This window comes from Magnolia sinica, chromosome 16 (assembly GCF_029962835.1).
Source record: "Magnolia sinica isolate HGM2019 chromosome 16, MsV1, whole genome shotgun sequence".
NCBI classification, from domain to species: domain Eukaryota; kingdom Viridiplantae; phylum Streptophyta; class Magnoliopsida; order Magnoliales; family Magnoliaceae; genus Magnolia; species Magnolia sinica.
Genome location: NC_080588.1, coordinates 3,335,912 through 3,408,000, shown reverse-complemented (window position 1 = coordinate 3,408,000; position 72,089 = coordinate 3,335,912). Strand labels below are relative to the sequence as shown.

General features: G+C 38.5%; 2 protein-coding genes across 13 annotated transcripts; both read left to right on the top strand.

The window, feature by feature from the left end:
- The first annotated feature begins 4,676 nt into the window (after positions 1–4,676).
- Positions 4,677–7,605, top strand: LOC131229197 (wall-associated receptor kinase-like 1). The gene is made up of 2 exons (XM_058225084.1): positions 4,677–5,033; positions 5,531–7,605. Exons 1-2 carry the CDS (start codon positions 5,021–5,023, stop codon positions 6,505–6,507), a joined length of 990 nt encoding a protein of 329 aa, XP_058081067.1. The 5' UTR covers positions 4,677–5,020; the 3' UTR covers positions 6,508–7,605.
- Positions 7,606–32,832: 25,227 nt separating this feature from the next.
- LOC131229735 (wall-associated receptor kinase-like 1) lies at positions 32,833–70,534 on the top strand. 12 transcript variants are annotated; one of them, XM_058225739.1, is made up of 4 exons: positions 32,833–33,203; positions 40,144–40,211; positions 40,608–41,365; positions 70,111–70,534. In XM_058225739.1, the coding sequence occupies exons 2-4, from the start codon at positions 40,196–40,198 to the stop codon at positions 70,324–70,326; spliced, it is 990 nt and encodes a 329-aa protein (XP_058081722.1). In that variant the 5' UTR covers positions 32,833–33,203; positions 40,144–40,195; the 3' UTR covers positions 70,327–70,534. The 12 variants fall into 12 exon arrangements, with proteins under 12 accessions (XP_058081722.1, XP_058081720.1, XP_058081726.1 ...); XM_058225737.1 differs by having other exon boundaries at positions 40,136–40,211; XM_058225743.1 differs by lacking the exon at positions 40,608–41,365 and adding an exon at positions 68,864–68,934 and having other exon boundaries at positions 33,139–33,207; positions 40,147–40,211; positions 69,356–70,534.
- Positions 70,535–72,089: the final 1,555 nt, after the last annotated feature.

Genomic DNA, 72,089 nt, shown 5'->3' with positions numbered 1-72,089 from the left:
GTCACATAGCCTTCGATGAAGGGAAGAAGCAAATGGAAGATTGATCTAAAACTTCTGTGGCTTCAAGAAGTTTTCAGTGGTGGGTATTCAATCCCCACTGTTTTTTTATGGTGTGGTCCACTTGATCTTTGTATCTACATCATTTTTAGCCCCATGCCCTGAAATAAGCTGAAAAAACGGATGGATGACATGGATCAAATACATACATCACGATGGCTGCCACAGAGCTTGATCCACTTTGGGCCGCGGAGATATCCGGGTGGCGGGTGATTTCTTGAAAACAGCTTCCCTGAAAACAGTTTCATTTATATGAAACGAGTCGATTCCGTTCGGTATCCAATGTCCATGGAATGACAATTTTGCTAGGGTCCTTCTAGTTGCACTAGCTAAGACCTGACCCAAAAAGTAGAATTCTACCAGCCCTTGCGATTAACCGCACATGTGCACATGCATTTATCATATAAGATTCATCCCATCTTAAAACTTGAAAAACCAAATTAGAAAAAGAGAGGAAAATGAAAGAAAAATCATCGTGCCATTGTGGGCCAGACATCCCTGGAAGAATCTCTCCCTTGGCAGCATCATCTGCATCAGGTCACATGCAGTCATGGTCAATCATAAGGAATATGTTCAGCCCTTTCACACTCTCAACCTCGCAAAAACTCAACCAACATAGCCACAATAGATAAAAGCTGCACCAGATGGCTGCATCCAAAAATTGGCACAGGGTGTGAAGGCAATACAAGAAATATTCCTCTAATTTATAGGCCAAAAAATGGAAGGTTGTGATCATTTTCCTATTACTTTTGTGGGTAACATTCACAGGCGTGACACAAGGTCCACTAATATTCAACACCAATGCATTGGTCTCACAAGCTCTGCAACATCCACTAATGTGGACGACCATGGTAGACCTTCCAGAAATTCTCATTGCCACTGGGCTGGTTTTCAACCAGCAATTGATTATGACCTAACCAGCTGCGTCATTGAACAGAATCATCTAAAACACATGTACAACACCCAATGCCTGTGGGGTCCACTAGTTGTATATGTGAAATCCACACCGCTCATCAGGTTCAATGGTCGTATCTAGGCCCTAGGACCAAAAATCAACTCAAGTGGGGATGAGATGCCAACCATCGATTTGTGTGGGGTCAGTCTGGTGTGTATCTTTCGTCATGCGTTAACTAGGTGGGATGAATGAAGATAGGAAAATCAGCCTGATTTAAAACTCAGGCGGTCCACGCCCATGAAATCAAGGGAGAGGATTAGGTGAGACCCAGACTCACCCAAGACGGTCCGTCCCTTACTATGGGGCCCACCTAAATCTATGTATTCTATATCCAATCCGTCCATCCGTTTTACAAGATTATTTTATCTCATTATACAAAAAATCAAGTAGATCCAATTATCAGGTGGACCATACCATAGGAAAAAGTGGCGATTGAAAGCCCTATCATTAAAACTTCTTAGGGTGTATTTTAATATTTCTGTAGTGTTTATTTTCCATCCAATCTGTTGGTAAGGTCACATTAGCCTGGATGAAAGTAAAAAAACAAATATCAACTTGATCCAAAACTTTTGTGGCTTATTAATGGTCAATCACCACTGTTTCCTATGTTATGGTCAACCTGATAATTGGATCTGCTTCATTTTTGGATAATTCCCTAAAATGATCTGTAAAAACGGATGGACAGTGTGGATATAGAATAAATACATCAAGGTGGCCACACGGTAAGCGCCACACTGTCTTGGGTGAGTCCGGGGTCTCACGTAATCAGCTACCGAAGTCAAGAGGTTTCAGAAGAAATTTTACATTGTCCTGTTGGGGTGGCCCATCAGAGTTTGGTCAGGCTCATATTTTTTAATGTACGGTTCTAATAAAGGTTGTGACCTGATGGATGGAGATGAATTTAAAAGTACAATATGGTGGGCCCACAGATCTGAGTGTTCTACGCACATGCTCCGGCAAAATTGACGAAATAGAGTTAATTTGAATCCTACGGGGTTTATTCAAATTAAGAACCGGAAGTGGATTGGCTGTTGCGCCCATCACAGGGACATCTTTTGTAACTATGTGGCCCATGCTTTGTGGGCCCACCATGATGTATGTGTTCAATCCACGCCATCTATTCATTTTGTCAGCTCATTTTACGGCATGAGGATAAAAATGATGCAGATATAAAAATTAAGTTAACTACACCTCAAAAGAAGGGATTGAATGCCTATTGTTGAAAGCTTTTGGGAGCTGTCGTTATGTTTTATTTGCCGCCTAACTTGTTCATAAGGAGGTCTGATGAAGGGAAAAAAACAAATATAAGCTTGATCCAAAACTTCTGTATTCTTTCAGAAGTTTTCATTTCAATGGTTGGCGTTCAAGTACTGTTGTTTTATGTACACTTGAGCTTTGGATCTACATCAATTTCTGGGCTCGTGCCCTAAAATGAGATGGAAAAACGGATGGATGGCATGGATAAAACACATACATAACATACGTCACAATGAGTCCCACATAGCTTGAGCCACGTCCACGGATTTCTTGTGCAGTAAACGTAGGTGGATCCTTACTCGTGCTCCGGTGGTAGACTCCGAGGAGTTTCAGCACCCGGTCAAGGGTTCGAGTATCCATGAGGGGTGAAATCGCACCAAGGCGTGAGTGTGTGAGGTTGTGTGTGCGTGTGTATAAAAAAAAAAAAAAAAAAAAAAAAAAAAAACGTAGATGGGGCCATTTTTTAACGCGTTACCAAACCTTAATAAGATTCAAATCTCATGTGGACCACACCACTAGAAACTGTGATGAATGGCAAATAAAAGATTTTTTAGGGGCTACAAAAGTTTTGGATCAACCAGATATTTTTATTTTCCCTTCATCCAGGTATTCCTTACATTATAAACGGATTGGATGGAAAATAAGCATTACGAAAACCTTATGATAGGCTCTTTGGAATATTTAATGGTGAGGTAGTCAGTCACCACTGTTTTCTGTGATGTGGTCCACCTGATATTTGGATCTACTTAATTTTTCAGACCAACTTCTAAAATGGGTTGTAGAAACGGATGGACGGCGTTGATATACAATACATCATCAATGTGGACCCCACAGTAAGGGTAAAGGTGTTACCCGGGTAACACCTCATCAACTCCCCTGTGGCGGGTGCAACAGTCAATTTCATATAATAATAAAAAATTCTTATTGTATCCTCTCTTACTCTGTCTCCCTCATCTCAGGCACCAACACTTCTCTGTCTCTAAAGACTGCATTTCATTTAAGAGGAGTTCTCTGGTCCTGCAATTTCTGTAAGTGAAATAAATTAAGAGCTCGTTTGACAGCATTGAATCAAATGGATTTGAGGGAATTTGTTATTTTTTGGTTATTTATTTGGTAGTAAAGAATTGGAGGGATTTGAATTTGAGGGGACTTTCAAATAAGAAAAAAAAAAATCCCATCTCAAGGTTATAATTTCAAATCCACTCAATTTCATACAAACCAAAACCCACTTGATTATAAAAGATTTCAAATCTATGTTGCCCAATGGGCCCTTATGTTCTTATTTTTTTAGATTGTTTAATTTCTCATTTCAAATGCGTTTGGATGATGCACTATGAAATAGAATTGTAGTTGCTAGTCTAGTAATAGTCTGCGTTTGGTTGCACAAAATATCATGAAGTTTTATGATATTTAGTACAAGCAAATACAAGCAGTTAGTCGAAGGGACAAAATTTTGAGGAATTTTATGGAAAAATTCCTTAGAAATTCGGATTTTACTAAATGAAGCATCCATCAACTGTAATTACCGAACAGTGCCTTTAGGAGTAAAATTACCTAAATATGCTCCTTTTGTTTTTTTTAATTTTAAAAAGTGATCCATTGAGAATTGTGGGGCCCACAGATATATGTTTGACATCCAACCCATCCAAATAAATGCACCACACATTGATTTCATATAGATAATTTTATTTATTTATTTATTTATTTGAATCCAATGATAAGATGGGCCAGACTATAAAAACTAATGTACACCACTTAAAACCATCCAAATTCATCTGTAGCCCATCTGGGGATTAAATTGGCCAGATTTTTTGTTGGTCTAAACACCATGCTGGGTTCATATGTTAGATGAATTGGATGTTATTCACATACTATGTGGAGCCTACAACTCTCAACTCCATTGCTTTTTAAAGTAAAAAACAAAAAACACAAAAAACAAAATGAGGGCATTTTCATACTTTCTCCTGATGAAAAGCATCACCCTGAAATTTCCTTTGGTGCAGGCATTCATTGGTAAAATGCAAATTTCTCAAGAATTGTTAAAAATCCCAAAATTTTGAATGAAAAGTTTGGGTCGAATACAATCTGGATTAAAAATGGAGAAAAAAAAAAAAACAACTATACATATGTGTTTGTATATTAATTATAAATAAATTTAAAATAAAAACTTTAATTAAAATATTTAGAATTTCTCTGTGTATGAACAATAAGGTACATAGATAGTCAACTTGTGCTCTTAATTTGTCGCCTCTCTGAAATCCTTCAATTTTCAAGTAATCCTATAAATCATTCTATCTCTATTATAAAATTTCACATTCTATTCAATTTTATCAATAGGTGATGACTACCAATCTCTATATTTTGACTCTTCCCAAAGTTTTTTTTTTTTTTTTTTTTTTTTTGTAATAAAACATGTTTTATTGAAAAGAAAGTGTTGGTTTGCCCAAAACACTTTTTTTTTTTTTTGCTATCTTCCAAAATATAGGTACTTTTAAACGTTTGGTCAAGCTTACTTGTATTTTTCCAAAATATTGAGTTTAAAATGGAGTTTTGCTAACCATGATCCAAACACAACCCTATTTGTTTTCCTAAAAATGCAATCCAAGACACCATTAGATATCATATAAAGCCTTTGAATCTCTTGTCCTTTGTTACACTGCTTCATCTTATTCTCATTTTTGTGATCTTTGGAGATAGTTTTTGAAGAAGAAAGGAAGAACTGGCGTACACTTCCAAAGTCACTAAAGTAGCATGCCACTAAGATGTAAGTTCTCTCAACTAACATTTGATCTTTTTATTTATTTATTTTGTACTTTCTCCTTTTAAGTTTTATTAGTGTGTACACTTCCAAAGTTACTGTGGCAGCATGACACTTAGATGTCAGTTCTCTCAACTAACATTTGATCCCTTTTTCTTTTTTTTTTTTGTGTATTTTCTCTTTTTTAAGTTTTATTAGTGTTGAAGGTGGAAGGAATTAATGAGAGATAGACAGTTAAGATGAAGGCCAAATCATAGCTTTGATACCATGTTAGATTTTAGGGACTACATTTTAAAGAACCATTGTGTCATCATTTTATTAAAAATGAAGAATATATATATATATATATATATATATATAAGAGGTGGAAGATCTTAACAGATATACACTTATCTATTTATATACTTATTTATAGTATGTACAATTGTGTATAGATATTCTATATTCTAACAATTAAAAAGATGTAATTTTTTAAAAAGCAAATTTTGTGGTTGCTCTTGTAGGCTACGCCAGTTGTTTTCAATTCGGCTTGAGATCAAAGATGCATGATGAGTTCTTGCTTAGCAACGGAGCTGAGCTATTAGAAGAGCTAATTACTTATGCAGAAGGTAAAAGTAAACCAATCCGCATTTTTTCCACACAAGAGCTTGAGAAGGCAACTAACAATTATGCAAAGGACTTTTTTATGTATCAAGATTCATATTACAAAATTTACAAGGGAACCATCGATGGCCGAGCTATTATCATTTCTAAGCGTAAGCGGCTTGAATTATTTCACTCCAAGAGAACCTATGAAGTTGCAATTCTATCCCAAATTAACCACGCCAATGTGATGAAGCTACTCGGATGTTGCCTCGAGACTAGAATTCCATTACTGGTTTTTGAATTCTTCCCCCACAAAAGGCTTTATCAACGAATCCACGAAGTCGGAACTTTTCATGATATTTCATGGGAAAATTGCTTAAAGATTGCCACAGGAATGGCGTATGGTATTACCTATTTGCACATAGGCACACCCACACCCATCATTCATAGGGATATAAGATCCAGGAAAATTTTGTTGGATGAAGATTGTAATGTCAAAATTGTTGGTTTTGATCTATCGGTATCAATGCCCAAAGGTGAATCGAAGATAAAATGCAATGTAGCAGGGACTGACGGGTATCTTGATCCAGAGTACGCTTTGAAGGGGGAATTATCAGAAAAGAGCGATGTTTACAGTTATGGGGTAGTTGTGTTTGAGATTTTAACAGGAAAGACTGCTAAAGAATTGCATTATTACGATTCAATTTTTCTGTTTGTTGAATGCATGGAAGAGAAGCGTCTTGGATTTGTCAAGGCAAATTTTCTTAAAGAGGCGAAGAGAGATCAACTGATGGCATTCGTACAGCTTGTTGGGAGATGCCTTGCACGAAGCTGGGAGAAGAGGCCTACAATGAAGGAAGTTGTTCAAGAACTCCGACGAATTAAAGGGTTATGAAAGTTGTCAAGAACAAGCCCTGCTCTTTGATCACCATATGCCCCTTAGGATGTGGTAAGAAACATTTTGTTCAATATCATGTAATCGACATTGGCATTGTCATAGCTTCAACCCAGCCGTTTGTAGTCATTGTAAAGGAGAATTCAATCAAATTGAAAGGAGTTCAATCATGTGGGGTCTACTAGAATGGGCCCAATACGGCAATCCGAGCCAATACGGTGTAGGATCTTATGAAAAATGACGAAAAAATTGAGAATCTTGTATTTCTCTGATGAATGGACCAACCCCCTTTCGGGTCCAGACCATCTACATGGAGGGAGCCCACCAAATTAACTGCTTGGATCTATGCATGTGGTAGGACATGGAGGGGTTGTGTACTTAGCAACCTCTCTTTTACAAGTCAAAGCCAAATCAAACCACACTTCTAATTTCATGATTTGTGCATGCAAACTCACCACAATGTGAACAAAGTACTTTAACAGTAAGAAAAGAAAAGAAAAGAAAAGGAAAAAAAAAAAACATACGAGTCAGCCAAATGAGGCTGCCCTTTGGTTTATGGCCTTTTGTAGGGGTAGAGAAAAATAATTTGCAATTTTGGAAATTTTATTGGAATTTCTACTCTTAGTCCTAATTAGAATTTCTGAAATTCACGAAATGGAACTCTTTTGTATTGCATTGGAAAGAAAGAGTTCTTTTATATCCTCACAAGAATTGTTTTGTGATTTTTATGAATTCCATTAACAGTTAAAACCCCAAAAATTGCAACCTATTTTTCTCTCAGTCTTGGCCAAACACACCTTTAAATACTTTAAGAATCACAAATGGCATAGGATTGCATGGAAGCTTTTTTGGAATTTTAGCATATCTTGTAAATTCATTGATCTTTCAACTGTCATAATCTCCGCCCTAGAACTCAGGCATTGGCAGCACATTTTGGATTTGTCACTGATGACTACGATCATCTTCGCAGTTTTCCCAAAGGCCACAATTGGTCACAGTTCTTCTTCCCAAGTATCAAGCTGCGCAGAAGTCCAAGAAATCAACCTTTATGGACGTGTTTGGATGCACTATCAAATTGAAATGCAATCATTGCTCCAACGAAGCAGGTATAACTAAATTGTAGTTTCTTTAGCATTCATATCTAGAATTCAGGTTCCAAATTGTAATTACATTCATTTAACCAATGAATATTGATGCAGGGAAGAACGTGAGGTCGAGCACCATCTTCCTCGGAGGGATAACTATTCCGAATCCATGGAACTTCTCTGGACTCCTCACAGAGATTTCTCAAATCCACGAGAAAAGAAACAAGAAAATAGAAATAAATTCTGAAAATTTTGTAATAATTTGATTGATGATGAAAAACGAGATTACACCCCTTTAAATAGGGATACTAAGCCATGAAAGAAGTTTCGGAATCAAACTACAACTAAAACTCCTGTAATTCGCAATTTACTATAAATAGTAAACTTACTATTTATAGACAGTCGTGATGTATACCAGTGTGCAAGGTTTTTGGCAAAAAATAGTGAGTGTCCTATTTGGCTTCACCACAATGTTCTCCTAATTATTCTAAGCAGTTTTTATGTTGGGCACAACTTCTAAAGCCCAACGGATGAAGAATTATACTCAAATTAAAACTTACTATAAATAGTAAAAATGAAATAAAAACATGAATTTGACCGTCGATCTAATGGTATTTCATAAATTCAGCATGGGCTAGCTAAAGTATTTCGTCCTACCCAAAATCATATATGGTATGTTTGATGGGTCATTCCGGTTTGCGAGATACGTCTATTTTAAGTTCTGATGGTCTGTATCATTTCTGTCGTCGACCAGGCCTTTTCTGATCCATCTTGGCCATGAAACTATCCACGACCCGCTCTACATCAAATATCGACGAGGTGAATTTTTATCATGTACATGAAAGACAATCACATGCATGCGTAGAAACACATGTAAAAAAAATCTCAACAATTTAATGAACATATATAGTGTGCGCGCGCGCGCGCGTGTGTGAATGTCAGTCTGATGTTGGGCGGCAGTCCAACATTGACCAGCTTCAAGTCCTAAGTTTTTTATCGTCAAGTAATGAATGGCCTAACTTCGACGTTGGATGCAGTCAGCACAAACCACACTTTCTTCCATTGTTAGTTACCCCGCTATTCTCATTTCACATCTGATTATACGTCCAGATTCATAGGCGGATTTTTTTAAAAATTATTATTATTAGAAAAAAACCCTCACGGACAGTCGTGTCAGGGGTTCTGTGGGGCTCACCATGATGTATGTGTTTTATATACACCGTTCATCTATTTTGACGGATAATTTTAAGGGATGAGCCCAAAACAAGGAGGCAGATGAAGTCTTAAGTGGACTACAATGAAAGCGACGGAGATTGAAAGCTTCGCGTTGAAAACTTCACAGGGTACGGAACTTCATCTCAGGGTACCCTGTTCCATAGCTGCTCAAATCGTAGACCGAGTGAAAGATACCTCGTTTCAACACTGAGTTCTTGGTATCGATTCCTTAGTAGGGTGGCTACCAGTGAAGTGTGAACTGACGGTGGGTGTACTAACAAGCTAACAGAAAAAGAAAAAAAAATAAAAAACTTCATCATACAGTCCCAGAAGTTTTGGATCAAGATGATATTTATGTTGTCTCTACGTGACCTTATGATCAAGATGATATTTATGTTTTCCCCTTTTTCAAGTAAATGTGACCTTATGAACAGGTTGGATGGCAAATAAACATCAGGTGGGCCCAGAACGTTTTCAACGGTAGGATTTCAATCCCAGCTACTTCCTCTAGTGTGGTCCACTTAATACTTCAATCTGCCTCCTTTTCGGGCTCATGCCCTAAAATAATCTGTAAAAATGAATGAACGATGTGGATAAAACATATACATTAAGGTGAGCCCCACAGATCCTCTACCTAAGTCCTGGTGGGGTAGCTACCAGTCCACCTCCAGTAGAAGCTTTCTAATACTCCTTCTTTTAGTAGAATTTATATAATCAGCAGCCTGCTCTCTAATCTATCAATCTATGCTGTTCATTAGGTTTAATGCACATTTCATAGGCGACCATGAACACATCACAATAATGTAACAAATATTAAACATTTGATCAATCTCCATAAATATGGACGGTCAAGATTATCTTAAAAAATTTGTCTAAGCAAGAATTTGATTCGTTTATTTGTCAGGGACCATCATCGCTTGGCTATGATTCTAAAGAATCACCTTTGTTTTAACATTGTAACCATCACATCCATAGCTTTATTGAAAGGATGGCTATAGAAAATAAGGCCAAATCAAAGAGAGAAATTTACGACTGTACGACCCATTTATGGCCCAATTAGGAGACTAAGCCCACCTCATTTTCCCTTGCGAGAATACACCCCAGCTGTACGGACGCCTTTCCAAAGGTTGAAAATGCCCCCGGTGTAAACAACGGGTTTTACTGCCGCTGCCAGTTACGTCTCCACCGAAAAAATCCTAGCTTTTTTTCTTTTTTCTCTCTCTGATCGTTCATCCTACCCATAGATTACCAATTTCTGATCACTTCTCCCCCCTCTGACTGTCTACTGAAGTAGTAAGACCTTTCTTTTATCGCTTCCTTCTTTCTCCTTTATCTGGTCGAAAATACACACCTCATAGACGTCCTTTTCGACTTTTTTGAGCCCAAGATAGGACAAGATATGGTCCCCCCAGCTAAGAAGCCTCGAATGGCAGGTATATTGAAATCCCTGCTTTCATTTTTTCGACCCCACTGTATATTTTACTATATATGTGCACCTTCCACAATCCATTTTCAATTTTTAAAAATATTAAGCTTTGTTTGGGTGGACCCCACTGTATATTATAGTATATATGCGCACGGTCCCCAATTCAATTTCATTTTTTTAAATGCTTAATAGTATGGCAGGTCCTGATAAATTAGCAAAATCAGGACTCAAATCGCCCACATTGAGAGTTGTTTAAACAAAGAATAAAATTAGATATGAAACTAAATGAAGAGCATGAAAGTGACTGAGCACCGACTGAGTTAACAGACCGAGGACCCACTGAATTATTCAATTCGCTTCAAACCATGATCATTTCCATGCATTTCACGGTCATCCAAAACAATTCCGTGTTGATTCACGGTCGTTTCGAGGCATTTCGCGGTCAATTCGCTTCACTTCACGGTCATTTACATGCATTTCGCGGTCAAATCGCTTCAAACCATGATCATTCCCATGCATTTCACGGTCGTCCCAAACAATTTCGTGTTGATTCACGGTCGTTTCGAGGCATTTCGCGGTCAATTCGCTTCACTTCACGGTCATTTACATGCATTTCGCGGTCAAATCGCTTCAAACCATGATCATTCCCATGCATTTCACGGTCGTCCCAAACAATTTCGTGTTGATTCACAGTCATTTCGAGGCATTTCGCGGTCAATTCCCTTCACTTCACGATCATTTGCATGCATTTCGCGGTCAAATCGCTTCAAACCATGATCATTCTCATACATTTCATGGTCGTCCCAAACAATTCCGTGTTGATTCACGGTCGTTTAGCATTTCGGGCATTCCCTTCACTTCACGGCATTGCATGCATTTGCGGTCAATTCGCAAACCATAATCATTCTCATGCATTTCACGGTCCCAAACAATTGTGTTGATTCACGGTCGTTTGAGGCATTTCGCGGTCAATTCCCTTCCTTTACGGTCATTCGCATGCATTTTGCGGTTCATGATCCTTCCCATGCATTTCATGGTCGTCCCAAACAATTGTGTTGATTCACGGTCATTTAAGCGCTTCGCGGTCATTCCCTTCACTTCACGATCATATGCATGCATTTCGCGGTCTCTATTCATGATCATTCCCATGCATTTCACGGTCATCCCAAACAATTCGTGTTGATTCACGGTCATTTGAGGCATTTGCGGTCAATTCCCTTCACTTCAGGTCATTTGCATGCACTTCGCTGTCATGATTATTCCCATGCATTTCACGGTCATCCCAAACAATTGTGTTGATTCACGGTCGAGTCAATTTCGGCAATTCCCTTCACTTTCGGTCAATTCCATGCAATTTGCTTAAATTCATGATCATTCCCATGCATTTCACGGTCATCCCAAACAATTCCATGTTGATTCACGGTCATTTGAGGCATTTCGGGTCAATTCCCTTCACTTCATGGTCATTTGCATGCATTTCGCGGTCAAATCGAACCATGATCATTCCCATGCATTTCATGGTCATCCCAAACAATTTGCGTTGATTCACGGTTGTTTGAGGCATTTCGCAGTCAATCACGGTCGTTTCGATGCAGTTCGCGGTCAATTCGCTTCAAACCATGATCATTCCCATGCATTTCACGGTCATCCCAAACTATTCCGTGTTGATTCACGGTCATTTCGAGGCATTTCACGGTCAATTCCCTTCACTTCACGGTCAATTGCATGCACTTCGGGGTCAATTCGCTTCAAACCATGATCATGTCCATGCATTTCACTGTCATCCCAAACAATTCCGTGTTGATTCACGGTTGTTTCGAGGCATTTCGCGGTCAATTCCCTTCACTTCACGGTCAGTTGCATGCACTTCGCGGTCAATTCGCTTCAAACCATGATCAATCCCATGCATTTCACAGTCGTCCCAAACAATTCCGTGTTGATTCACGGTTGTTTCGAGGCATTTCGCGGTCAATCCCCTTCACTTAATGGTCGATTACAGTCCTTAGACAAATCCGCGCATGGTCAAATTCACGACGTTCATGGCCAAAATGCAACATATAACTCTGAAATTGACCCATATCTTAGTAAAATTGGTCGTGAAGTTGTTGAATGTGACCCATGAGATGACCATTTGACATGGAATTCTTCAAAATGCCCGATGACTGCTTGATGTTGACATTTTTTTGACTGCCAACCTTGATATAAATTTACCAAGAACTGTATGAAATACACCGACAAATGAGTGAAAGAGGCCCAAAACTTGTGAAAATTCACTAATAAGTCTTGTACTTTCATTTGGAATTCACCAAAACCTGACCACTAACTCGATATAGTCACACCATACTTTATGAATTTTCACCACAATAAGTCAACTTTTACATTATGTGTCGTTAAATACAGAATGTTATCATTGATTTAATTTCTAATTCATTATTGCAGATGACAAACCCTTACACAAGGGATTTAGCGAGTCGGCCCCTACCATCTCATGCAGATGTTCATTGACATGGTGGTTTGATAGTGTGAAGAGGGGGTTGGAGAAGAATAACACTAGATTAAATATATTTAGGCAGACCCCATTCTCATTTTTATTAAACATTCCATCATTCAAGTTTATAGAAGCCATTTTTCACGCACTTATTAACAGATATATAGGCAACCTTGTATTCAAGATACAGGGGAACCGTATAAAATTTACCAAGATGGACTTCACCCTAATAACAGGGCTGAAGACTAGTGATCTCTATATACCCAATATCCATCGTTCGAAGAAGTCATTAAGAGACAAATACTTCCCTAAATATCCTATCCTAAAGAAACATGTACAGGAAGTGATCAATAGGATAGTTGATAGCAATAAGCACAAAGATGTTGTGAAGTTAGCCCTAATATTATGTGTAGAGTGGTTTGTTAGGGGTACCGACACGAAAATTAAATGCTGTAAAGAGTTTATTGACCTTGTTGACTCATTAGAAGACTTTAATATCTAGCCCTGGGGTAGTTTGGCCTACCAAACGATGACAGAAGGGATCGAGAGTGCCTTCATGGCATCCCAAGGGCCTCATTACAATGTCACCGGTTGCATATTTCCCCTACAGGTAAGGATTCTTTCCTTGTCTATTTTAATTCATAGTTTATAACAAACTATATTTATTTTACATTATTTTGTTATTTCATTGTAACAGATATGGGCTGTTGAGAGAGTACCAGCTCTCGAACAATGTATAATTTCATACGTTCCCTTCCAATTCCCACGAATCATACAATATCGGGGATGGAAGCTCTGAGGTATAAGAAGATTCATGAAATTATAGAGAGTAAAGATGTAAGTCAATTTCTATGAAACTAAGTGGTCACTCATTTAACTATATATATTTGTGTGTGTGTCTCTGTGTGTTTGCGTGTGTGTTTCTGTAGCATGAAAATGAAGATGTTCTCTTGTAGGCTAAGATCATTGTTAACTTAGAGCCAACCATAGATGAGTTGGAGAAGGAGTCCGTTCATTTGGCCCATGATATATTTGATGTAAGATGTCAGAAACGTCTTCCTTTATGTTGATATTTTATATTTAATTTGACATGTTATATAACTGATACATACATTGCTTCATTCTGTAGAGCACTAAAGATGAAGATGATGAAGTTATGGAGGAGAAATCAGGACAAGGAGAGGGTGAAGAGGGTGGAGAGGGAGAAGAAGGGGGAGAGGAAGACAGTACTGGTGATGAAGAGGGAGAGGGAGCGGAGTTGCAACTCACTGGGGAGTCGATGGAAGATAGGGAGGAGCTGGAGGCGCAGAGGCTTCAGTTGGAGAGAGAGAGAGGGAAGAGTTGAAGCTTCTCAAACGCACACTAAAAGAGAGAGAAGAATCGATTAAGAGGGAGAGAGAAGTAGTACTTAATGAGCTTGAACTAATGCTGAAACTGAAAGAAGCTTTGAGGTTAGAGAAGGAGGAGTTGAATGAGATGGAGATTTTGAAGAAGGAGAGGGAAATGCTGCTGAGGGAGAAGGAAGAATTGAAGAAGGAGAGGGAAGAGTTGGAGGAGGGTAAAGTGGAGTTGAAGAAGCAGATGGAGGCATTTCGTATAGAGAAGATTCAGTTCTGGAAGGAGGACTGTGAGAATCAGAAGAAAGAGTCTGAGAAGGAAGACGAGGATGCTTTGGGCGTTGATATACGTGAGAAATCACTGCAATCCATTCCAGTATATATGAGGAGACCTAAGAGGGTGCTGAAGCCGTCTGTCTACAAGTGTTCTCCATTCATTTCTATCTCTGCCGTGCAAACCACTCCAAGCAACGCCGCCAACGATGAGAAACAGAGAGAATTTCTGACTTCTCCGATACCCTTTCAGGCCATGATCGATCCACTTAGGGTAATATCGTAGGACGAACTCCATGAATTGGAAAGCTGGGCCAACGCAAACAAAGAATCACCTGAATTTCGATGGTTCAAGACCATTTGGGAGAAGAATGCTTGGGTTGATAGCGTGGTAAGAAAATCACACACATACATACATGGTTTTTTTCAGAATTTGTATATAAAAGACTATAGGTTAATTTTCCTTCTTTATTGATTAGGCTATTGACAAGTACGTCGATTTCTTGGAGAGAAGACACCGATCATTTCCTCTATTATATACAAAGGACTGCGAGTTCTGTCCCACATATTTCCTGATGACTGTATGATTTGGATCATCGTTAATATGCTATTCCATTATATGATATATGTTCTAATTTACTATGTTGTTTGTAATAGCCATGTATCGGCATGCAAATGTCGACATTGCGAATATATCGGGATGTTGGCAGTGACGATTCACGTTTATTATTTGAAGGGCTAGAAAAACTCTCTCCGATCAGCAATGTCAAGCCGCATGAGGAGTAGAAGGCCATGTGGCAACATGAAGAGGTAATGGTGTCGTTACAAGTTATCAATGCTAGGTATACCCAAATCTAAAATTTCTGGATATTGATATCTTATCTTGCCAAACATGGACAGACATATGTACCAGTCAATCACGCCAACAGTCATTAGTACCTGATGGTCATCCACCCTCAAGACCGAGAAATCATTATACTTGATAGTTTATACTTGAGGGCACTCAATCGATACAAGCAACATATTGATCTGATGAATGAGGCCTTGCCTATATTATTTTACGCCACTGAAGATAGGGCTGCGCTAGAAGGAAATGCTTGGACGGTCAGAGAAGATACCTCTATACCAAAGCAGACGAACGGATATGACTGTGGCATTTTTGTCATGAAATATATCGACATTTTGTGCAGCGACCACATTTTGACAGGGAGAGACTTGCAGTCATTCACTTCTAGCTTTAAGGAGTCAATAACCTATGATTGCCTTAGTGAATTCAAAATATGATATATTTGTCTTAGGCTTGAGAGGAATCGAAAAATTTTGTGAAATATTGTAAACTGTTGTAAATGATGTACGGTAAAACATTCATGGTGAAAGGATGTAAATGATGTGTTGTATATTTTGCCATAAATTTGAAGGTGTCATAAATTTGAAGGAAATGATGTATTCGTAATATTAATTTCATTATGAATGGTGAAGACAACATTTTGCAGTAAATGATATCTTTTCTTCACGGTCATTTCTTCACACATCACGGTCATTTCCCGCCTATTCCATGTTGATTCACGGTCATTCCCTCCTATTCCGTCTTGATTCACGGTCCTTTCGGCTTATTTCACGGTCATGCCCTTCACGTCACATCAATTTTTATTTTTATTTTATTTATTTATTTCATTATTTTATGAAGAGATGTTTATTGTATACTCACACAATTAAACAAATCTATACATAAAGAACATATCAGGTTATCTGTGCCCTTCATTTAGTTCAAAATAGTAAAGATATAAGAGGGTTTTGTGCTAATTTATACTACAAAAATGTATAAAAATGCCTCAAAACGACCGTGAATCAACACGGAATTGTTTGGGATGACCGTGAAATGCATGGGAATGATCATGGTTTGAAGCGAATTGACCGCGAAGTGCATGCACCTGACCGTGAAGTGAAGGGAATTGACCGCGAAATGCCTCGAAACGACCGTGAATCAACACGGAATTGTTTGGGATGACCGTGAAATGCATGGGAATGATCATGGTTTGAAGCGAATTGACCGCGAAATGAAGTGAAGGGAATTGACCGCGAAATGCCTCGAAACGACCGTGAATCAACACGAAATTGTTTAGGACAACCGTGAAATGTAAGGGAATGATCATGGTTTGAAGCGATTTGACCGCGAAATGCATGCAAATGATCATGAAGTGAAGGGAATTGATCGCGAAATGCCTCGAAACGACCGTGAATCAACACGGAATTGTTTGGGATGACCGTGAAATGCATGGGAATGATCATAGTTTGAAGCGAATTGACCGCAAAGTGCATGCAAATGATCGTGAAGTGAAGGGAATTGACCGCGAAATGCCTCGAAACGACCGTGAATCAACACGGAATTATTTGGGATGACCGTGAAATGCATGAGAATGATCATGGTTTGAAGCAAATTGACCGCGAAGTGCATGCAACTAACCGTGAAGTGAAGGGAATTGACCATGAAATGCCTCGAAACGACCGTGAAATGCATGAGAATGATCATGGTTTAAAGCGAATTGACCGCGAAGTGCATGTAACTGACCATGAAGTGAAGGGAATTGACCGCGAAATGCCTCGAAACGACCGTGAATCAACACAGAATTGTTTGGGATGACCGCGAAGTGCATGGGAATGATCATGGTTTGAAGGGAATTGATCGCGAAATGCATGCAAATGACCGTGCAACTTAAGAAACTAGAAGAAGCACACTATAAATACAACTTAGATAACATGGAGTGTGTACCAACATGGGCGTGTACTAACAAGCTAACCTAAAAAAGCAAACCAAAAAAAAAAAAATACATTAGAAAAAAAAAACAAAAAAATTATACTTCGATATATCGAATATAACACGATATATCGAAACTCTTCTATATAATCAAAACCTAATCGATTAATTGTAGAGTAAGTTGTCGATTATATCGAATTCTAGTCGATATAATATTAGTAAGTCATCCTTACAACCGACCGATATATCGAATCGTGTTCGATTGATCGAAAATGGTCACACACTGTCCAGCGACAAAATGCTTTTTAAATTGTATTATCGATATAATCGAGTAGATGTCGATATATCGACTAGAATTCGATATATCAACTAGAATTCGATATATCGATAAGTTTCAGAAAATGTCCAGCTTCTAATAGTGGTATGGGCTTTATGAAAGGGCTTAATGGAGATGACTGTGATAACAATCAATTATATTCACAACCTTAACCCGACTAGCAATAGTATTTGGAGTGCACGAGCAATAAGATGCCCTTTTGGCTGTTAATGTAAAGTTTCGGTTGAAATTCAGATTACACACACAAACACGTTGATGGTTCGAAATTATTTGAGGAGACCTTTTGCGGCGATGTATCATAAAAGGTGTCCCTAGGCATGGCATTTCTTACACATGGAGTTGTGTGGAACCTTTTTCTTTTATATTTTTTGCATTGAACCTCGAATGTTTACTTTCACCATCATTAAATTACCTTTGATTCACTAACGACCGCACTTTTTTCCATACTTCTCTTAACCCACAATATTGCAAGATATCAGCCACTGCCTTTCACTGTAAACACACTGTATCAAGATCGTCGATATCAATACAAAATACGAAAAACTTTGTGAAATTCAAGAGAATCAGGAAAAATTCAGAAAATTAAATAATAATAACCATACATGAGGGGTTTCCACTTTCCACTTTATATGGACCAAGACCATGCTTTGTTAGACAAAACCAATATCCAAAATGAGTTCGTATCATTCATACAATGAATAATACGGTATAAAATGAGTTTGTATCATTCATTTCTGGGCATTTCGCGGTCCAATCGCTTCACTTTACGGTATTTCCATGCATATCACAGTCATTCCCGCCTATTCCGTCTTGATTCACGGTCCTTTTGGCTTATTTCACAGTCATGGCCTTCACGTCACATCATTTTTTATTTTTACTTAATTTATTTTATTATTTTTTATAGAATGCCAATGATTTTAATAAAATAAAGAAGAGAAATGGAACTCTTAGTATAAAGAAATCATTTATAGGAGTTCCCCACAGTTTCAACTCTACTGTGGTCAACACAGAATTGTTTTGGATGACCGTGAAATGCATGGGAATGATCATGGTTTGAAGCGAATTTACCGTGAAGTGCATGCAACTGACCGTGAAGTGAAAGGAATTGACCGCGAAATGCCTTGAAACGACCGTGAATCAACACGGAATTGTTTGGGACGACCGTGAAATGCATGGGAATGATCATGGTTTGAAGCGATTTGACCGCGAAATGCGTGCAAATGATCGTAAAGTGAAGGGAATTGACTGCGAAATGCTTCGAAACGACAGGGAATCAACACGGAATTGTTTGGGACGACCGTGAAATGCATGGGAATGATCATGGTTTGAAGCGATTTGACCGCGAAGTGCATGCACCTGACCGTGAAGTGAAGGGAATTGACCGCGAAATGCCTCGAAACGACCGTGAATCAACACGGAATTGTTTAGGACAACCGTGAAATGTAAGGGAATGATAATGGTTTGAAGCGATTTGACCTTGAAATGCGTGCAAATGATCGTAAAGTGAAGGGAATTGACTGCGAAATGCTTCGAAACGACAGGGAATCAACACGAAATTGTTTGGGATGACCGTGAAATGCTTGGGAATGATCATGGTTTGAAGCGATTTGACCGCGAAATGCATGCAAATGACCATGAAGTGAAGCGAATTGACCGCGAAATGCCTCGAAACGACTGTGAATCAACACAGAATTGTTTTGGATGACCATGAAATGCATGGGAATGATCATGGTTTGAAGTGAATTGACTGCGAAGTGCACGCAACTGACCTTGAAGTGAAGGGAATTGACCGCGAAATGCCTCGAAACGATCATGAATCAACACGGAATTGTTTTGGATGACCGTGAAATACATGGGAATGATCATGGTTTGAAGCGATTTGATCGCGAAGTGCACATAACTAACCATGAAGTGAAGGGAATTGACCGCGAAATGCCTCGAAACGACCGTGAATCAACACGGAATTGTTTTGGATGACCGTGAAATGCATGGGAATGATCATGGTTTGAAGTGAATTGACCGCGAAGTGCACGCAACTGACCGTGAAGTGAAGGGAATTGACCGCGAAATGCCTCGAAACGACCGTGAATCAATACAGAATTGTTTTGGATGACCGTGAAATGCATGGGAATGATCATGGTTTGAAGCGATTTGACCGCGAAATGCATGCAAATGACCGTGAAGTGAAGGGAATTGACCGTGAAATGCCTTGAAACAACCGTGAATCAACACGGAATTGTTTTGGATGACCGTGAAATGCATGGGAATGATCATGGTTTGAAGCGAATTGACCGCGAAGTGCACGCAACTGACCATGAAGTGAAGGGAATTGACCGCGAAATGCCTCGAAACGACTGTGAATCAACACGGAATTGTTTTGGATGACCGTAAAACGCATGAGAATGATCATGGTTTGAAGCGATTTGACCGCAAAGTGCATGCAAATGATCGTGAAGTGAAGGGAATTGACCGCGAAATGCCTCGAAACGACCGTGAATCAACACGGAATTGTTTTGGACGACCGTGAAATGCATGGGAATGATCATGGTTTGAAGTAAATTGATCGCGAAGTGCACGCAACTGACCGTGAAGTGAAGGGAATTGACCGCAAAATGCCTCAAAATGACCATGAATCAACACGGAATTGTTTTGGATGACCGTGAAATGCATGGGAATGATCATGGTTTGAAGTGATTTGACCGCGAAGTGCATGCAAATGATCGTGAAGTGAAGGGAATTGACCGCGAAATGCCTCAAAACGACCGTGAATCAACATGGAATTGTTTTGGACGACCGTGAAATGCATGAAAATGATCATGGTTTGAAGCGAATTGACTGCGAAGTGCACGCAACTGACCGTGAAGTGAAGGGAATTGACCGCGAAATGCCTCGAAACGACCGTGAATCAACACGAAATTGTTTTGGATGACCATGAAATGCATGGGAATGATCATGGTTTGAAGCGATTTGACCGCGAAGTGCATGCAAATGATCGTGAAGTGAAGAGAATTGACCACGAAATGCCTCAAAACGACCGTGAATCAATACGGAATTGTTTTGGATGACCGTGAAATGCATGGGAATGATCATGGTTTGAAGCGAATTGACCGCAAAGTGCATGCAACTGACCGTGAAGTGAAGGGAACTGACCGCGAAATGCCTCGAAATGACCGTGAATCAACACAGAATTGTTTTGGATGACCGTGAAATGCATGGAAATGATCATGGTTTGAAGCGAATTGACCGCGAAGTACATGCAACTGACCGTGAAATGATGATGATGATGATGAATGACGTTTCCTAGCAAGCATATTCATAATGAGGAAGTGCCAACCAATTTGCTGCAACATTTATTTTTGGCCCCAAGTCAAAAGCACTAAATGCAATTGCAACTTAAGAAACTAGAAGAAGCACACTATGAACACAACTTGGATAACATGGAGTGTGTACCGACATGGTCGTGTACACAACTTCGATAACATGGAGTGTGTACCGACATGGTCGTGTACACAACTTCGATAACATGGAGTGTGTACCGACATGGGCGTGTATTAACAAGCTAATCTAAAAAATCAAAACAAATATATATATATATATATATATATATATATATATATATATATATATATATATATATATATAAACATTAGAAAAAAAAGAGGAAAGATTACACTTCGATATATCGAATATAACACGATATATCGAACTTCGATATAATCGAAACATAATCGATTAATCGTATCGTAAGTTGTCGATTATATCGAAATCTAATCGATATAAACATGGTAAGTCATCCTTACAACCCACCGATATATCGACTACTATTCGATTGATCGCAAATGGTCACACACTGTCCAGCAACAAAATGCTTTTTAAATTGTATTATCGATATAATCGAGTAGATGTCGATATATCTGGTGTCGATATATCGAGAAGATTTCGATGTATCGGAAATGGTCAGACTCTGTCCAACGTCGAACTGCCTTTTTAGTGCAATTATCGATTATATCGCCGAGAGTTCGATATATCGAAGTAATGATATATCGAGTAAATATCGATATATCGAAAATGTTCCTCGATGGTCCAGCAACGAACTGCTCCTCTTAAACGAATTATCGATAATATCGATACTCTGTCGATATATCGAATAACTTATCGGTATATATCGAAGTCCTCTCGATTGGAAAAATATTTGAAAAGGCATAAGCCGTTTGCTCGACCGTTGGTTTCTCGGTCGATATATCGTTTGTGATTCGATATATCAAAATTGTGAGCTTATTTATATTAAGTTTCCGACGTTCCATTTCATTCCCTCCATTTTCATCTTCCTATGTTCTTCCTCTGCGACGGAACCTCTCGAAGAAGTCGGTCACGGTTACTTGAGCCATTTTGGTGGAGCACTTTAAGGTTTGTAAATCGTTTTTATTTGACAATCTTTCAAAACCCTATAATTTCTACCCCTTTTTCTTCTCCTGTTCATTGTTCATCCGTACTTGCTCTCCGCTTCTTCAATCTCCTTGATTTCCACTTCTTTTATTAGGATATCCTCTTCAAGTTTTCATCTACATGGGAAAAGAGAGGAGTAACTCAGTTCATCAGGGAGAATCATCCAATCCTCAGCCAAAACGTGGTAAAACAGTTGTCAGGAGAAAAGGTGCTCAGCCCGCAACCCAAATTGTCTCTCCACCACCTACAAACATTCCGCCACCCGAACTTCTAATCCCTAATGTGCCACCACCTCCTGAGGATGTATATCAAAAGTTTTTGGGAAGGAAGATGGACTATGAAAGGCAAGTTGATAGGTCATGTCTAGCTCCATATGAGATTGTACCAATGCTCGAGGCCATTGACTAGTCTTGTATGCTTGACTTTGGCGGAGTGACACGGAATGAACAAATATATAGGTTTTTATCTTACTGTCATTCCCCCATATCTGACCCCCCGGCAATAAATGTCACCATTGGCCAAACCACAACTCACATCACTCCTGCCATTATCGGTCAGTTAATTGGAATCCATGTAAATCCCAAGGCTTTGCAGACTACAGCTTCGACTTACTTGAAGTATGCTCAGAAATTACAAACATGTATGCAATGGCGAAGACATTCCTTGGACAGAGGGCAACTCTCTGCGTGCATCCCACATGTCTCCACAATTCCGCATTCTTCATGTAATTTTTTGTACAAACGTCTATCCCAGGAGCACCAACAGGTCTGATCTGACCCCATTCATGTTGGAGATTCTCTATGCCGTCAGCCAAAAAGTGGAATTGTGTCTGCCCACCCTCATGTTGCATCAGCTGGCCGTGGCAATCCAATCCTCTATAGATTTGTACATTCCATTCCCTCATCTTATCTGTCTATTGTCTCAACATGTGGGATTGCTTCCCACCTCTGACAATCCCCGACAGCCTCGCAAATTTAACGAAACAAACATAAAAAGAATGAGACCGCGAATTGACACACCAGCTTCCTCTTCCGCTCCACGTGATACCATGGCCAAAACTGAAACTGAAGGAGCTGAGACTGATGCGATGGACATTGGGGTAGCAGACACTGGAGATGAGAGGCCCCAACACAGTGACCCAACGTTCTCACCAGTCCCACATACTCGTCGTCATGCTGGCCACCGAGACCGTCGAACATTGATTATATACCGTCTTCGCCAGCAAGATGAACAACTTCACCAGCACGATCAACGATTATCGCAGATCGATAAGATTGCAGTTGCGACGAAAAAAGCCATCGAGCGAGTGGAGAAGAAGCTGTATGACCTGATGTCGATGATCACATGCAAACGAGATGACATCGTGCCACATGGTGCCGGTCCTTCAACCCAGCCTGATGCGTAGTTGCAAAATTATGTAAATTGAAATTTTTTGGATTTTGTATGCCCGTAAAGGGCTTCTTATTCTTTTTTTGGACGATGATCATACTACCCAAACTTGGGGTAGTAATTTTGCTTGTGACTATGGTGAATCAATGAATGAATGATGATAATTTTGGTTTTCAACTATATAAGATTTTTGAGATGGCTAGCTAGCTAGCTAGCTAGGCGGCCACACCGCACAGGGAGCAAGTGAAAATGTTGGTTGGACCAAGCAATGGATTGGGTCTCAGTAGTAGACACATTTAGTAGATGAATTGCGTTTATCTATCACTGCAATGCAGTGGGTGCCTTCTCGTAAGACAATCATTTTTTCGTGATGACGTGCAAGTGGTGATGGAATATGCTAAAGAATCGAATAGGGCAATGCCTTGGACACATTAGTACATAATTAGTAAGGTTATATTTGAATTAGAAGTTATGAATTTATCCTTTTGTCACATAATCAATGCAAACAATCCAGTTGCAGGTAGTATAGGTCTACCGTCATCCAGCATCAGCCTCTTGCTTTTCCTCTGCTTGGGCAGTCTCTATGCCCTGTTTATGTAGGTGTGCCTCATTCATGCTACTGGGTGTGAGTGATAGATTATAATATGTGATCTAGCAATTTGTTGGGCTTATGATATGCCGTGTTTCTTGCATTGCTCTACCCTTGCTGCCTCCAAAGTGGGGCCATAACACTCAAACTTAATGGCTCTAGGCACAAGTCACATTGTTCTATCCAGGTGATCTTTTTCATGTACACTTGATGGAGGGAATGGATTTCAAATAGACAACATTGCATATGCCTGGAGGGCCTGAGTAAGTATATTATGTGATGTGTAAAACAGGCATTGCAAATGATTTTGTCCCTCATCTACGTATTTAGCTCCTCTTTTTTCTCCCATCTACATATCTCAGCCAACACATTTCTATAATACGATTATTATAGAATGCGGTGTGTGGGATCCAGTGTGGTGTAGGACCATATCTAAGCCATCCATAAGGTGCACCTGTTCAACTTCACAAAATACCTGAAGATCATGAGTGTGGGAAAGCCCAACCATTAAAACATTTTAGGCAGAGCATGAGGCCCAAACATATCTATTATATGCCACTCAATCCATTCGGAAGATATATCCTAGTCACTTTGAATGGACACGACAAAACTATTGTCAATTTACTTAGTATTACAGTGCACTATTGCAATATTATTACTGTTTTCTAGGAGGAACAAAATGCATTCGAGGATTGCGCCAGCTTATGGTTAAGAAGTAGTAGTAACCACGGACAATATCACCTTAGCTTTGTATTATGAGGTGTGCTCCAGCTTATGGTGGTACCAGGCAAATGTGGAGCCTATGTGATGTGACATCCTAATCCATGCACCAGATGCATGAGGTGAACACTCTGGCGGGGCAACATCACGGGGAATGAATATGGGTAAGAACACCCTCCCTTGATTTGCACCAGGGCCCTCGCGAGTTTTAAAACAGCTTGATTTTTAGCCCGACCCTTTATCCAGGCTCAGTGAACTGTCTGAATGGCCTGGATTGCATATACACTCCATTTTAATCTGGGTTTAGGTTTTGTTTTTTTTTTTTTTTTATGTTTTTATTTTCTTTTCTTTTTGTTTTTGTTTTTATTTTTATTTTTTTTTCCAAACACAAAAAAAGGAACCCATCATGTTGGACTGGCAAGATTATATGCCATCTATTAATGGGTTGCAGATCAATATGGAGAGAACATACAATTCTATGGATGCGTCATGTAAGCCCTGATTTTAATGTTCTCAGTCCATCTTGGTAAAGTGGAATAGCCTTAAATCCAACATTTTCCTTTAAATGCTAATCAACTCAAGTTAAAGTTCTCTCAACATTTGTACAATGGAGACACATATCAGTAAGCAGGGAAACTGATTTTATTGAGACTATACTATATTTTTCTAGTCAGTAGATTGATTATGGATGTATGTTGTGTTTCTTATATCCTCAGTCCAGCTTGGCAAAGTGAAACAACCTTAAAAGGCAATGTTTTGCTTTGAATGCTAATGACGTACATCGAAATTCTCCCTCGCATTCTACACTTTACATAATGAAGTTCTTTATTGTGTTCATTGCTTTAAAATAGAAAATGAAGTTCATTTTAGCTGTAAAATAATCCTTCTGCCTACAACAGAAGATATAATGCTGGTGATGATATATGCAAATGGGACATAACTCAATGGCCATATTGAACTACCTGTTGTTCTCATATGTGGTGACTTGCCTGATGAGTGGATTTGTAACTCAATGGCCAAATGTACGGCTGTGGTGATAAATGCTCCCATATATTTTAATAGTGGTTTTAGGCACGTGATTCATCTCTCTAGCTCATCCAGTAGGCCCATTTCAATCCTTGGATTCATTTATGTAGGCATCATTGTTACTTTTGTCAGTTGTCAGATTTGAAATGAAAATGAGACGATTTACAGGCTCAATCATAGATCCATAATTTTTTCTGTGAGATTTCTAATAACCAAGGCCTACCAAGATTGATGGAATTTCCTATGCCTTGTTTTTTGAACTGTAGCTGAATTCTTTGTAAATGAGGAGATAGTTCAAAGATCGCTGGAGTGACGGAGGAGGGTTGAGTCGATACCCCATATTGAACCATCCGTTGATTAATTAGAATATTAGAACATAAGTTTACTATAAAAAAGATCTTTTCTGATATTCGGTGAAGAAGAAAATACGATTACAAATTGGGCATATTGTACCAAATCATCAAAGTGTTACTCTATTACACATTGAACCATATGCAGAATACCCCAAATCACAAGTACACTTACTTCCTAAGTTCTTTCGACACTTCTCAAACTTTGTGTTATCATCATCATCATCTGAGCCTTAACCATATTAATTGGGGTCAACTACATGAATCTTGTTCCTCCATGTTACCCTTTCACAGGCCATTCATTCGATTAAGACTGATTATACCCCCCAAACACTTTGTGCTATAAGTTTTTAATTAATATCAGCATAAAAATGAAAATTTCTTTCAATTATTTGCAAATTGATGGTATAGGTCAACCTCTTATGAGGAACCTTTTTTATTTCTTTTCGTGGAGGAGCTAATTTAGTATGGTGTATTTGCAAGAGATCTCTTCCAAGGAGCAAGTATAAAGAAGATGTTTGTATCAATAACCACACAACTGTTTGGGGTTTGTGGTGGAAGGATAGTCAATGGGGCTACAAATGTTGCAAGCAAATCTGGAATAGCTATTGTACAAGCTTTACCGGAATTGAGATGGTTGTTTGTAAATGAATCTCTTTTTTTTAAGACGGCCCTTCAAGAAAAGTGGTACAACGTAAATTTACTGTTTTGTGTGTGCTTGTCTGTTTTTAACTACAGTCTGAAAGGCATGAATTCGAACTTGGATCTGATCTCAAGAGTATTTATTCTCAATGACTGGTTTTTGTAGTAGGCATAGATTTTACATCAATTTTGTTTCTACAAATCTCTCGATTGTTTCTACAAATAGCTTTAGATTAACATCTAAATTAATGACAGATTTTGAAGTTTATTCATTTGATTTTATCTTTCCTCTCAGCTCTTGTCCTTGATTTTTTTGGAGACTAAATCCATATCTTATTTTAGACAATTCATTGAAAACTCAAGAGGTGCATTACCTGGAGCTGCAAGAAGTAGAAGTGCTTCTTTGAGCTCGTGTGATGTTGAAATAACTGGGACTAGATGCAATGTTGTAGATACGAAGAAGTTAGTATTGGAAGTATCCTCCCAGTACAAAACTAGATCTAAAAAGAGTTTTGATGTGGTAGAAGCATCATTCCACAAGGATGGTGGATATTCATGCAAATGAAGAGAGAGCTGATAAAAGTAGAATGGCTCCTTCAATTCCATCTGACTTCAATACCCTTCCATGACCGTGAAATGGCTCGAAACGACCGTGAATCAACACGGAATTGTTTGGGATGACCGTGAAATACATGGGAATGATCATGAATTGAAGCGAATTGACCGTGAAATGCATGGAAATGATCATGAATTGAAGCGAATTGACGGAGAAATGCAATGCAAATGACCGTGAAGTGAAGGGGCATGACCGTGAGATGCCTGGAAATGACCGTGAATCAACACGAAATTGTTTGGGAATGACTGTGAAATGCATGGAAATGATCATGAATTGAAGCGAATTGACCGTGAAATGCATGCAAATGACCGTGAAGTGAAGGGGCGTGACAATGATATGCCTGGAAATGACTGTGAACCGTGAAATGCACGTAAATGACCGTGAAGTGAAGGGGAGTGACCCTGAAGTGTCTGGAAATGACCGTGAATCAACACGGAATTGTTTACAAGATAACCAGTAACCATGCTTGTTGTTCCTTTAGATCATACATCAACCACGGAATAGGCAGGAATGACCGTAAAATGAAGGGGCATGATCGTGAAATGCGTCGAAATGACCATGAATCAACACAGAATAGGCGGGAATGACCGTGGTATGCATGGAACTGACCATGAAGTGAGGTGATTGGACCGTGAAATGCCTCAAAACGACAGTGAATCAACACGGAATAGGCAAGAATGACCGTGATATGCATTGAAATGACCATGAAGTGCCCTCACAACATGAAGTGAATGAGCATAATTCAATATACTCTAACAATTTCAAAGAAAGCAACAGATGTATTCAATATACAACATTTACAGTCGTATTACAAAAAAATGCACTTCAAATTACATTATTTTGAAGGTATTGAAAATTTGTAGCTCCGACGATTATGACCCGTTTGTTTGCAACGTCCGTATATTTTTGTAGTTCGTTCCTCTCCACGGGAAAGGATCCGTGCCTTCTTTGGTCTTCCAGCTAACCTCATCTGTAGCGGGGGCCGGATTCTCCAACAATATCCTTGAATGCAGAAGAAATTTCCCATTGACTTTTGTCCCGTACTGGGTACACCGAATTTTCATAGGTGATCTGATAATTCCTCGCCGTGTACAACGGAGAGCAATACGAGTAATGAAGAAGATTGTAGTTTATACATGCTGAAAGAACATGAAAACAAGGCAAACCCTTTACTTCAAACTCGCGACATGTACATGAAAGCTCATTGAGTTTGATTGTATCATTGTAGTCTCTCCACAATATAGTATTCATCTCGGGAAATTGCGTGGCAACAAACATCTCGTGCCTTCGGTATGAGATCCTTTATTTGTTTCTCAGCCCACGGTGTCAACAGTCCAACAAATGATGAGGTTGATTCTCTTCTTTTACAAAACATCTCTTGAATTTTCAATCTGACCGTCTCTATTAGCATAATCACTGGATATTCTCGTGCTTCTTTGAATAGAGTGTTAACACACTCAACTATGTTTGTAGTCACCAAATTGAACCTTTTTCCTGGAAAATGTGAAGATGCCCACTTTTCATAACCTATTTCCCTTAGCCATGCATGTACCGGGGGGTTGGCAAGTTCGATATGATGCATGAATTTATCAAAATCAGCCATCCTACAAGTCTTTACAGCCTGCCAGTAGTAGATTTTCAATGACTTGTCTTTGAACGTATCCACCAAGTTTCGGTATATATGGTAGGCACAGTACCTATGGATTGCAGCCTGGAAGACCTGTGGAACTTCTTTCATCAGACCTTTATGACGGTCTGATATGATAACAAGACCAGGTAAATTCCCTAACGAATCGTTGAGGTATGTAAGGAACCAGTTCCAACTATTGCTATTCTTTGATTCTCCGATACCAAAAGCGACTGGAAAGATGTGATTGTCACCATCCAATGTCGTAGCAACAAACAAAATACCCTCGTACTTACCTTTTAAATGCGTCCCATCAACATCCAAGACCCTTCGCAAAGATGTTTGAAAACTTTTGACACACTGTCCGGGCGCAATAAAACATCTCTCAAACCTCATCGTCTGTTGATTCACAAGAAGAGAAGTCAAAGTCCCCAGGTTCGCCATCCTTAACTCATGCAAGTACATCGGGAGTTCTTTGTAAGAGTCTTCATAAGACCCCATTACGCGATCGATTGCAATCTCTTTAGCGCGACATGCCTTATTATAGCTTATAACAATATTATACTTCTCTTGCATTGCGACTATTATGTCCTTCGGCCTTAACCCCATGCGTTGCTTAATGCGATTAACAACCAGTTCGCTGGCCAGCTTACTGCTTGCTTGCCGATGATCACTCTTCATCCATGATATTCCACAAGTATGTTTTTCCTTGTAGGTTTTAATCTTGAATATCCCCGCACCTTTCACCCTAGATGCGTGCACCCTCCATTTACACTTATCTTCCATACATGTCATGACGAATTTTTTCTTTGTGGAATACAACACCTTGTATTGAAAGTTGTTGCAGATTGCAAATTGGCTCAAAATATACTGACACCGGCTCTTGTCCTCGAACGTTTCATTAACGGCTATATCAATCGAGTCATCAACAGAACATGAATACAGTGACAAGTCCGCATTGGTGAAACCAGCATCATCGAAAGGCACGATGGGAAGCCTGGTGGTGAAGTCCAATGATCGACCCTGCTCAGGCAATGAAATGTCGCTTCCACTCACATTTCCGATATTGGATGTTGAGGGCAAATCTACTCTCGTAAGTGAAGGTGTTACCGTATATTCAAGTTTGAGGTTCACATCAGCCGACAGCCTCACTGGAGTTGTTATGAAGTTTGATGTATGACCTTGACTTATCATCAAGTTTGGTGTATGAGCCGGCACGGGTACCGGAGTGCTGCTTGGAGGAACCTGTGAAGGTGAATACTTATATTTGTAAGTAAAGATATGTTCCTCACCCAAACTTCCTACTGCTGGGGTGTCATGTTCGAACCCACTATAACCGACCTGGTCTTCGAGTACTGGTTCATTAACGCGCTGCATTGTCTCGATGAATAAAGGGATGTAGTGATCCGGGTGCTTCAGTTGTGCTGTCAAGAACATTCTCACATCGTCATCATCTTCAATTACAACTAGAAGGACTGATTGGTTTGTGCAAGGATACAATACCCTCAACCTTATATCGTAATCCTCAGGTCTACTCTTCACAATTTTGTACATTTTCGATAGAAGCTGTTCATATGGAATGTCAACACATACAGCTGTAGTTTTCGACTCTCCACCCTTGTACGTATAACGATCATTTTCACAAACTAACTCCCCACCATATGAGTATAGGATGATTACTGAAGCCATTTCCTGAAAACAAACACAATAATATAACTCGTTTAATGTTCACATGTATATGGTAGATTTGACCGAGTAGTAGGAAATCCACCATTGTACCAGCTCAAATATGACAGGCTTATCGGTCAGATTCGCAAAGTTTTAAATTACAGGAATGTATGCCACTCAGTTCGCGATGATTTTTACTTACTTCACAGTCAATTTTACTCACATCCAGAGAAGGTTCGCATTTTTCGCGATGAATTATCATTTAATTCTGGGTTCTGAAAGGATTGAAAATGACTGCAAAGTAAGTGAACAGGTCCCGTTTGATTTTTGGGCTCACTTGTATTTACCATGTAATTACAAGTAATAATTATTTACCTATGTAATTACCACATCTTTCCCAATGTAGATCGCGAAATGAAATGAATTGACCGTGAGGTTAGGGGGATTCGCATGGAATTAACCGTACAAATGCGTGGAATTGACCGTGGAGTGAAGGGGATTGATCGTGAAATGAATGGAATTGACCGTCAAATGAATGTCTTATTGGAAATTTGAATCGTAGTGATAACAATTCGCAATTTCAGGGCCTGTTTGGTTTTCTGGCTCAAGTGTAATTATCTTGTAAATGAGTAATCATTATTTACCAAGGTAAGATCTTTCCCAATGCTGACTCATAAATCGAAGAATTTACCGCCCATACATTATGCCAAATGAATTCAAGGCATGACCCCAAAAATTAGGCAAATCAAAACATCAAGTGGACTACACCACACGAAATCATGAGAATTGAATGCCTACCATTAAAAACTTGTTGAGGGCCTTAGAAATTTTAGATCAAGCTTATATTTATACTTTTCACTTATCCATGTCCATGTGACCCTATGAATGGGTTAGATGGTGAATAAACCTCAATGTGGGCCCAGTAAAAGAATCAACTTTCAACAGTGGACAAATTAAATCCATTGTTTCCTTTCATGTGGGCCAATTGAACATTAGATCTTCCGAATTTTTTCGCATCTAGCCTCAAAATATTCTAAATAAATAGATGGACGACACAGATATATTATATACATTATGGTGGGCCCATGGATTTAAGGTAACATTTTCAGACTGGTTTTCTAGGTGAAATTACTCACTCGTTTCAAACAAGTGAAAAAATGTAATAATTACTTATTTACAGCGATTTACCTGGATTATGGAAAACCAAACAAGCTCAAAGAAAGCAATGGATGTATTCAATATATAACATTCACAAACGTATTACACTAAATGCACTACATATTCACCGTCGTATTACAGAAACGCACTACAATTTGATAGTAAATTGCATGAAAATCACCAAGTAGTGTATGAAGTTGACCGATCAATTCAGTATATTGACCGGAAAGTGAGTGAAATTGACCACGATACTTCATCTAATTGGATAGTCACGTAAAATTGACTCAGCAATGCATGATATTGACCACGTGAAATTGACCATGGTCTTCTATGTAAACAATTACAAATTTACCTAAAATTTAAACTTCAAGGTAGTTGACCGCGAACTACAATCACTCCCTAACACTTAGTGAAATTCGTGTTCGAGAAAAAGAATAAGAGTGCGTTGATGTGAAACACGTTCTTTGGAGAAAGGTCTTCAAGATTTCACATGCATTCGTAAAAAGAATGCGCTTGGGCTCGAGGAGAATGTAACAGGGAATATGTAATGTGATAGTATGATGAAGATTATATGGCGATTTAGTGAAGAAAATGAAAATTATACGACAATTTAGTAAAGAAAATGAAGATTATATGGCAATTTAGTGAAAAAAATACGTGAAAAGGAGAGATAGGGTTGATATACACGAGTCCGGACGTGTTTTTGGGCGTAAATGAGACAGTGGAATAAAATTGAAAAAGGGCGGGCATTTTCGACCTTTGGAAAGGCGTCCGTACAGCTGGGGCGTATTCTCGCAAGGGAAAATGAGGTGGGCTTAGTCTCCTAATTGGGCCATAAATGGGTCGTACAGTCGTAAATTTCTCCATCAAAGATGTATTGGATAATCCGATCAGTGTTATTTTTATCTGGTAGTTCGTGAAATATGTTCTGAACTAAATGGACAGTTCAGATCGATCAATTGGACCGTCCAAATGAACTGATGCAATAAGGAGCACTATAACTTATAGTGCTCCAAAGGCAACTAAGCATTTTTCTATTAAAATAATGGACCCAGGGATTGGATGGAGATCCGGTGAATTGGGTCAGATGGTTCTGGTATCCGTGGATTTAGGTACCCGATTACAGCTCTAGATTCATGACTGCAGTGGCATGAGGCTCATTTTGTGAATCCACATTCTTTGGTGTGAGGCCCAGAACATCAAACGGTTACAAATGGTTTGGATAAGTTAGCAATGACTCGAGAACTTTGTTCTCTCATCTAAACAGTTGATATCATGGGCCCCATTGTATGGCCCATGCATAGAAAATATCCCAATGAAAGGACAAATATTCTACGGTTTGGATCTGTTGGTGTGGTGTATATTTTGTGGTAGTTTCTCAGACTACTGTATTGTTCTACTTTTTTAGACAGAGGAGGGAGTGCTGGACGGAATCCTATCCACTCTTCTCTATTCTCTGTTTATGGAAGTAGAAACAAATACCATCGTTTCTTCTCTCTCACTCAAGTCTGTATTTCATTTAAGAGGGATTCCCTGATCTGCAATTTCTGTAAGTGAAATAAGTTTATGTTCTTCTTGTTTTTTAGATTCTACAATTTCCTATTTTTGAGCAAATTTTTTAATTGAATTTTTATTTATTTATTTTATGATGATGGCACCAAGTCCTCGAATCCTTGACTTTGGAGATTAAGAAACCATTACTTTCAACGCGTTCGGATGTAGCACTGTCAAATTAAATTGTAGTTACCAGTCTAATAGCCGGTATTTGGTTGTGGAAAATATTATGGAATCAGATTGATTAATCATGAAATTTAATGCAACCAAACACACCCATTTAATCAAAGGGAAAAAGTTTGTAATTTGTTTAGAATTGGTACCGAGGAAGTCGGCTTCAGATTCCAATCACAATAAGTTCAAATTCTTTAGGTTACTTCCTCATTAAAAAGTTGGTTTTTTCACATCATTTGTGCACTCGAGCCATAGATAGCAAAATGGCATTTGGGCATTTGGAAAAAAATTGTTCATGTTTAATTCAGTCTCGATCATTAAAAAATGTGGTAAAAAAAAAAAAAAAAAAAAACAAAAATGCTAAAAATTTGGTAAATGAGAAGTTCACGTTAAATATATTGGGGACGCAACAAGCCCTAACACGACTTATCCGGTGCAGAAGCAACCATATATGGAATCACACAACGCAATAGAAAAATAAAAATTCAAACAATCACAGAGAACACATGAATTTTAAGTGAAAAAATTATTGCAGTAAAAAACCACAACACCAAATGACCAACAATCCACTACTAACAGAAAATTACAAGAGATAGAACAACTTATAGATGTCAAAACCCTGGCTTTCTTCCTTTCAAAACTCTTGGCTCTTATGCTCTCTTAATCTCATCTACCCTAATCATGTATTAATGCGGTTTATATAACTCATGTATAAAATTAGAAACAAAATAGCGTACTTTCGTGTCCTGCTTAGTTACACCTTCAGTCGACCGAGACATCAACAGTCTCTTAGTCAACTGAAGTAAATCTTGGTCAATTAGGAATATCACAGTGTGCTTCGGTCGACACAAGAATTCCTCGGTCGACCGAACAACACTGCAATAGATTAAAGATACTCTAACAACAATCCCCACCATGACTTTAATCCTAAAGCTCCACAACTCTAACTTGCTATTACCATCTCTACTTATCTTCATTATAGCATTATCATTGTTGCTTCTTGCGCACACTCTGTCTTCATTCATTTTCTAAGCTCAGAGAAGTTGAGCAAAACTTGAACTTCTCTACAGAAATTACCTTCTTAAGCATGTATGTCGGATTCTCACTAGTGTAAATCTTCTCAATAGTAACATCGCCTTCCTCTAACATCTGTTAGATAAAATTATGACGAACATCAATGTGTTTAGTCTGGGAATGGTATACCGAGTTCTTTGCCAAATTGATCATGCTTTCGCGATCACAATGCACATGCACAACTTCATGCCCCCCAACTCATTGATCATTCCTTTCAGTCAAACAACTTCTTTGAATGCTTTCATCATTGTCATATGTTTTGCTTCATTTGTGGAACACTACCAAAAAACATGACAACGCCGATGACTAAAAACCATCAACGTAATCCTTGCCCGATATTAAACGCCATCCGAATGGCCTTCAGGAAAGGGGGTGTCGGTGTTGCCCGCCGACAGCCATAACCATCGGGATTGCCAATGGCTTTAAGGGGGTGTTTGGCGCATGGCATTGGGAAGGTTTAGGTGGGATGGGATTCAAAAAACTTAATTATTACATATGGCAGGGATTGTCCCTTATTACCTTGAGATAAGCTTAATTCCTTGCTATGTTTGTAATATGGTGATACATTGAATGGATATACCCACCATCATTTGAAACTATTGAGAATAACACACGTGTTATATCCAAATTGTTCATCTATTTTGTAACTTCATTTTATGGCATGGGCCTAAAAATGAGGCAGATCCAAAACTTATGTGGCCCCAAAGAAGTTTTCAACGGTAGGTATTCAATTCCCATTGCCTTCTATGGTGGGGTCCACTTGAGCTTTAGATCTACCTGATTTTTTGGCCCATGCTCTAAAATGATCTTGAAAAATGGGTAGACGGTGTGGATATAGCCCACACATCTTGGTGGGACCTACACAACTTGCTAACATTGAGTGGAATTGGCACAGGACCCAATGCAATTCCATCTAATCTAATTCCAAGCTTTTCCATTCTTCCCAAACATTGAGTGGAATTGTTACGGAATCAAATATAATTCCATCCCACCTAATTCCATATAATACCATGCGCCAAATGCCCCCTAAACCATCGGCGTTATGTCAAACAAACCCCCCCCACCACAACGGCCTAAAAGCTGTCGGCATTTCTCATTAAATAAACAAGAAAACTTGCAAATTATTGGAAACAAATTGCCCTTCTCTAGCTTTGAACAGGCAGATCTTTGTGGGGGGTAAACAAATTCCAAATATATTGAATTGGATCAACATTGAATTGAACTCAACAAATTGGAAAAGTGGCACCAAAAAATTTCTAAGTATAAACGCTTCGGCCGGTCTCTCTATACTTACACGAAGAAACTTTTAAGTGCCCATAATTAATAGAAAATGGTGTATTTTTATTCAATACCTTTGATTAGTAAAGAAGAACATGATGCAAAACATAGATTCATGAATGAAAATAAATTAAAGAAGAATCTAAGAGGAGCTATTTTTAAATTTTGTTAGGATACATTCCAATGCATCCCCAATACTTCAATAGTTTGTCGATTCGATAAGAGTCTTTTAAGTTCAGGAATGAGAATCTAAAAGGAGCTATCTTACAATACATCCCACAACAAGATACCTGTGCAACTTTGGTTATTGCATAGGGTCTCTTCATTGATTCAAACCGTTTATATAGTCATCTCAGATGCATAATACTAGAAAAAATAAAAATAAAAAAATCAGATTGAAATGTCTCAACCCTTTTGACTATTCAAAAGTTGAGAAGACTATCCATGTTTTAAATGAAAAGAGTCAGATGCTGCAAGAATCAGCAATAGAAAATGACACGATATAAAAATCTAAAGAAAAAAGAATTACAGAAGAAAGACAAAGGCAAACCAACAAAGCTTCTAGGAATAGTGTAAAGGTTATAGATGAAATACAAAAATATTATATCCAATGTAACAAGGACAATTTCTTTTTCAAGGGAATTCCATTTCTGAACAAAACCATGAATAACATTGCCCATGATTCAAATTCTCAAAAAAAGAAGCGAAAAAACATTGCCCATGATTCTTTCCATCATTTACATCCCATCCATTAACTTTCTTCGTGAGATTTGAACTAACCCGGGTATAGTTTTCCTATCCCATGTTTGTCGAAGACTATTTCTAAAATCTTCAGTCCTACATGCGTAACTTGTGAGTTATGCTAGAAGCTACCATTTTCATCTATAAACATATAAATTAATCTGCAACGGATGCCACTAAGACTGCCATTAGAAAAGAAAAATATGCCCATGAAGCATGCGAAAGAAGGGCCCAGCTCATCAAATTCACCCATATCTGCACCATTCCACTGTATATTTTCACACTCAAGATCACCGTCTTCCTCGTTAGCAATCGGCGCCTCAATCACACTAATGGCGTTTCTTTGTAGCTTAACTTCTATGCCAGTTTTTAGAACCTGCACTGAAGTGGAATACATTCAGAAAGTGCACTTGTTACCCAAAATTACAAGAGGAAAACAGCAGGGATGTCTACAAATGATGGGGTTCTGCAATACTTGCAATCTACAACTTAGCACATCAAGACAAGCAAATGGGAAATGGAAATGCAATCAATCAACCTTTACAAACCACAAAATATCATTAAAATCTGGGGGGGAAAACACCAGACAAATTTGATTTCATAGTTATGAAGAAAAAAGATAATCTAGGTATCTTCTAAATATCAAAACGGACAACCCATTACCTCTTGAATTGCCGCCAAAGCTTGTAAGCCCAACACCTCCTCTCCTTAGACCTTCACCAGCTCAACCCATTTACATAGTCAACAAAGGAAGAAACACACAACCAATTATAACAAAAAAAAAAAAAAAAAAAGAAAAAAAGAAAAAAAAGGAACATTTCCAAACAAAATCATTAGTCAGTCCAAAAAATCTCAAAATTGATAGAAAACTGTCATGATTTTTCCATTCAAAGAAAATTAAAAATAAAGCCAACCCATTAACCAACATTGAGGGCACATTCGGTTGCTCCGAAATATCATGAAATTTCATGAATAAGCAGTCTAATTTGGTGTAAAATTTCATGATATTCTTTGCAACCAAACACACTAACAACAAAAAAAGGTTTTTTTTTTTTTTTTTTTTTTTTTTAGAAAAAGAAGAAATCAAACAACCACAAAATTGAACTGAAATTATAAATTATTTTTATTGATTAACATTAAGTATGGGCCTATGGCTCTCCCAACCTAACATCCAACTGAAAGCCTAACCATTCTGAGCCGTACAAAAAGTAGAGTTTGTGCAATTTTTGGGCATGTTCGCAAATCCTAACTGAATTTTTCTATTATGGTATCAATCGGGTCTGAAATCGTGTGACGACTATTAATAAGGCCCAAGAACTGTACGGATCAAGATCATGTGAATTGGGTCATATACTTTGGGTGTAGCCTCACTCAATTCGAGATCGAGAGAATCATCCGCGCAGTAGGTGACAGGGATTATGTTAAATAAAGAAAGTCAGATTTTTTTTTTTTAAATAACAAAATAAATAAAAGTCAAAGGAGGTACAAATCGATAAAGATAAAAGAACAAAAAACAAACATAATATTTCCAATAAGAAGAAAATCGTTTAAAAAATCCATGGATTTTGGTACCTGTTTACAGCTCTAGATTCATGACTGCAGTGGCATGATGCTCATTTTGTGCATCCACATTGTTTGGTTTGAGGCCCAAAACATCAAACGGTTCCAAATGGTTTGGATAAGTTAGCAATGACTCGAGAATTTTGTTCCCTGATCTAAACAATTGATATCATGGGCCCCATTGTATGGCCCATGCACCAAAAATCTCCCAATAAAAGGATAAATATTTTACTGTCTGGATCTGTTGGTGTGGTGTATATTTTGTGGTTGTAAGGTCCACAACATCAAATGGTTCTAAATGGTTTGGATAAGTTAGCAATGACTCGAGAATTTTGTTCCCTGATCTAAACAATTGATATCATGGGCCCCATTGTATGGCCATGCAGCAAAAATCTCCCAATAAAAGGACAAATATTTTACAGTCTGGATCTGTTGGTGTGGTGTATATTTTGTGGTTATGAGGCCCACAACATCAAACGGTTCCAAATGGTTTGGATAAGTTAGCAATGACTGGAGAATTTTGTTCCATGATCTAAGCAATTGATATAATGGCCCCATTGTATGGCCCATGCACCAAAAATCTCCCAATGAAAGGACAAATATTTTACAGTCTGGATCTATTGGTGCGGTGTATATTTCGTGGTTGTGAGGCCCGGAACATCAAACAGTTCCAAATGGTTTGGATAAGCTAGCAATGACTCGAGAATTTTGTTCCCTGATCTAAACAATTGATATCATGGGCCCCATTGTATGGCCCATGCACCAAAAATCTCCCAATGAAAGGACAAATATTTTACAGTCTGGATCTGTTAGTGCTGTGTATATTTTGTTGTTGTGAGGCCCGGCGGTTCCAAATGGTTTGGATAAGTTAGCAATGACTCAAGAATTTTTTTCCCTTATCTAAACAATTGATATCATGGGCCCCATTGTATGGCCCATGCCCCAAAAATCTCTGAATGAAAAGATAAATATTCTACAGTCTGGATCTGTTGATATGGTGTATATTTTGTGCTTGTCTCTCAGACTACTGTACTGTTCTACTTTTATAAACAGATAACTTTTCTATATTCTCTGTTTGTAAAAGTAGAAACAAATACCAGTCTCTCTCTCTCTCTCTCTCTCTCTCTCTCTCTCTCTCTCTCTCTCTCTCAAGTCGTAGTTCATTTAACAGGGATTCCCTGATCTGCAATTTCTGTTCTTCTTGGCTTTTGAGATTCTACAATTTCCCATTTTGAGCACCTTTTTTTTTTTCTTTTTTCTTTTTTAATTTTTATTTATGATGGCACCAATTCCGCGAACCCTTGACTTGGAAAACCATTACTTTGAACGCTTTTGGATGTAGCACTGTCAAACTAAATTGCAGTTACCAGTCTAATAATAGTCTGTGTTAGGTTGCACAAAATATCATGGAATTAGACTGATTAATCATGAAATTTCATGATATTTAATGCAACCAAACACACCCATTTAATCAAAGGGAAAAAGTTTGTATTTTCCTTGGAATTGGTACTGAGGAAGTCAGCTTCAAATTCCAATCACAATAAGTTTAAATTTGGCAAAATAAAAATAAAAATAAAAATTGTTCGTGTTTAATTCATTCTCGATCATTAAAAAATGTGGTAAAAAAAAATAAAAATGCCAAAATTTTGGTAAATGAAAAGTTCAGGATGAATATAATTTAGATTAAAAATGAAATGAAAAAAATGGCTATGTACATGCATATGTGTGTGTAGATAGCATAGATGAATAACATTAAAAAAAACTTTAATTAAAATATTTAAATTGCCTCAAAAAGGTTTTTTTAATAAAAGTTTTTTATTGAAAAGAAAATTGTTTAATTCAGTTTGCCCACAAACTAAAATTTTCCAATCTTAAGATATACGGAGTTTTGAAAATTTTATCAATTGCATGTGTATTTTTAAAAAATATGGAGTTTAAAATGGAGTACTTACCATGATCCAAACACAACCCTATATGTTTCTCTAAAAATGCAATCCAAGGCACCACAAGTCATATAACAACAACCTTTGAATCACTTTCCCATTGTATGCTGTTTCAACTCATTCTCATTTATTTATTTATTTTTATTATTTTTTGGAGATTTTTAGAAGAAAAAAGGAAGGGCAATTTGTGTACACACTTCGAAGTCACCGAAGTAACATGGCACTCAGACGATGTAAGTTCTGCCAACTAATAGTTGATCTTCTTTTTGTACCTTTTCACTTTTTAATTTTATTAATTTTAGAGTATAGATACAAATAATGATGAATGTGCTGGAGGTTGGAAGGGAAGGGAGATGGATGACTAGGATTAGAGTCAAATCATAGCTCTGATACCATGTTAAATTTTAAGAACTACGTTTTACAAAACTGGTGTGTCATTATTCCACTTAAAATAAGTAGAATGTATGAAAGAGATGGAAGATCTGTAAAAAAATCTTAATAGATATACATGTATCCATCCACATACTTATCTATATTATATACAGTTGTACATAGATACACTGTACTCTAACAATTAAAAAGGATAGGATTTAATCTTTGAAAAGTGAGTTTTGTGGTCTTTCTCGCAGGCTACAACAGTTGGTTTGGTTCTAGCTTGAAACCAAAATGGGACGCGGAGGTCTTCTTAAATAACGGAGCTGAGTTATTAGAAGAGTTAATTACTTCTTCCGAAGGTAAAAGTAGCCCAATCCGCATCTTTTCTGCGAAAGAGCTTGAGAAAGCAACTAAGAATTATGCAGATGACCTATTTTTTCATGAAGATTCAGAGTACAAAATGTATAAGGGAACCATCGATGGTCGAGCTATTATTGTTTCTAAGTCAATACGGTCCGATTTCATTTCCTCCTCCAGAGCCTATGAAGTTGCAGTACTATCCCGAATTAACCATGTGAACATATTGAAGATACTCGGATGTTGCCTCGAGATCAAAATTCCAACACTGGTGTATGAATTCTTCTCCCACGAGACTCTTTATGACCGTATCCACAAATCTGGAACTTCAGGCTATATTTCATGGGAAAATTGCTTAAAGATTGCAACAGGAGTGGCGTATGGACTTACCTACTTGCATATAGACATGGCGACACCAATCATTCATAGGGATATAAAATCAAGAAAAATTTTGTTGGACGAACATTATAATGTCAAAATCGTTGGTTTTGATTTGTCACTGCCTATGCCCTTGGGTGAAACAGAGACAGAATGCCCGGTTATCGGGACCTATGGGTATGTTGATCCATGTTATATTACGAAGGGGTTGGTATCAGAAAAAAGTGATGTTTACAGCTACGGGGTAGTTGTGTTTGAGATTTTAACCGGAAAGAATGTTATAGAGCTTCGGGAGTCGGGTTCTGAGTTTGCTAAATACACAGAAGAGAAGCTTCTTGGCTTTGCTGAGGCAAGTCTTCTTCAAGAAGTGAAGAAAGATCAACTGATGGCATTTGCACAGCTTGTTAGGAGATGCCTTTCGAGAAGCTGGGAAAAGAGGCCTACAATGAAGGAAGTTGTTCAAGAACTCCGACGAATTAAAGGGTTATGACAGTTTCAAGCAAGCCCTGCTCTTTAATCACCATGTCCACTTTAGGATGTACTAAGATACATTTTCTCCAGAGTCATAGCTATGGCTCAGATGTTTCAACTGAATATCCAGTCCAACTTTGTGGGGCCTATCAGAATGGGCCCAAAACGGCTATCCAAGCCGTTAAAGTGAAAGTTCTTATGAAAAATAACCAGAAACAAATTTTATTTTTTATTTTTTGTCATTTTTCATAAGATCCTTCACCTTAACTGCGTGCCTTTTATTTTTTTTTTTAAGGCCCACCTTGATGTGTATGTACAATCCACTCCAACCATCAGTTGCGTCATCCATTGTCAGACCTAGGGCCCAAAAATCAGACTGATCCGTTATTCAGGTGGGCCTCACTAAAGGAAACAATTGGGAGAGAGATGACTACACTTTATTTTTTTTACAGGGCCCACCATGATGAGTATGTGAAATCAACTCCAACCATTGGCTGCCTTGTGGAATTTTATGCCAGAGGCCACCATGTTTATGCCTATCCTTGATTAGTGTGGGCCACACCAAATGAAATAGTTTGTAGGTTTGGCATCTCTGCGTACTGTTTCCACTCCTGTGGTCCACTTGAACAATGGATGTGGCTGAATTTTGGGCCTTGGGCGTAATGTGTGCTGATGCATATGATAGTCAGAGTGGATTTTGCGTACACATTACGGTGGGGCCCACTCACATCATATACATTTGGAAGTACAAATCAAAATTTTAAACTCTCCACTAGTGAAAGAGAACTGAAAATGGGCATCGGTGTCGGTGTCCCATATCAGTTACGGCTGTGATCTAAACACGTCATCGAAGGTGTTTTAATAATAATAAAAGTTGAATAGACCAGAAGTAATATTCTGAGTAAACGTGCTACTGTCACACCCTTTTCACGTTATAATGATCCGAACCATTCATTCTTCAGGCCACACAATTCTCAGTAAATATACTTTCAGAGGATCTTTGGATTCTTCGTGTTAATGCGCCCATTTAATATAAGTGGGGGCCATGGTTCATTGAACCAGACCATTGATCTTGTGCGTCCAACCACAGAGGAAGATCCAATCTGCTAAGTGTTTGACCATTAATTTGTTGATTTTCCCGAGCTTTGTAGTAGTAAAATAATGTGTTTCATGGTGCCAACCAAACAATATAATTACGAGATGTTAAGGCTATTGGCAACGAAGGATTGAAGGTGCAGATCATGACACGCGTGTCAATGTAACACCCCTGTGTGAGATGCGAGCCATTCCCTGAAAAGACCTAGTGACTTGGATCGACTCGTCTGGTCCCAAGGCCACTCAGGAACTCACCTGAGCCGGGGTGGAATGACCAGCCTGACTACACCCAGATCCATAGCTCAGGTGTTAGACTGAGTGAAGGATACCTTGTTTCAACACTGAGGTGTTGGTATCGATTCCCTAGTGGGGTTGGCTAACACTGAAGTGTGAACTGACAGTGGGTGTACTAACAAGCTAATGGAAAAAGAAAAAGAAAAAAAAAACTGCACAAAAATAAATAAATAAATAAAATTCCATTCAACCAAAGAAAAAGCCAAATATTCTTGAGCTCCATTCTTCCCATATGTGTGGTTTTTTAGCTCATGGGTCAGTCATTCATCGCAAGTCAACCTCGGCCCAATTCCATCTAAGCCACAACTCGACCACACCCTGAAATCCTTTATGTTGGAAATTGGATTTTAGAAAATTATTTAAATTATATAAAATTAAAATAAAAAAGTTAAAAAACTTATCAATATGTATAAGTCGAGGCGTGACGTGAGTCACTCGGCTTTAAATCGAATTTGCTCCCCTTGGACAGCATCCCAAGTGCAACAGGTTTACAGAGCAATCGACCTCCAGGATACAACGACTATGACCCGGTCCCAGCGGTGCACTCACTGTACACGGGCTCGAACCACTTGTAGTCTTACCCAGAACTAGAAAATACTTGAACACATTTTTTAAGAGGAAACCTGATTTTGTAATCCATTTAAAAACTTAAAATCAGAAGTCTATTTATAGACTTTGTGAAGACACCCTTTTACAAAGGGTTGCAACTATTGGGTTTAAACCCAAGTGGTGCGACCCTTAGGCTTCAAAAGACACAATTTTTCAAAACAAAAATTGAAAGGATATAACCTTTCAGTAAAAAGACACATCTGTAGGATATTTTGAAACACTAACTTATTTTAAAATAATTTAAAATACAACAATCCCCAACATGTTTCAAAATTTTTGACATTTCAGGTTAAGATGAAAGAGTTGTGCAATGGTGTCGGTGTCACCATATACTTGAACCGACATTAGAATAAACATGACAGGTCTACAGGAATCAGGCGACACCATAGTCTTGAACCTGATTCCTTTTAATGTAGATCGCAAGTACATGCCACTCACACAACTTTTCCGCTACAAGTGATTCTGCAGTTCGGTGCGTTTCGACCATGCACCATTACCTGGATTTTATGAGTGCTCTAGAGAATTCGCTTAGATTCTCATACGAAGCGGCCTCCACCTCCACACCCATATAGGTGAATTCCATCAAGTGTATGCAGCAACTGTATGCACCACCAAATATATGGCTATGGATTCATTAAGAGTTCTAAAAACTCATCCTTCTGCGTTGCTGCTCGCACTGTACATCATAGAAGGGGCTCATTTACATCAGTGTAATCGTCTACCTCGTGTCTTGTTGTTTACCCATTGAACCTATCTAATAGGATCTCTACTCGTATAGGTTGGGTTGCCAACACTGGTAGCTCATATATTAGGCTCAGCCCCATTCCTTTCGATGTATCATTGACTAATCTTTTAGATAGTCACTTGGTCAGAGGATTTATGACCCGTAGGCCTTTTACCTCTACCCGTCATTGTTCCATCAAGCTTTCTTCTCATATGAGTTTGGCCATGTCTTAGTCTCATTATAGCTAATCATCCTTTCAGATCAGTTAGGGATCATCGTATTGGCAAGCTATTGCCTCACCAACTAGCTACTCATAAATGAGCCTCTGCCTAGGCTGATTCCTCCTTTTGCTCCTCAATCAAGTCTTTGACAGTCTTTTGTGAAAACAGTGAATCCAAAAAGGTTTTTCTATGTCTTTGAGACAACCCAATGGGGTTGAATATATAGATATTACACTCATCTATAACAGGAAAGGAAAGATATTACAATCATCTATACAAGGTAAGAAGATATACAAGGTAGTATGTGAGCTGTCTAACATCCCCCCTCAAACTAATGCTGGTCATCGACAAGTAATAGTTTGCCAACAAGAAAAGAGTGACGTGCAGATGTGAGGGACTTGGTGAGAATGTCAGCAATCTGATCATGGGATACCACATGTGAGAGAGAAATGAGCCCAGACTGAAATTTCTCGCGGATAAAATGACAGTCAACTTCTATATGCTTCGTCCGTTCATGAAAAACCGGGTTAGAGGCAATCTGAATTGCACTGAGATTATCGACATGGAGTGGAGTAGGATTCTGTAGACGAATGCCCAAGTCTGAAAGAAGTCCACGTAACCAGACGAGCTCACTACACGCAGCTGACATCGCCCGATACTCGGCTTCTGTACTCGATTTGGAAACAATGGCCTGCTTCTTACACTTCCAAGAGATGAGAGAAGTGCCAAGAAAAACACAGTAGCCAGTGGTAGATCTTCGTGTGAGAGCGCATCCAGCCCAATCAGCATCCGAATAAGCATGAAGCTCCAGAGTTGCCGTGGAGGAGAAGAACAGAGATCGATCTAGAGTTCCACGAAGGTACCGTAGGATGCGCAACACCGCAGTCATATGAAGAGTCCGAGGAGCAAAAACAAACTGACTGACGACTTGGACAACGTAGGCAATATCAGAGCGAGTCATAGTTAAGTAAACCAGACTCCCAACCAAACAGTGGTATAAGTCGGGCTGTTCAAGTAGATTATCATCGTCATGACCATAGTGAACGTTAAGTTCTAAGGGAGTCTGAACTGTCTTCTAATCTGTCAATGATGCCAATATGAGAAGATCCTTGGTATATTTACACTGGCAGACCAGGATCTCATGGTTGGAACGTGAAAATTTAAGTCTAAGAAAGTATGTTAGATGGCCGAGGTCTTGCATCTTGAAAGATGATTGTAGAAATTCCTTTAAAGCTGAAATGTCAGTAGCATCGCTACCAGTCAGGAGGAGGTTGTCAACATAGATCAGAAAAATGACAATTTCGTGAGCAGTGGTGCGCAAAAATAAGGCTGGGTGATGACCACTTTGAGTAAAATCAGCACCCGTAACAACATCGTGAAAGTGTTGGAACCATGCCCGATGTGCCTGTTTGAGGCCGTATATGGCTTTCTTTAAAGGACATACCTTATTGTCAGGGATTAAAGAGCCAGTAAGAAGTTTCAAATATACGGTTTCTTGGAGGTCTCCATGAAGAAAGGCATTTTTCATATCCATCTGAGTGAGTGACCATGAGCGAACAGAAGATATAGTCAGAAGAGTATGAATAGTTTTCATCTTGGCCACAGGAGCGAATGTCTCATTATTATCAATTCCATATTCCTGTTTGTATCCCTGAGTGACAAGTTGAGCCTTGTATCGATCCAATGATCCATCAGACTTGAGCTTGACATAATAAATCCATTTGCTACCAATTAGCTGTTGGTCAGCAGGTCGAGTGACAATGTCCCACGTATGATTATCATCCAATGCCGCAAGTTCTTCTGCCATAGCCTTCTTCCAACAATCATGAGTGGCTGCCTGAGAGTATGAAGTAGGAATAGAAACAGTATCCAGAGTAGCATTCATGGCAGACATAGAGCATATCAAGCGATCAGGCGCTCGATGTTCACGAGCGGAACGACGTATCGAGGTAGGTTCGGGATCTACAACAGGTACAATAGGTTCAGGTTGAGTAATAGGTGGTGGATCTGTACGTGGTCGACGTGAGTAAACCTGCAACGGACGAGGGAGAGTTCTTGAGGCAACCGAAATTTCTGGAAAGGCGGTTAAACCAGGAGGGTTTGGAGTGTGCGGAGGAGGAGGAGATGAATGAAAAGCAATGTGTTCAAGAAAGACAACATTTCGTGAAACCCGAACACGACGAGAAACCGGATCATAACACCGAAAACCCTTCTGAGTTTCCCCAAATCCCAAGTACATACATTTGATTGATTTTGGAGATAGTTTGTGACGTTCACGTGAAGCCAGGTGAACATAACAGATACAACCAAAAATACGAAATGTGGAATATGCAGGAGGTAAGCCGGTGAGAGCAAAGTAGGGAGATTTACTGTTCAGAACCTTGGTTGGCATCGGTTAATCAAGTAGACAGAATGTAACATTGCTTCCGCCCAGAAAGAACGAGGAACACTCATAGCTGTCATCAGGGTGTTGGCAGTTTCAACAATATGACGATTTTTCCGTTCAGCCACCCCGTTCTGTTGTGGAGTATCAGAACAGGTGGTCTGATGAATAATCCCATGACCTTGAAGAAATGTACGAAAATCTGTTGAGAGATATTCCCCCCTTGAGTCAGAACGGAGAGTTTGAACTGGAACCCGAAATTGAGTCTTTACCATAGAGTGAAAGGACTTGAATTTTTCAAAAACCTGTGACTTCGAATGCAGAAAGTAAATCCAAGTGTAACGTGTGAAATCATCAATGAATATAACATAGTATCGTAACCCAGAGAGAGACATAATTGGTGAAGGACCCCAGACATCCGTATGCACAAGTTCAAACATAGAAGATGATTTTGTAGTACTTAGGGAGAATGGAACACACTTACTTTTTGAAAGACAACATGAAGAACAAGAATAATCCAAATCATTGTTATTAAGAGAAATATTCCCTAACATGCCAGACGAAATTAACTGAAGTAACCGATCAGAATGTGGATGACCCAGGCGAAAGTGCCACAATTTCCACAATTTATTTGCCGAATAAATATCTGATGAAGATGGAGAAAAGAAATAACGAGCCGGAGTGACAGATGGATCAAAATCCAGCACGTACAGACGACCATGCCGCCTACCCCTCCCAAGTACCTTCCCCGTCGCCAGATCCTGCACAAAACAACAGTTGGGAAGAAATATGACTAAGCAGTTATTGGATGTGAGTTGACCAACTGAAATTAAATTGGAGGAGAGGTTAGGGACATGAAACACATCACGAAGGGTGAACTGGCGATGAGCAGAAGGAGAGAAAGTCAATGATCCAACAGACTGAATAGGTAGTCTAGTGCCATCCGCAGTAGAAATAGCCTGATTGCCGGTGTAGGGACGAATGTTACGAAGATGGGATACAGCACTGGTCATATGATTGGAAGCACCCGAATCGAAGAACCATGTAGAAGATGGGGATATACCTGACAAACCGGCCGCAGAAAGGGCCTGAACGATTTGCTGGAGCATCGCAGGAGTCAACGGAGATGAAAGACCTTCAGCGGAAGCAGTAGATGCAGAATCACTAACAGACGGCTCACAAGAAATAGTGGCAGCAGTAGCAGAAAGAGCACGAATACGGCCACGACCACGACTTCCACGTCCACGCCCGAACGAAGATGCATTGGCACGTGTACGGCAGTCCTGAATACCATGACCAGTCCGTCGACAATAAGCGCACCATTCCTTGCATTGAGCGACAACATGACCCACCTTGTTGCACCCGCGACAAGCCAAAGGAGAGGAACCAGAACCACGTGTTGGTGGAGTGGTGGACACAGCAAGCACCATATCAGATGAGCCCGGAGTTGAGGAAGGAAGAGAGAGAACTTTCAGACGTTGTTCCTCAGCCAATAAATCATTAATAACTGAATTCAGTGAAGGAGTAGGGCTACGGTTCAAGAGAGCAGCCCGACAATGCTCAAATTCCGGACGTAGCTTCATAAGGAATTGACGAACTTGCGTACTCTCGCGCATAGATTGGAATATTTTAAAGTCATGAGGAAATGGTGGATCCATCATAGCCATCTCTGTCCAAATTGTGACAATTTTGGAGTAAAATAATTGAATACTGTCGTTACCCTGAGTAAGATTAACGAGATCCTGTTCCAGGCGGTATAACCGGGCCGCATTACTCTGTTGATAAATCGTCTGGAGATGTTCCCACATTGCCTTAGCAGTGCGATGAGGTGTAAGACCAACAGCAATGGACCGATCGACGGAATCAAAAATCCAGGTAATAATCCTTCCATTGTTCATTTCCCAATCAGCTAATTTGTCGGCATCTGTGGAAGTGGGGAGAGGAACGGATCCATCAATTAGTCCCCACAAACCACGACCCTTGAGAAAGTTCTGAAAATGGATGGCCCACAGAGAGTAGTTGGTACCATCAAAACTACAACGTGGGGCCTCTGTACGTGATGAGTTCTTGTCCATTGATCTGAAGTAATGTAAAGCAGACAAGAAGTTGCAGCAGAAGAAGGTCGTAGAAGTACCGTACAGTAGGAGATACCCAAGGAATTGCAGTTTCTGGATCTGGCAAAGGAACTCTGGATCTGGATCTGGATCTGGATCTGGAAAAGCAATCAGCAACCTTGATCGGGATCTGGAAAAGCAACTCTGGATCTGGATCTGGAGTATGAAAAACAAGCAGGTGCGTCGAATCTGGAGCAGGGGCGTCAGATCTTGATCTGGAACAGGAAAACCGAGCAGGGACGTTGGATCTGGAGCAGGTGCGCTAGATCTGGAGCAGGGGCGCAGGATCTGGAGCAGGCTGGAGCAGGCTGGAGCCGGAAAACCATGCAGGGGCAGCAGGGGGTGGATCGGATCTGGATCTGGAGCAGGCTGGAGCAGCAGGGAGGCCGGACGCAGCAAGGGGCAGGGAGCAGGGAGGCCGGATCTTGCAGCAGGGGGTGACCGGATGCAGCAGGGACGCTGGACGCAGCAGGGGGTGGCCGGACGCAGCAGGGAGGCCGGATCTGGCAGCAGGGGGTGGCCGGACGCAGCAGGGATGCCGGATCTGGCAGCAGGGGGTGGCCGGACGCAGCAGGGAGGCCGGACGCAGCAGGGACGCAGCAGGGAGTGGCCGGATTTGGATCAGTATGGCTCTGATACCATGAAAACAGTGAATCCAAAAAGGTTTTTCTATGTCTTTGAGACAACCCAATGGGGTTGAATATATAGATATTACACTCATCTATAACAGGAAAGGAAAGATATTACAATCATCTATACAAGGTAAGAAGATATACAAGGTAGTATGTGAGCTGTCTAACATTTTGTAGCCTCTTTGATTATTCATATCTTAAGCCAAAGCATACTGAACTCATTTCCAACCTCACAGAGTCAACAATTATAACTCCATCAAGTAACAGATACTGAGCATCACTTTTATTATGATAGTTCTTGTATCACCGGCTCTGAATACAACTAACTTTCTTAGCCTTGAATGTACTCTTACAATTCAAACAATTTCACTAGCCCACCATTCAACTAACTAGTAGTAAAGTCAATCGACCTTATTGTATCTGCAATACAAAGAAGCTGGAGTAATCTGTCATGCATAGACATATGACAATTAAATTAGATTATAACTTTCATGTAATCATATCGCAACATTATCATGTTATCATATGTTCCCTAACACATGAAATGTTTGCCAATTTATCAATTAGTGATTAGAATTCAATACAACTAATGGATATCTGGCAACTGAATATAGAGGAGAAATGTCCAAGTTCATTATCAAGTATCTTGATCGATGGATCGAACAATAAGCTCCATGCGCATAAGTTTGGCCATTAGATACATTTGTTGATGATAAAACAACACAGTTCATTACATAAACTTATAGTCTCATATGAATACCATTCTTAAATGTTTAAATCTAGCCTCCAATGAGAATAGAATATAGCCTAAAAATCTCATTGATTCAACAATCATCTTATGAATTCAAACCGTTACCAATATTCTTTCTACCATTCATTTGATGGCTACCAATTTGATCATTAAAACATGCAATATGTTTAATTTCAGACACTTTATCTCAAAGACCTGCACATCAACGTAAAACATGTGCATTTTGATCCATAACATTCAACATATATTTTCCTTAGTGCAAATCTTCAATTTTATATATGTCAATCAATTTATCAAATGCTTATTGACTAAACTTATACTATATGAGTTAAGTAGTTTATCTAAATGCATCAAAGTGCATCCCCACAATTTCATATTTAGCCTTGATAGATATATCTATGGCCGACCTGATAAACTCATTAACCAAGAGTTAAGAGAAATCTTTGGTAGGAACTATTATATGAATCGATTGGATCTAACAGGTATTCTAAGTTGGCGTATGATCGGACGGAAATAACATTTCTTCCGCCTTTCTAATCAGGTAATATTGTTTAGAAAGTATTGTGAACGATGCCAAAAGTGAATGTAACTTGTCTCATAAGTTAGGCATGTGCACTCGTCAGTGTGTCAAACAGTTAAGTGATATGTGCCGACAGTCCTTCTGTTATTGGACTCAATATTCTATAATATCACTTTCTACATAATAAAATGTAAGTCAGAATTAACATTGAATTAAGACACATTCACTATTAGTCCACTTAAGAAACTCAAGTTACATTTTGCTTCATGGTAAGTGAAACTCCAGAAATACAAGCATTCATATAATGTGAGTTATTAAGTGCTTAATATTCATAAAAGTAATATACATACAAGATCTAGACCTTTCATCTATTAGGCCCGCAAAAGGTAATATTTTAAAAATACATTAGCCCAATCATCCCACACAAGCCAATGTAACATCTGTATGAATTTATAACTTTGGAACATTGAAGTGCATCTAAGTACATAACCCCCACAAGTTAAAAAACTTATCAATTTGTATGAGTCGAGGCGTGACGTGAGTCACTCGGCTTTAAATCGAATTTTCTCCCCTTGGACAGCGTCCCAAGTGCAACAGGTTTCCAGAGTAATCGACCTCCAGGATACAATGACTATGACCCGGTCCCAGCGGTGCACTCACTGAACATGGGCTCGAACCACTTGTAGTTTTAACCCGAACTAGAAAATACTTGAACACATTTTTAAAAAGGAAACCTGATTTTGTAATCCATTTAAAAACTTAAAATCAGAAGTCTATTTATAGACTTTGTGAAGACACCCTTTCACAAAGGGTTGCGACTATTGGGTTTAAACCCAAGTGGTGCGACCCTTAGGCTTCAAAAGACACAACTTTTCAAAACAAAAATTGAAAGGATATAACCTTTCAGTGAAAAGACACATCCGTAGGATATTTTGAAATACTAGCTTATTTTAAAATAATTTAAAATACAACACTTTATACTCAACCTAAGCCCACATATCTGACCCAGACCTAGAACCAAGTATATGTGATTATTTCCAACCTTAGCTTAACCTTGCCAGTAGAAAACTTATAAAGAAACTAAGAGTGAGACATGCAATTGTTAATGTTTGATCTGAACTTATCAAATCTTATGACTTTGATGATGCCACGTGACAACAATACCTTGATTAGAGACAAACGGAAGATATTTTTATTTTTTTAACCTTCCGTTTTTTCCACATTGCATTTTGCCAACTATGCATGGCACACGTGCGATTATTGGAGTTGTTCATCAGATGAGCTCTTCCTTGTTAACAACAATAACATCATTGTTTGACCCTTATCCTAACTAATTGGGATCGGCTACACGAATCTTGTTCATACTTAAGGTTTATGAGAAAAAAGATGTGGCCAAAATTTACACACCAGCTGCCAAGTTGATGTAAGGCTATATAATACATGAAACAATTGATAGCTGAAAAAACTAAGAAAATTTTTGTAAGTTGTTCATTTGTTTTAAACATTGAGCCCCTTTTGATGAATGGACTAACTACATTTCGGGTCTAGACCATCTACATGGAGAGACCCACTAAATTAATTGCTTGGATCCATGCATGTGGTAGAACATTGAAGGGTCGTGTAATTAGCAGCCACTCTTTTATAAGTTGAAGCCAAGTCCAATCACTCTTCTAATTTCAGATTTTGGAATTACATAACGTATGATGAGTTCTAAAAAAAGTTCGCATGAGTTCAGTGCCTACAGGTGCGCAGCTGAGCATTTTGGCTATATGTATATGTGTGTTATGCAAGGATGAATTGACATTTGCACCGTCTAATGAACAGCCTAACTTCAAGGTTGGATGCAGACAACACAAACAACACATTATTTTCTAGGGGTTGACCTGTACACGAGTCTATCTGAGTCGAGCTCAGTACAGCTCGAGCCGAGTTCAAGCATGTGCAATATTTTCTCAAACGCTTTGAATGCATCTTCAATTTTTCATAGAATGCAAAACAATAACTCATCTTTATACGTATTTCATCAAACACTTGGTGAGCAAAATCAAAATCAAGATATGGGAGCAGTTTTATGCTGTAAAGTTTTTTTTTTAGTGGTTTGTTTATATTCACTCCTTTTCCACAGACTGATCCCGCAGAGAATGTACACACCCTGAAACAATCGTTCGTTGGGTTATTTCATCAAACACCCAACGAGCAGCATCAATATATATAAAAAATAACTGAGTCATCGAGCCGATTCGAGTTGAAGTTTGATATGAGTCGATTCGAACTCAGGCAAGCTCGAACTCGGCTTGAAATTTTCTCGAGCCCTAAAATCAGATCGACATAGTACGAATCCAATTTCCCAGGCGAGTCGAGCTTTTTCAAGTCGAGTTGAGCAAGCTGACCGAGCTAACTCGACTCATGTACGGCTCTACCTAGGGGTGTCATTGGGCTGGGCTGGCCCATCGGGCTTTCAAGCCTGGCCTACCTTGGTCTGAGTTTGGACAGGACTATGAGGCCCAAGGGCTGGGCCGGGCTCGAGCTTAATCTTTGGTGCGGTTCTAAATCAGGCAATGTTACTTCATGGCGCAAGAGGAGTTGCCACTTAGGTGGGCCTGACCATGGTATTTTGATGAAATCTACCCCAACCGCTAGGTGTGTCACACCATGCTAGGCCTAGGGCCCAAAAACCAGCCCCATCTGTATTTCATGTGCACCTCACAGTTAAAAATAGTGTATAGGGCAATGCTGACCCTCCAAACTATTATCTGATGTGTGGCCCACCTAAATAATGGATGGACCTAATTTTGATATCTGATACTCATCACAGTGGGTCTCCTTAAAAATAAAGGGTTGGCGTGCGATGATGGTTATTACGTCCACATCACGTGGTGGGCGGGCGTCTCCAGGGGGAGTGGATTAGGTGTGGCCCATAGCTACCATGAGTCATGAACCAAAAATTGAAGCAAAGCCAATTCTCAGGTAAACCATACAATAGGAGACCGTGGCGATTGACTGTTAATAGGTTACAAAAGTTTTTGATGAAGCGATGGTCGGACGGGGATTTCCTGCGAAAGCCTTTCACAGGAATTGTGCAAGGATGTTGGGTGAGGCCCACTGCAATGTATGTAAGAAATTCATTCTGTCCATCCATTTTGCGAGCTAATTTTAGGATGTAAGACTAAAAATGAGGTGGATACAAAACTCAAGTGGATCACACAAGAGGAAAAATTGAGGAAAGAAATTCCCACCATTAAAACCTTCTTGGGCTCCACCTTGATGTTTATATGCTGTCCAAACCGTTTATAAGGTCATTTTAAATGGGATGAAGCGAAAACACAAAAAATATAGCATGATATAGAACTTTTACGGCCATGAGAATGCTTCAACAGTTCTCACTGAATTCCAACTATTTCCTCTCGTGTGGCCCACTTGAGTGTTGGATACACCTCTTTTTTTGTCGGACGTCCTAAAATGAGATCTCAAAATGGAAGAAGCACATATGAAACGTTGTCCTTAAAGCGTAATTTGCCCCTATCAAATTGATTGAGTGTGCTAAAAGGTTACAGACAAATCACTTCTAAGATACGAAGAGCTTGATGTGGACCTTGCACCATGCCTTGACCGAGCCCGGGTGTTACACACAAGCCCGATACATCTCAAACTAGGTGGGTAAACATAACAATACTCAACTATTCTCGTATATATCAGAGAATTTTTCTTCTCTTTTTCCAATATGGAACTATTCCCAAAACACTTGAAAATGAGTTTTTTTACAAACCTTTTTATTTTATATATATATATATATATATATATATATATATATATATATATATATATATATATATATATATAAACAATATTTTATAATAGTCGAGCCATTTTGTAACGATGTATATGTTTTTTCCACACCGTTGATCCAATTTTCCTGTTTAATTTTAGGGCATGAGTTAAAAAATAGGCAAATTTAAAGCCCACGTGGACCACATCACAAGAAACACTGGGGATTGAAAGCTTACCATTGAAAACTTCTTAGGGTACAAAAGTTTTCGATCAAGCTGATGTGTTTCCTTTTATCAAGTCTGGGTGACCTTATACGACAGGTTAGTTTTGACAAATAAACATCACTGTGGGCCCAGAAGGTTTCAGTGGTGGACATCATTCTCTCTATTGTTTCTTGTGGTGTGGTCCACTTAAGCTTTGGATCTGCCTCATTTTTAGGCTCGTGCCGTAAAATTAGCTGGAAAAAAGGATGGACAACGTGGATGAAACACATAGATCATGATGGGCCCACAGAGCTTTGACATCAGCTAGCTGGCTTAAGTTGGGTCACCAGCAAAAACGCGTCCCCGCATTTCGTATCTCGTAGATTCTTTGGGAGAAATGACGATTTTACCCTTCTCAATGAACATATATATGGTGTGTGTGTGCGGTCAGTCTGATGATGGGCGGCAGCCTAACGTTGACCAGCGTCAAGTCCTAAGTCTTTTTATCGTCAAGTAATGAATGGCCTAACTTCGACGTTGGATGCAGTCAGCACAAACCACACATTCTTCCATTGTTAGTCCCCTGCTATTCTCATTTCACATCTGATTACACGTCCAGATTCAAGGGCGGATTTTTTAAAAATTATTATTATTAGAAAAAAAACCCTCACGGACAGTCCTGTCAGGGGTTCTGTGGGGGCTACCATGATGTATGTGGTTTATATACACCGTTCATTTATTTTGACAGATAATTTTAAAGGATGAGCCCAAAACAAGGAGGTAGGCTGAAGTTTCACGGGGTACAGCCGTACAGAAATTCATCTTACGGTACCTGGTCCATAGCTCAAGTGGTAGGCTGAGTGAAAGATACCTCGTTTCAACATTGAGGTCTTGGTAATGTGTGAACTGACGGTGGGTGTACTAACAAGCTAACAGAAAAAGGGAAAAATAAAAAAATAAAAATTCATCACAGGGTCTTAGAAGTTTTGGATCAAGATGATATTTATGTTGTCTCTACCTGACCTTATGATCACGGTGATATTTATGTTTCCCCCCTTTTCAAGTCCATGTGACCTTATGAACAGGTTGGATGGCAAATAAACGTCAGGTGGGCCTAGGAAGTTTTCAACGGTAGGATTTCAATCCCCACTACATTCTCTAGTGTGGTCCACTTAATACTTCAATCTGCCTCCTTTTCGGGCTCATGCCCTAAAATAATCTGTCAAAATGAATGAACAATATGGATAAAACATATTCATTAAGGTGAGCCCCACAGATCCTCTACCTAAGTCCTAGTGGGTAGTTACCAATCCACCTCCAGTAGAAGCTTTCGAACACTTCTTTCTTCTTTAAGTAGAAATGATATAATCAGCAGCCTGCTCTCTAATCTATCAATCTAAGCTGTTCATTAGATTTAATGCACATTTCATAGACCACCATGAGCACATCTCCATAAATATGGACGGTCAAGATTATTTTAAAAAATTAGTCTAAGCAAGAATTTGATTCATTTATTTGTTAGGGACCATCATCGCTTGGCTATGATTCTAAAGAATCACCTTTGTTTTAACAATGTAACCATCCCATCCATGGCTTTATTGAAAGGATGGCTATAGAAAATAAGGCCAAATCAAAGATGTATCGGATAATCCGATCAGTGTTATTTTTATATGGTAGTTCATGAAATATGTTCTGAACTAAATGGACAGTTCAGATCGATCAATTGGACAGTCCAAATGAACTGATGCAATAAGGAGCACTATAACTTATAGTGCTCCAAAGGCAACTAAGCATTTTTCTATTAAAATAATGGACCCAGGGACTTGGAGAGATCCGGTGAATTGGGTTAGATGGTTCTGGTATCCGTGGATTTAGGAACCCGATTACAGCTCTAGATTCATGACTGCAGTGGCATGAGGCTCATTTTGTGAAGCCACACTGTTTGGTGTGAGGCCCAGAACATCAAACGGTTACAAATGGTTTGGATAAGTTAGCAATGACTAAAGAACTTTGTTCTCTGATCTAAACAGTTGATATCATGGGCCCCATTATATGGCCCATGCATAGAAAATCTCCCAATGAAAGGACAAATATTCTACAGTTTGGATTTGTTGGTGTGGTGTATATTCTGTGGTAGTTTCTCAGACTACTGTAGTGTTCTACTTTTATAGGCAGAGAAGGGAGTGCTGAACGGAATCCTATCCACTCTTCTGTATTCTCTGTTTATGGAAGTAGAAACAAATACTCAAGTCTGTATTTCATTTAAGAGGGATTCCCTGATCTGCAATTTCTGTAAGTGAAATAAATTTATGTTCTTCTTGTTTTTTAGATTCTACAATTTCCTATTTTTGAGCAAATTTTTTAATTAAATTTTTATTTATTTTATGATGATGGCACCAAGTCCTCGAATCCTTGACTTTGGAGATTAAGAAACCATTACTTTCAACGAGTTCGGATGTAGCACTGTCAAATTAAATTGTAGTTACCAGTCTAATAGCCGGTATCTGGTTGTGGAAAATATTATGGAATCAGATTGGTTAATCATGAAATTTAATACAACCAAAAACACCCATTTAATCAAAGGGAAAAAGTTTGTAATTTCCTTAGAATTGTACTGAGGAAGTCGGCTTCAGATTCCAATCACAATAAGTTCAAATTCTTTAGGTTACTTCCTCATTAAAAAGTTGGTTTTTTCACATCATTTGTGCACTCAAGCCATAGATAGCAAAATGGCATTTGGAAAAAAATTGTTCATGTTTAATTCAATCTCAATCATTAAAAAATGTGGTTAAAAAAATAAAAATGCTAAAAAGTAAATGAGAAGTTCGCGTTAAATATATTGGGGACGCGACAAGCCCTAACATGACTTATCCGATGCGAAAGCAACCATATATGGAATCACATAACGCAATAGAAAAATAAAAATTCAAACAATTACAGAGAACGCATGAATTTTATGTGGAAAAATCATTGCAGTAAAAAATCACAACACCAAGCAACAAACAATTTACTATGAACAGAAAATTACAAGAGAGAAAAACTTACGGATGTCAAAACCCTGGCTTTCTCCCTCTCAAAACTCTTGGCTCTTATGCTCTCTCAATCTCATCCACCCTAATCATGTACTAACCCAGTTTATATAACTCATGTATAAAATTAGAAACAAAATAGCGTACTTTCGCGTTCCGCTTAGTCACACCTTCGGTCGACAGAGACATCAACAGTCTCTTAGTCAACCGAAGCAAATCTTGGTCAATTGGGAATATCACAGCGTGCTTCAGTCGACACAAGAATTCCTCGATCGACTGAACAACACTGCAATAAATAAAAGACAATCTAACAACAATCTCCACCATGACTTTAATCCTAAAGCTCCACTGCTCTAAGTTGTTATTACCATCTTTACTTATGTTTATAGTAGCACTATCATTGTCGTTTCTTGTGCATACTCCATCTTCATTCCTTTTTTAAGCCTAAAGAAGTCGAGCAAAACTTGAACTTCTTTACAGAAATCACCTTCATAAGCATGTCTGTTGGATTCTCCCTAGTGTGGATCTTCTCAATAGTAACATCGCCTTCCTCTAACATTTGTCAGATAAAATTATGACGAACATAAATGTGTTTAGTCTGGGAATGGTAAACCGAGTTCTTTGCCAAATTGATCATGCTTTCACGATCACAATACATAGGCATAACTTCATGCGCCCAACTCATTCATCATTCCTTTCAGTCAAATAGCTTCTTTGAATACTTTCATCACTGTCATATATTCTGCTTCATTTGTGGAACATTGCCAAAAAACATGATAACGCCGATGGCTAAAAACTGTCAATGTAATCCTTGCCCGACATTTAAAGCCATCTGAAGGGCCATTGGAAAAGAGGGTGTCGGCGTTGCTCGCCAACAGTCATAATCGTCGGGATTGCCAACGGCCTAAAAGCCATCGGCATTTCTCATTAAATAAACAAGAAAACTTACAAATTATTGGAAGCAAATTACCCGTCTCTAGCTTTGAATGGGCAGATCTTTGATCTTTGTGGGGGTAAAAAAATTCCAAATATATTGAATTAGATCAACATTGAATTGAACTTAGCAAATTGGAACAGTGGCACCAAAAAATTTCTAAGTATAAATGCTTCAGCCGGTCTCTCTATCCTCACACGAAGAAACTTTGTAGGTGCCCATAATTAGTAGAAAATGGTGTATTTTTATTCAATGCCTTTGATAAGTAAAGAAGAACATGATACAAAACATAGATTCATGAATGAAAATAAATTAAAGAAGAATCTAAGAGGAGCTATTTTTAAATTTTGTTAGGATACATTCCAATGCATCCCCAATACTTCAATAGTTTGTCGATTGGATAAGAGTTTCTAGTTCAGGAATGAGAATCTAAAAGGAGCTATGTCACGATACATCCCACGACAAGATACCTATGCAACTTTGGTTATTGCATAGGGTCTCTTCATTTATTCAAATCATTTATATAGTCATCTCAGATGCATAATACTAGGGAAAAAAAAAACGATTGAAATGTCTCAACCCTTTTGGCTATTCAAAAGTTGAGAAGACTATCCATGTTCAAAATGAAAAGAGTCAGATATGCTGCAAGAATCAGCAATAGAAAATGACACGATATAAAAATCTAAAGAAAAAAGAAATACAGAAGAAAGACAAAGGCAAACCAACAAAGCTTTTAGGAACAGTGTAAAGGTTAAAGATGAAATACAAAAATATTATATTCGATGTAACAAGGACAATTTCTTTTTCATGGGAATTCCATGTCTGAACAAAACCGTCAATGACATTGCCCATGATTCAAATTCTCAAAAAAAGAAGCAAAAAAAAAAACATTGCCATACATCAACTTTCTTCGTGAGATTTGAACTAACCCGGGTATAGTTTTCATATCCCATGTTTGTCTAAGACTATTCTAACATCTTCGGTCCTACATGCGTAACTTGTGAGTTATGCTAGAAGCTACCATTTTCATCTATAAACATATAAATTAATCTGCAACGGATGCCACTAAGACTGCCATTAGAAAAGAGAAATACGCCCAAGAAGCATGTGAAAGAAGGGCCCAGCTCATCAAATTCACCCATATCTGCACCATTCCACTGCATATTTTCACAGTCAAGATCGCCGTCCTCCTCATTACCAATCGGAGCCTCAATCACACTAATGGCGTTTCTTTGTAGCTTAACTTCTATGCCAGTTTTTAGGACCCGCACTGAAGGGAATACATTCAGAAAGTGCACTTTTACCCAAAATTACAAGAGGAAAACAGCAAGGGATGTCTACAAATGATGGGGTTCTGCAATACTTGCTATCTACAACTTAGCACGTCAAGACAAAAGCAAATGGGAAATGGAAATGCAATCAATCAACCTTTACAAACCACAAAATATCATTAAAATCTGGGGGGAAAAACACCAGACAAATTTGATTTCATAGTAATGAAGAAATAAGATATTAATCTAGGTATCTTCTAAATATCAAAACGGACAACCCATTACCTCTTGAATTGCAGCCAAAGCTTATAGCCCAACACCTCCTCTCCTTAGACCTTCCCCAGCTCAACCAATTTACATAGTCAACAAAGGAAGAAACAAGTGAACCAATTATGACCAAAAAAAAAAAAAAGAACATTTCCAATCAAAATCATTAGTCAGTCCAAAAAACCTCAAAATTGATAGAAAACTGTCATGTTTTTTCCATTCAAAGAAAATTAAAAATAAAACCAGCCCATTAACCAACATTGAGGGCACATTCCGTTGCTCCGAAATATCATGAAATTTCATGAATAAATAGTCTAATTTGGTGTAAATTTTCATGATATTCTTTGCAACCAAACACTAACAACCAATTTTTATTTATTTTTTATTTTTTATTTTTAAAAAGAAGAAATCAAACAACCACGAAATTGAATTGAAATTATAAATTATTTTTATTGAGTAACATTAAGTATGGGCCTAAGGCACACCCAACCTAACATCCAACTGAAAGCCTAACCAATTTGAGCCATACAAAAAGTAGAGTTGTGCGATTTTTGGGCATGTTCCCAAATCCTAACTGAAAATTTCTATTATGGTATCAATCGGGTCTGAAATGGTGTGACAACTATTAATAAGGCCCAAGAACTGTACGGATCAAGATCGTGTGAATTGGGTCATATACTTCGTGTTGTGCAGCACGCCAACAATGCAGTGAACCGAGATCCAATCTCCGGTCTCACCCACAAACGATAAACAGGAAGAAATAAAAAATAGAAGAAGAATCAAAGCATTCCAAACAAACCACAAGACAAGATATACGTGGAAAAATCCCAAATAAGGGTTAAAAAAACCATGGATGTAAACTTTCACTATAAAGAAAAACGAACATTACAAGACAATATACTAACCTCTCCCTTGGAAGTACAGAGAAAACCCTTTGCTCATACCTTAGAATAACTTTCATAATACCTAGAAAAGCCTTAAGGACCCTTATTTATAGTTTAGGCAACTTCCCTTTCGCACCACTGCGAAAACTGACTCAAAAATCCGCAGTCCGTATCAAATCCGAAAACGAATCTGTGTAACCTCGATTGGTCAAGCAGGTTGGGCTCGACCGGTCAAGTACCGCGGAACCAAAAAACCGATGCTCGCTAGACTTTGAGTCGAACATGGGCCTCGACCAGTCAAGTACCGCGGAACCAAAACACCGATACTCGCTAGACTTTGAGTCGAGCCAGTCCACGACTAGTCGAGTGGGCCACTCGACCGGTCTAGCAGGGCACTCGAACGGTTACAAATGGTTTGGATAAGTTAGCAATGACTCAAGAATTTTGTTCTCTTATTTAAACAATTGATATCATGGGCCCCATTGTATGGCCCATGCACCAAAAATCTCCCAATGAAAGGATAAATATTCTACAGTCTGGATCTATTGGTGTAGTATATATTTTGTGGTTGTGAGGCCCAGAACATCAAACGGTTCCAAATGGTTTGGATAAGTTAGCAATGACTCTTAGGAGTTTCAACACCCGGTCAAGGGTTCGAGTATCCATAGGTGGTGAAATTCCACTAGTGTGAGTGTGTGTGGGGTGCGTGTGCGTGTAAAAAAAAAAAAAAAAAGTGGTTAGCAATGACTCGGAGAATTTTGTTCTCTGATCTAAACAATTGATATCATGGGCCCCATTGTATGGCCCATGCACCAAAAATCTCCCAATGAAAGGACAAATATTTTACAGTCTGGATCTGTTGGTGTGGTGTATATTTTGTAGTTGTGAGGCCCACAACATCAGACGGTTCCAAATGATTTGGATAAGTTAGCAATGACTCGAGAATTTTGTTCTCTTATCTAAACAATTGATATCATGGGCCCCATTGTATGGCCCATGCACCAAAAATCCTCCAATGAAAGGATAAATATTCTGCAATCTGGATCTGTTGGTGTGGTGTATATTTTGTGGTTGTGAGGCCCACAACATCAAACGGTTCCAAATGGTTTCGATAAGTTAGCAATGACTCAGAGAATTTTGTTCTCTGATCTAAACAACTGATATCATGGGGTATAGCCCATGTACCAAAAATCTCCCAATGAAAGGATATATTCTACAGTCTGGATCTGTTGGTATGGTGTATATTTTGTGGTTGTCGCTCAGACTACTGTATTGTTCTGCTTTTATAAACAGAGAACTTTTCTATACTCTGTTTGTAAAAGTAGAAACAAATACCACCTCTCTCTCTCTCTCTCTCTCTCTCTGAAGTCTTAGTTCTTTTAACAGGGATTCCCTGATCCGCAATTTCTGTATGTGAAATAAATTTATGTTCTTCTTGGCTTTTGAGATTCTACAATTTCCCATTTTGAGCACATTTTTTTCTGTTTTTTTCTTTTTTTTCTTTTTTTTATGATGGTACCAATTCCTCGAACCCTTGACTTGGAGATCAAGAAACCATTACTTTGAACGCTTTTGGATGTAGCACTGTCAAATTAAACTGCAATTACCGGTCTAATAATAGTCTGTGTTAGGTTGCACAAAATTTCATGGAATTAGACTGATTAATTATGAAATTTCATGATATTTAATGCAACCAAACACGCCCATTTAATTAAAGGGAAGAAGTTTGTATTTTCCTTAGAATTGGCACTGAGGAAGTCAGCTTCAAATTCCAATCACAATAAGTTTAAATTCTTGAGGCTACTTCCTCATTACAAAGTGTTGGTTTTTTAATTCATTTGTGCACCCAAACCATAGATAGCAAAATGGCATTTGGCAATATATATATATATATATATATATATATATATAAAATAAATTGTTCGTGTTTAATTCAGTCTCGATCATTAAAAAATGTGGATAAAAAAAATAAAAATGCCAAAAATTCGGTAAATGAACAGTTTAGGTTGAATATAATTTAGATTAAAAATGAAATGAAAAAAATGGCTATATACATGCATATATGTGTGTAGATAGCATAGATGAATAACATTAAAAAAACTTTAATTAAAATATTTAAATTGCCTCAAAAAGGTTTTTTTTAATAAAAGTTTTTTATTGAAAAGAAACGTGTTTAATTCAGTTTGCCCACAAAATAAAATTTTCCTATCTTAAGATATACGGAGTTTTGAACATTTTATCAATTACATGTGTATTTAAATAAAAAAATATGGAGTTTAAAATGGAGTTTTACTAACCATGATCCAAACACAACCCTATTTGTTTCTCTAAAAATGCAATCCAAGGCACCACAAGTCATATAACAACAACCTTTGAATCTCTTTCCCATTGTATGCTGCTTCAACTCATTCTCATTTTTATATGAATTTTTTTTTTACTTTTTGAAGATTTTTAGCAGAAAAAAGGAAGGGAAATTTGTGTACACTTCGAAGTAACATGGCACTCAGACGATGTAAGTTATCCCAACTAATAGTTGATCTTCTTTTTGTACCTTTTCTCTTTTTAAATTTTATTAATGTTAGACTATAGATACAAATAATGATGAATGTGTTGGAGATTGGAAGGGAAGGGAGATGGATGACTAGGATTAGGGTTAAATCATAACTCTAATACCATATTAAATTTTAAGAACTACATTTTACAGAACTGTTGTGTCATTATTTCACGTAAAATAAGTAGAATGTATAAAAGAGATGGGAGATCTGTAAAAAAATCTTAATAGATATACATGTATCCATCCACATACATATCTATATTATATACAGTTGTACATAGATATACTATACTCTAACAATGAAAAAAGATTTAATCTTTGAAAAGTGAAATTTGTGGTCATTCTCACAGGCTACAACAGTCGGTTTGGTTTTGGCTTGAGACCAAAAAGGAACGATGAGTTCTTCTTAAATAATGGAGCTGAGTTATTAGAAGAGTTAATTACTTCTTCCGAAGGTAAAAGCAGCCCAATCCGCATCTTTTCCGTGCAAGAGCTTGAGAAGGCAACTAACAATTATGCAGACGACCTATTTTTTCATGAAGATTCATGGTACAAAATGTACAAGGGAACCATCAATGGTCGAGCTATTATTGTTTCTAAGTCAAAACAGTCCAATTTAATTTCCTCCTCCAGAGCCTATGAAGTTGCAGTGCTATCCCGAATCAACCATGTGAACATAGTGAAGATACTCGGATGTTGCCTCGAGATCAAAATTCCAACACTAGTGTATGAATTCTTCTCCCAAGAGACTCTTTATGACCGTATCCACAAAGCTGGAAGTTCATGCTATATTTCATGGGAAAATTGCTTAAAGATTGCAACAGGAGTGGCGTATGGACTTACCTATTTGCATATAGACATGGCGACGCCAATCATTCATAGGAATATAAAATCCAGTCAAATTTTGTTGGACGAACATTGTAATGTCAAAATCATTGGTTTTGATATATCACTGCCTATGCCCTTGGGTGAAACAGAGATAGAATGTGTTGTTATGGGGACCTTTGGGTATTCGGATCCATGTTATATTGAGACGGGGCTAGTATCAGAAAAAAGCGATGTTTATAGCTACGGGGCAGTAGTGTTTGAGATGTTAACCGGAAAGAATGTTATAGAGATTGAGGAATCGGAGTTGGTTTCTAAGTTTGCTGAAGAGAAGCTTGTTAGCTTTGTTGAGGCAAGTCTTCTTAAAGAAGTGAAGAAAGATCAACTGATGGCATTTGCACAGCTTGTTAGGAGATGCCTTTCGGTAAGATGGGATGAGAGGCCTACAATGAAGGAAGTTGTTCAAGAACTCCGACGAATTAAAGGGTTATGAAAGTTTCAAGAAAGCCCTGCTCTTTGATCACCATATGCCACTTTGGGATGAACTAAAGATTCATTTTCTCCACTTTCATGTTATCAACGTTATCGTGGTCATAGCTTTGGCCCAGCTGTTTCAAGTGAATATCCAATCGAATAAAAAGGGGTCCAACTTTGTGGGGCCTACCAGAATGGGCCCAAAACGGCTATGAAAAATAACCAGAAACAAAATGTTTTTTTTTTTTTTTTGTCATTTTTCATAAGATCCTTCTCCTTAACTGCCTGCCTTTTTTTTTAGGCCCACCTTGATGTGTATGTACAATCCACTCCAACCATCAGTTGCGTCATCCCTTGTCAGACCTAGGGCCCAAAAATCAGCCTGATCCGTTATTCAGATGGGCCTCACTAAAGGAAACAATTGGGAGAGAGATGACTACACTTTGTTTTTTTTTACAGGGCCCACCATGATGAGTATGTGAAATCAACTCCAACCATTGGCTGCCTTGTGGAATTTTATGCCAGAGGCCACTATGTTTAGGCCTATCCTTGATTAGTGTGGGCCACACCAAGGGAAATAGTTTGTAGGTTTGGCATCTCTGCGTACTGTTTCCACTCGTGCCATGATTGATAGAAAACTGTCATGATTTTTCCATTCAAAGAAAATTAAAAATAAAACCATCCCATTAACCAACATTGAGGGCACATTTGGTTGCTCCGAAATATCATGAAATTTCATGAATAAACAGTCTAATTTGCTGTAAAATTTCATGATATTCTTTGCAACCAAACGCACTATCAACAAAAAAAAAAGGTTTTTTTTTTTTAAAAAAAAAAAAAAAAGAAGAAGAAATCAAACAACCACGAAATTGAACTGAAATTATAAATTATTTTTATTGATTAACATTAAGTATGGGGCTAAGGCACACCCAACCTAACATCCAACTGAAAGCCTAACCATTCTGAGCTGTAGAAAAAGTAGAGTTTGTGTTATTTTTGGGCATGTTCCCAAATCCTAACTGAATTTGTCTATTATGGTATCAATCGGGTCTGAAATCGTGTCACAACTATTAATAAGGCCCAAGAACGGTACAGATCAAAATCATGTGAATTGGGTCAGATACTTCAGGTATAGCCTCACTCAATTCGAGATGGAGAGAATCATCTGCACAATACACGATAGGGATTATGTCAAATATAGAAAGTCAGAAATTCATTGAAAATAACGAAATAAATGAACGTCAGAAGAGGTACAAATCGATAAATATAAAAGACAAAAAAACAAACATGTCATTATTTTCGTTATTTTCCATAATATTTCCAATAAAAAAAAATCATTTAAAAAATCCATGGATTTTGGTACCCGTTTACAGCTCTAGATTCACGACAGCAGTGGCATGAGGCTCATTTTGTGCATCCACATTGTTTGGTTTGAGGCCCAAAACATCAAACGGTTACAAATGGTTTGGATATGTTAGCAATGACTTGGGAATTTTATTCTCTGATCTAAACAATTCATATCATGGGCCCCATTGTATGGACCATGCACCAAAAATCTCCCAACGAAAGGATAAATATTCTACAGTCTGGATCTGCTGGTATGGTGTATATTTTGTGGTTGTCTCTCAGACTACTGTACTGTTCTACTTTGATAAACAGAGAACTTTTCTATATTCTGTTTGTAAGAGTAGAAACAAATACCTCTCTCTCTGTCTCTCTCTAAAGTCTTAGTTCATTTAACAGGGATTCCCTGATCTGCAATTTCTGTAAGTGAAATAAATTTATGCTCTTCTTGGCTTTTGAGATTCTACAATTTCCCATTTTGAGCACTTTTTTTTTTTTTCTTTCTTTTTTAATTTTTATTTATGATGGCACCAATTCGTCAAACCTTTGACTTGGAGATCAAGAAACCATTACTTTGAACGCTTTTGTGACACAGGGGAGGACGTGAGGTCGATCACCGTCTTCCTTAAGGATAACTACTCCGAATCCATGGAGCTTATCTGGACTCCTCATAGAGACTTCTTGAATCCATGAAAAAGAAAGAAAGCAAAATAGAAAATAAATTCTATAAATTTCGAAATTGATTGATGATTAATGAAATAAACGAGTTCACAACCCTTTAAATAGGGATACCAAGCAATGGGAGAGAAATCAGAAGCAAACTGCAACTAAAACTCCTAGAATTCGCAACTTATTATAAATAGTAAATTTATTTTTTATAGTATGTTTTGTATGTAGCTTAACCACGTTATTCTCCTAATTATTCTAAACACTTTTCATGTTGGACACAACTCCTAAAGCCCACCAGATGAAGAGTTATAATCAAACTAAAACTTACTATTTATAGTAAAAACGTAACTAAACATGGAATTTGATCGTCGATAGGATGGAATCCCGCAAATTCCGCGTGGGCAACCCGGCATAGCCGGGTTGGTTGGCTAAAGTAGCTCGTCTTACCCCAAAATCATTTATTGTTCATCGAGTAACTCATTCTGGTTTGCGAGATATGCTTGTTTTATGGTTCTGACGGTTTTGATGATTTCTACCTCTGATCGAGCCTTCTTTGATCCATCTTGGACACGAAAGTGTCCGCGACCCGCTCTACATCATTTTGGATGTAGCACTATTAAATTAAATTGTAGTTACCAGTCTAATAATAGTTTGTGTTTGGTTGCACAAAATATCATGGAATTGGACTGATTAATCATGAAATTTCATGATATTTAATGCAACCAAACACACCCATTTAATCAAAGGGGAAAAGTTTGTATTTTCCTTAGAATTGGTACTGAGGAAGTCTGCTTCAAATTCCAATCACAATAAGTTCAAATTCTTGAGGCTACTTCCTCAGTACAAAGTGTTGGTTTTTTAATTTATTTGTGCACCCGAACTATAGCTAACAAACTGGCATTTCGCAAAAAAAAATAAAATAGAATTTGTTCTTGTTTAATTTGATCTCGATCATTAAAAAATGTGGTAAAAAAATAAAAACGCCAAAAATTCTGTAAATGAAAAGCTCAAGTTGAATATAATTTAGATTAACAACGAAATGAAAAATGGCTATATACATGTATTTCGAGACTATTTGGGCATCCGTAAGTGGGATCGCAATCGTCGATCCTGAATATTTCCTTCATCTCCTTGTCCAATAGTAACCCTCATAATTCTCTCTTTAGAGGTCGAATTTAGACTATTTCAGGTCATTGGAATGGTAACTTATCAGGCTTCCAAATGGGACAAAAATTGCCTAATTCAGAGACCGTTCGATATCCCAAAAGCATGTTGGAACTCTTCGATCGTCATTTTTCAATATAGATTGTTAATCTTTCCAAATTGCGCGATCCAACAGAGACGCCTATAAATCCATCATTTGATGTCTGTTTGGGTCGATTTTTGGTCATCTGAATGGTACTTTAGTGCTCTTTCATTCCTGACTACAATCGTCGTATTCCGAGACCATTTGGGCACCCGTGAGTTGGATCGAAAGAAACGTGTTTAATTCAGTTTGCCCACAGAATAATTTTTTACGATCTTAAGATATGCGGAGTTTTGAGCATTTTATCAATTACATGTGTATTTTTAAAAAAATATGAAGTTTAAAATGGAGTTTTACTAACCATGATCCAAACACAACCCTATTTGTTTCCCAAAAAATGCAATCCAAGGCACCACAAGTCATATAACGCCTTTGAATCTCTTTCCCATTGTATGCTGCTTCTACTCATTCTCATTTTTTATAATTTTTGGAGATTTTTAGAATAAAAAAGGAAGGGCAATTGGTGTACACTTCGAAGTCACCGAAGTAACATGGCACTCAGATGTAAGTTCTCCCAACTAATAGTTGATCTTCTTTGTGTACTTTTCTCTTTTTAAGTTTTATTAATGTTAGAGTATAGATACAAATAGTGATGAATGTGCTGGAGGTTGGAAGGGAATTGGATGACTAGGATTAGGGCCAAATCATAGCTCTGATATCATGTTAAATTTTAGGAACTCTATTTTGCAGAATTGTTGTGTCATTATTTCACTCAGAATGAATATAGAATATATAGAAATTATTCCACTTAGAATAAATAGAATATATATATAGAAGAGGTGGGAGATCTGTACGAAATCTTAATAGATATACATGTATCCATCCACATATCTATATTATATAGAGTTGTACATGGATATACTCTACTCTAACAATGAAAAAAGATTTAATCTTTGAAAAGTGAATTTTGTGGTCATTCTCACAGGCTACAACAGTTGGTTTGGTTTTGGCTTGAGACCAAACAGGAACGATGAGGTCTTCTTAAATAACGGAGCTGAGTTATTAGAAGAGTTAATTACTTATTCCGAAGGTAAAAGTAGCCCAATCCGCATCTTTTCCGCGCAAGAGCTTGAGAAGGCAACTAACAACTATGCAGACGACCTATTTTTTTGTGAAGAAACATTGTACAAAATGTACAAGGGAACCATCGATGGTCGAGCTATTATCGTTTCTAAGTCACAACAGTCCGATTTCATTTCCGTCTCCAGAGCCTATGAAGTTGCAGTACTATCCCGAATTAACCATGTGAACATATTGAAGATACTCGGATGTTGCCTCGAGATCGAAATTCCAACAATCGTGTATGATTTCTTCTCCCAAGAGACTCTTTATGACCGTATCCACAAAGCTGGAAGTTCATGCTATATTTCATGGGAAAATTGCTTAAAGATTGCGACAGGAGTGGCGTATGGACTTACCTATTTGCATATAGACATGGCGACACCAATCATTCATAGGAATATAAAATCTAGAAAAATTTTGTTGGACGAACATTCTAATGTCAAAATCATTGGTTTTGATTTGTCACTGCCTATGCCCTTGGGTGAAACAGAGACAGAATGCTCGGTTCTCGGGACCTATGGGTATGCTGATCCATGTTATGTGGCGAAGGGGCTAGTATCAGAAAAAAGTGATGTTTACAGCTATGGGGTAGTTGTGTTGGAGATTTTAACCGGAAAGAAGGATAGAGAGCTTTGGGAGTCGGCTTCTGAGTTTGCTGAATGCACAGAAGAGAAGCTTGTTGGCTTTGCTGAGGCAATTCTTCTTGAAGAAGGGAAGAAAGATCAACTGAAGGCATTTGCACAGCTTGTTAGGAGATGCCTTTCGGGAAGCTGGGAGGAGAGGCCTACAATGAAGGAAGTTGTTCAAGAACTCCGACGAATTAAAGGGTTATGAAAGTTTCAAGAAAGCCCTGCTCTTTAATCACCATGTCTACTTTAGGATGTACTAAGATACATTTTCTCCATAGTCATAGCTATGGCTCAGATGTTTCAACTGAATATCCAGTCCAACTTTGTGGGGCCTACCAGAATGGGCCCAAAACGGCTATCCAAGCCATTAAAGTGAAACTTCTTATGAAAAATAACCAGAAACAAATTGTTTTTTTTTTTTTTTTTTGGTCACTTTTCATAAGATCCTTCACATTAACTGCCTGCCTTTGATTTTATTTTTTTTAGGGCCATCCATGTACAATCCACTCCAACCATCAGTTTTGTCGGCCCAAAAATCAGGATGATCCGTTATTCAGGTGGGCCTCGCTAAAGGAAACAATTGGGAGAGAGATGCCCACCCTTTATTTTTTTTTCCAGGGCCCACCGTAATTATTATGTGAAATCAACTCCAACCATTGGCTGCCTTGTGGAATGTTATGCCAGTGGCCACCATGTTTAGGTCTATCCTTGATTAGTGTGGGCCCCACCAAGGGAAATAGTTTGTAGGTTTTGCATCTCTGCGTACTGTTTCCACTCGTGTGGTCCACTTGAACAGTGGATGTGGCTGAATTTTGGGCCTTGGGCGTGATGTGTGCTGATGCATATGATGGTCAGAGTGGATTTCATGTACACATTACGGTGGGGCCCACTTGCATCATATACATTTGAAAATACAAATCAAAATTTTAAACTCTCCACTAGTGAAAAAGAAATGAAAATTGGCATCTGTGTCCCATATCAGTTACGGCTGTGATCTAAACACGTAATCGAAGGTGTTTTAATAATAATAAAAGTTGATTAGACCAGAAGTAATATTCTGAGTAAACGTGCTACTGTCACACCCTTTTCACGTTATAATGATCCGAACCATTCATTCTTCAGGCCACACAATTCTCAGTAAATATACTTTCAGAGGATCTTTGGATTCTTCGTGTTAATGCGCCCATTTAATATAAGTGGGGCCCATGGTTCATTGAACCAGACCATTGATCTTGTGCGTCCAACCACAGAGGAATATCCAATCTGCTAAATGTTTGACCATTGATTTGTTGATTTTCCCGAGCTTTGTAGTAGTAAAAAAATGTGTTTCATAGTGCCAACCAAACACTATAATCACGAGATGTTAAGGCTATTGGCAACGAAGGATTGAAGGTGCATATCATGACACGTGTCAATGTAACACCCCTGTGTGAGATGCGAGCCATTCCTTGAAAAGACCTAGTGACTTGGATCGACTCGTCTGGTCCCAAGGCCACTCAGGAACTCACTTGAGCCGGGGTGGAATGACCACCTGACTACACCCAGATCCATAGCTCAGGTGGTAGACTGAGTGAAAAATACCTCGTTTCAACACTGAGGTCTTAGTATCGATTCCCTAGTGGGGGTGGCTAACACTGAAGTGTGAACTGACAGTGGGTGTACTAACAAGCTAACAGAAAAAGAAAAAAAAAAAAAAACTGCACAAAAAAAAAGAAAAATAAATAAATAAATAAAATTCCATTCAACCAAATAAAGGCCAAATATTCTTGAGCTCCATTCTTCCCGGTTTTTTAGCTCATGGGTCTGTCATTCATCACAAGTCAACCTCGGCCCAATCCCATCTAAGCCACAACTCGACCACACCCTGAAATCCTCTATACTCAACCTAAGCCCACCTGAGCCCACCAATCTGACCCAGACTCAGAACCAAGTATAAATGATTATTTCCAACCTTAGCTTAACCTGGCC

Excerpts from the sequence above, each read along its gene's own strand:
- LOC131229735 (XM_058225736.1), top strand. The coding sequence starts at position 57,099 with ATGGAAGTAGAAACAAATACTCAAGTCTGTATTTCATTTAAGAGGGAT. Across the intron at positions 57,166-69,355 it reads TTCCCTGATCTGCAATTTCT|GCTACAACAGTTGGTTTGGT; the intron begins GTAAGTGAAATA and ends TCATTCTCACAG.